Source organism: Triticum aestivum, chromosome 7A (genome assembly GCF_018294505.1).
Source record: "Triticum aestivum cultivar Chinese Spring chromosome 7A, IWGSC CS RefSeq v2.1, whole genome shotgun sequence".
Classification (NCBI taxonomy): Eukaryota; Viridiplantae; Streptophyta; class Magnoliopsida; order Poales; family Poaceae; genus Triticum; species Triticum aestivum.
Genome location: NC_057812.1, coordinates 20,165,317 through 20,235,895, shown reverse-complemented (window position 1 = coordinate 20,235,895; position 70,579 = coordinate 20,165,317). Strand labels below are relative to the sequence as shown.

Genomic DNA, 70,579 nt, shown 5'->3' with positions numbered 1-70,579 from the left:
GATGTGTTACGGAACGAGTAAAGAGACTTGCCGGTAACGAGATTGAACAAGGTATCGGGATACCGATGATCGAATCTCGGGCCAGTAATATACCGGTAGACAAAGGGAATTGAATACGGGATTGATTAAGTCCTTGACATCGTGGTTCATCCGATGAGATCATCGTGGAACATGTGGGAGCCAACATGGGTATCCAGATCCCACTGTTGGTTATTAACCGGAGAGTCATCTCGGTCATGTCTGCATGTCTCCCGAACCCGTAGGGTCTACACACTTAAGGTTTGATGACGCTAGGGTTATAAAGGAAGTTTGTATGTGGTTACCGAATGTTGTTTGGAGTCCCAGATGAGATCCCGGACGTCACAAGGAGTTCCGGAATGGTCCGGAGGTAAAGATTTATATATGGGAAGTCCTGTTTTGGTCACCGGAAAAGTTTTGGGTTTTATCGGTAACGTGCCGGGACCATCGGGAGGGTCCCGGGGGTCCACCAAGTGGGGCCACCAGCCCCGGAGGCTCGCATGGGCCAAGAGTGGGAAGAGACCAGCCCCTGAGTGGGCTGGTGCGCCTCCCACAAAGCCCAGGGCGCAGCTAGGAGGAGAAGGGGGAAACCCTAGGCGCAGATGGGCCTAAGGCCCACCCTAGGGCGCGCCCCCCTCTCCCCTCTTGGCCGCCCCCCTCCATCTAGGGCTGCCGCCCCTCTAGGGGTGGGAACCCTAGAGGGGGCGCACCCTCCTCCCCTCCTCCTATAAATAGTTGAGTTTTGGGGTTGCCCAAGTGAAGACGATTTGATCTCTCCCTGGCGCAGCCCAACCTCTCTCTCCTCCTCGTCTCTTGCGGTGCTTGGAGAAGCCCTGCTGGAGTACCACGCTCCTCCACCACCACCACGCCGTTGTGCTGCTGCTGGATGGAGTCTTCCTCAACCTCTCCCTCTCTCCTTGCTGGATCAAGGCATGGGAGATGTCACCGGGCTGTACGTGTGTTGAACACGGAGGTGCCGTCCGTTCGGCACTAGGATCATCGGTGATTTGGATCACGACGAGTACGACTCCATCAACCCCGTTCTCTTGAACGCTTCCGCTTAGCGATCTACAAGGGTATGTAGATGCACTCTCCTTCCCCTCGTTGTTGGTCTCTCCATAGATAGATCTTGGTGACACGTAGGAAAATTTTGAATTTCTGCTACGTTCCCCAATAGTGGTATCAGAGCTAGGTCTATTGCGTAGATTCTATGCACGAGTAGAACACAAAGTAGTTGTGGGTGTTGATTTTGTTCAATGTGCTTACTGTTACTAGTCCAATCTTGATTCGGCGGCATTGTGGGATGAAGCGGCCCGGACCAACCTTACACGTATGCTTACGTGAGACCGGTTCCACCGACTGACATGCACTAGTTGCATAAGGTGGCTGGTGGGTGTCTGTCTCTCCCACTTTAGTCGGATCAGATTCGACGAAAAGGGTCCTTATGAAGGGTAAATAGCAATTGGCATATCACGTTGTGGTTTTTGCGTAGGTAAGAAACGTTCTTGCTAGAAACCCATAGCAGCCACGTAAAACATGCAAACAACAATTAGAGGACGTCTAACTTGTTTTTGCAGGGTATGCTATGTGATGTGATATGGCCAAGAAGAATGTGATGAATGATATGTGATGTATGAGATTGATCATGTTCTTGTAATAGGAATCACGACTTGCATGTCGATGAGTATGACAACCGGCAGGAGCCATAGGAGTTGTCTTAATGTATTTATGACCTGCGTGTCAACATAAACGTCATGTAATTACTTTACTTTATTGCTAACCGTTAGCTGTAGTAGTAGAAGTAATAGTTGGCGAGACAACTTCATGAAGACACGATGATGGAGATCATGATGATGAAGATCATGGTGTCATGCCGGTCACGATGATGATCATGGAGCCCCGAAGATGGAGATCAAAAGGAGCAATATGATATTGGCCATATCATGTCACTTTTTGATTGCATGTGATGTTTATCATGTTTATACATCTTATTTGCTTAGAGCGACGGTAGTAAATAAGATGATCCCTCATTAAAATTTCAAGAAGGTGTTCCCCCTAACTGTGCACCGTTGCAAAAGTTCGTCGTTTCGAAGCACCACGTGATGATCGGGTGTGATAGATTCTTACGTTCGTATACAACGGGTGTTGACGAGCCTAGCATGTACAGACATGGCCTCGGAACACATGCGAAACACTTAGGTTAACTTGACGAGCCTAGCATGTACAGACATGGCCTCGGAACACAGGAGACCGAAAGGTCGAGCATGAGTCGTATAGAAGATATAATCAACATGAAGATGTTCACCGATGTTGACTAGTCCGTCTCACGTGATGATCGGACACGGCCTAGTTGACTCGGATCATGTAATCACTTAGATGACTAGAGGGATGTCTATCTGAGTGGGAGTTCATAAGATGAACTTAATTATCCTGAACATAGTCAAAAGGTCTTCGCAAATTATGTCGTAGCTCGCGCTTCAGTTCTACTGTTTAGATATGTTCCTAGAGTAAATTTAGTTGAAAGTTGATAGTAGCAATTATGCGGACTAGGTCCGTAAACTGAGGATTGTCCTCATTGCTTCATAAAAGGCTTATGTCCTTAATGCACCGCTCAGTGTGCTGAACCTCGAACGTCGTCTGTGGATGTTGCGAACATCTGACATACACATTTTGATAACTACGTGATAGTTCAGTTAAACGGTTTAGAGTTGAGGCACCAAAGACGTTTTAAAATGTCGCGAAACATATGAGATGTTTCGAGGGCTGAAATTGGGATTTCAGGCTCGTGCCCATGTCAAGAGGTATAAGACCTCCGACGATTTTCTTAGCCTGCAAACTAAGGGAGAAAAGCTCAATTGTTGAGCTTCTGCTCAGATTGTGTGAGTACAACAATCATTTGAATCGAGTGGGAGTTGATCTTCCAGATGATACAGTGATGGTTCTCCGAAGTCATTACCACCAAGCTGCTAGAGCTTCGTGATGAACTATAATATATCGGGGACATATATGATGATCCTTGAGATATTCGTGATGTTTGACACCACAAAAGTAGAAATCAAGAAGGAGCATCAATTGTTGATGGTTGGTGAAACCACTAGTTTCAAGAAGGGCAAGGGCAAGAAGGGATACTTCATGAAACGGCAAATCAGCTGCTGCTCTAGTGAAGAAACCCAAGGTTGAACCCAAACCCGAGACTAAGTGCTTCTGTAATAAGGAGAACAGTCACTGAAGCAGAACCACCCTAGATACTTGGTAGATGAGAAGGCTGGCTAGGCCGACAGAAGTATATTGGATATGCATTATAATGTGTACTTTACTAGTACTCCTAGTAGCACCAGGGTATTAGATACCGGTTCGGTTGCTAAGTGTTAGTAACTCGAAACAAAAGGCTACGGAATAAACGGAGACTAGCTAAAAGGTGAGATGACGATATGTGTTGGAAGTATTTCCAAGGTTGATCAAATATCGTACGCTCCCTCTACCATCGAGATTGGTATTAAAACCTAAATAATTGTTATTTGGTGTTTGCGTTGAGCATGGACATGATTGGATTATGTCTATCGCGATACGGTTATTCATTTAAGGAGAATAATGGTTACTCTGTTTATTTGAATAATACCTTCAATGGTCTTGCACCTAAAATGAATGGTTTACTGAATCTCGATCGTAGTGATACACATGTTCATGCCAAAAGATATAAGATAGTAATGATAGTACCACCTACTTGTGGCACTGCCACTTAAGTCATATCGGTATAAAACGCATGAAGAAGCTCCATGTTGATGGATCTTTAGGCTCACTCGTTTTTGAAAAGTTTGAGACATGCGAACCATGTCTATTGGTGTATATGCATGAAGGAACTCCATGCAAATGGACCATTTGGACTCACTTGATTTTGAATCACTTGAGACATGCAAATCATACCACATGGGCAAGATGACTGAAAGCCTCGGTTTCAGTAAAATGGAACTAGAAAGCAACTTGTTGGAGGTAATACATTTTGATGTGTGCAGTCCAATGAGTGCTGAGGCGTGTAATGGATATCGTTATGTTCTTACTTCACAGATGATTTGAGTAGATGTTGAGTATATCTACTTGATGAATCACGAGTCTGAATTATTGAAAGGTTCACGTAATTTCACGGTGAAGTTGAAAGATCGTCGTGACAAGAGGATAAAAGATCTATGATATGATCATAGAGATGAATATCTTAATTACGAGTTCGGCACAGAATTAAGACATTGTGGAAATTGTTTCACAACTAATACAGCCTGGAACACCATAGTGTGATGGTGTGTCCGAACATCATAACTGCACCCTATAGGATATGATGCATACCATGATGTCTCTTATCGAATTACCACGATAGTTTATGGGTTAGGCATTAGAGACAACCGCATTCACTTTAAATAGGGCACCACGTAATTCCGATGAGATGACACCGTATGAACTATGGTTTAGAGAAACCTAAGCTGTCATTTCTTAAAAGTTTGGGGCTGCGACGCTTATGTGGAAAAGTTTCAGGCTGATAAGCTCGAACCCAAAGTGGATAAACGCATCTTCATAGGACACCCAAAACAGTTGGGTATACCTCCTGTATCAGATCCGAAAGCAATAAGGGATTGTTTCTAGAATCGGGTCCTTTCTCGAGGAAAACTTTCTCTCAAAAGAATTGAGTGGGAGGATGGTGGAGACTTGATGAGTTTATTGAACCGTCTCTTCAACTAGTGTGTGACAGGGCACAGGGAGTTGTTCCTGTGGCACCTACACCAATTGAAGTGGAAGCTTATGATAGTGATCATAAAACTTTAGATCAAGTCACTACCAAACCTCGTGGGATGACAAGGATGCGTACTACATCAGAGTGGTACGTAATCCTGTCTTGGAAGTCATGTTGCTAGACAACAATGAACCTACGAGCTATGGAGAAGCGATGGTGGGCCCGGATGCCGATAAATGGCTCGAGGCCATAAAATCCGAGAGAGGATCCATGTATGAAAACAAAGTGTAGACTTTGGCAGAACAACTCGATGGTCGTAAGGCTGTTGAGTACAGATGGATTTTAAAAGGAAGACGGACAATGATGGTAAATGTCACCATTACGAAAGCTCGACTTGTCGTTAAGAAGTTTCCCGACAAGTTCAAGGAGTTGACTACGGTGAGACTTTCTCACTCGTAGCGATGCTAAGAGTTTGTTGGAATTATATTAGCGACTACTACATTATTTATGAAATCTTGCAGATAGGATGTCAAAACATTGTTTCCTCGACGATTTTCTTGAGGAAAGGTTGTATCTGATACAACCGGAAGGTTTTGTCAATCCTGAAAGATGTTAATAAGTATGCAAAGCTCCAGCAATCCTTCTGAGGACTAGAGTAAGCATTTCGGAGTTGGAATGTATGCTTTGATGAGATGATCAAAGATTTTGGGTGTATACAAAGTTTATGAGAAACTTGTATTTCCAAAGAAGTGAGTGGGAGCACTATAGAATTTCTGATGAATATATGTTGTTGACATATTGTTGATCAGAAATGATGTAGAATTTCTGGAAGGCATATAGGGTTATTTGGAAAGTGTTTTCCAATGGAAAGCCTGGATTAAGCTACTTGAACATTGAGCATCAAGATCTATAAGGATAGATCAAAACGCTTAATGGTACTTTCAAATGAGCACATACCTTGACATGATCTTGAAGGTGCTCAAGATGGATCAGTCAAAGAAGGAGTTCTTGCCTGAGTTGTAAGGTATGAAGTTAAGACTTAAAGCTCGACCACGGCAGAATAGAGAGAAAGGACGAAGGTCGTCCCTTATGCTTAAGACATAGGCTCTATAGTATGCTATGATGTGTACCGCACCTAAAATGTGCCTTGCCATGAGTCAGTCAAGGGGTACAAGAGTGATCCAAGAATGGATCACAGGACAGCGGTCAAAGTTATCCTTAGTAACTAGTGGACTAAGGAATTTTCTCGATTATGGACGTGGTAAAAGAGTTCGTCGTAAAGGGTTACGCCGATGCAAACTTTGACACTAATCCAGATTATTCTGAGAAGTAAACTGGATTCGTATAGTAGAACAGTTATTTGGAATAGCTCCAAATGGAACGCGGTAGCTGCATCTAGGAGATGACATAGAGATTTGTAAAGCACACTAACCTCTCTCACAAGCATAACATGATCAAACCCAGAACTCTTTGGGTGTTAGTCACATGGGGATGTGACCTTGAGTGTTAATCACATATCGATGTGAACTGGATTATTGACTCTAGTGCAAGTGGGAGACTGTTGGAAATATGCCCTAGAGGCAATAATAAATTGATTATTATTATATTTCCTTGTTCATGATAATCGTTTATTATCCATGCTAGAATTGTATTGATAGGAAACTCAGATACATGTGTGGATACATAGACAACACCATGTCCCTAGTAAGCCTCTAGTTAACTAGCTCGTTGATCAATAGATGGTTACGGTTTCCTGACCATGGACATTGGATGTCATTGATAACGGGATCACATCATTAGGAGAATGATGTGATGGACAAGACCCAATCCTAAGCCTAGCACAAAGATCGTGTAGTTCGTTCGCTAAAGCTTTTCTAATGTCAAGTATCATTTCCTTAGACCATGAGATTGTGCAACTCCCGGATACCGTAGGAATACTTTGGGTGTGCCAAACGTCACAACGTAACTGGGTGACTATAAAGGTGCACTACGGGTATCTCCGAAAGTGTCTGTTGGGTTGGCACGAATCGAGACTGGGATTTGTCACTCCGTGTGACGGAGAGGTATATCTGGGCCCACTCGGTAGGACATCATCATAATGTGCACAATGTGACCAAGGAGTTGATCACGGGATGATGTGTTACGGAACGAGTAAAGAGACTTGCCGGTAACGAGATTGAACAAGGTATCGGGATACCGACGATCGAATCTTGGGCAAGTAATATACCGGTAGACAAAGGGAATTGAATACGGGATTGATTAAGTCCTTGACATCGTGGTTCATCCCATGAGATCATCGTGGAACATGTGGGAGCCAACATGGGTATCCAGATCCCGCTGTTGGTTATTGACCGGAGAGTCATCTCGGTCATGTCTGCATGTCTCCCGAACCCGTAGGGTCTACACACTTAAGGTTCGATGACGCTAGGGTTATAAAGGAAGTTTGTATGTGGTTACCAAATGTTGTTCGGAGTCCCGGATGAGATCCTGGACGTCACGAGGAGTTCCGGAATGGTCCGGAGGTAAAGATTTATATATGGGAAGTCCTGTTTTGCTCACCGGAAAAGTTTCGGGTTTTATCGGTAATGTACCGGGACCACCGGGAGGGTCTCGGGGGTCCACCAAGTGGGTCCACCAGCCCCGGAGGCTTGCATGGGCCAAGAGTGGGAAGGGACCAGCCCCTGAGTGGGCTGGTGCGCCTCCCACAAAGCCCAGGGCGCAGCTAGGAGGAGAAGGGGGAAACCCTAGGCGCAGATGGGCCTAAGGCCCACCCTAGGGCGCGCCCCCCTCTCCCCTCTTGGCCGCCCCCCTCCATCTAGGGCTGCCGCCCCTCTAGGGGTGGGAACCCTAGAGGGGGCGCACCCTCCTCCCCTCCTCCTATAAATAGTTGAGTTTTGGGGCTGCCCAAGTGAAGACGATTTGATCTCTCCCTGGCGCAGCCCTACCTCTCTCTCCTCCTCGTCTCTTGCGGTGCTTGGCGAAGCCCTGCTGGAGTACCACGCTCCTCCACCACCACCACGCCGTTGTGTTGCTGCTGGATGGAGTCTTCCTCAACCTCTCCCTCTCTCCTTGCTAGATCAAGGCATGAGAGACGTCACCGGGCTGTACGTGTGTTGAACACGGAGGTGTCGTCCGTTCGGCACTAGGATCATCGGTGATTTGGATCACGACGAGTACGACTCCATCAACCCCATTCTCTTGAACGCTTCCGCTTAGCGATCTACAAGGGTATGTAGATGCACTCTCCTTCCCCTCGTTGCTAGTCTCTCCATAGATAGATCTTGGTGACACGTAGGAAAATTTTGAATTTCTCCTACGTTCCCCAACAGCACTAAACTATCAAGTAGTCATCATATTGAGTTAGCCAAACGTATATAACGTCTGCATCTGCTCCTGTAATAGGTCTGTCACCTAGCGGTGCATCAAGGACATAATTCTTCTGTGCAGCAATGAGGATAAAACCTCAGATCACGGATCCAATCCGCATCATTGCTACTAACATCTTTCAACACAATTTTTCTCTAGGAACATATCAAAATAAACATATGAAAGCAACAACGCGAGCTATTGATCTACAACATAGATATGCTAATACTACCAGGACTAAGTTGATGATAAATTTAAGTTCAATCAATCATATTACTTAAGAACTCCCACTTAGATAGACATCCCTCTAATCATCTAAGTGATCACGTGATCCAAATCAACTAAACCATGTCCGATCATCACGTGAGATGGAGTAGTTTTCAATGGTGAACATCACTATGTTGATCATATCTACTATATGATTCACACTCGACCTTTCGGTCTCCAGTGTTCTGAGGCCATATCTGCATATGCTAGGCTCGTCAAGTTTAACCTGAGTATTCCGCGTGTGTAAAACTGTCTTGCACCCGTTGTAGATGGACGTAGAGCTTATCACACCCGATCATCACGTGGTGTCTGGGAACGACGAACTTTGGCAACGGTGCATACTCAGGGAGAACACTTTTATCTTGAAATTTAGTGAGAGATCATCTTATAAAGCTACCGTTGAACTAAGCAAAATAAGATGTATAAAAGATAAACATTATATGCAATCAAAATATGTGACATGATATGGCCATCATCATCTTGCGCCTTTGATTTCCATCTCCAAAGTACTGTCATGATCTCTATCGTCACCGGCATGACACCATGATCTCCATCATCTTGATCTATATCAATGTGTCGTCACGTGGTCGTCTCGCCAACAATTGCTCTTGCAACTATTGCTATCGCATAGCGATAAAGTAAAGCAATTATTGGACGCTTGCATCTTATGCAATAGAGAGACAACCATAAGGCTTTTGCCAGTTGCCGATAACTTCAACAAAACATGATCATCTCATACAACAACTTATATCTCATCACGTCTTGACCATATCACATCACAACATGCCCTGCAAAAACAAGTTAGACGTCCTCTACTTTGTTGTTGCAAGTTTTACGTGGCTGCTACGGGCTTAAGCAAGAACCAATCTTACCTACGCATCAAAAACCACAACGATAGTTTGTCAAGTTGGTGTTGTTTTAACCTTCGCAAGGACCGGGCTTAGCCACACTCGGTTCAACTAAAGTTGGAGAAACTGACACCCGCCAGCCACCTGTGTGCAAAGCACGTCGGTAGAACCAGTCTCGCGTAAACGTACGCGTAATGTCGGTCCGGGCCGCTTCATCCAACAATACCGCTGAACCAAAGTATGACATGCTGGTAAGCAGTATGACTTATATCGCCCACAACTCACTTGTGTACTACTCGTGCATATAACATCAACACATAAAACCTGGCTCGGATGCCACTGTTGGGGAACGTAGTAATTTCAAAAAATTTCCTACGCACACGCAAGATCATGGTGATGCATAGCAACGAGATGGGAGAGTGTTGTCTACGTACCCTCGTAGACCGAAGCGGAAGCGTTGATGCAACGTAGATGAAGTAGTCGTACGTCTTCCCGGTCCAACCAATCCAAGCACCGTTACTCCGGTACCTCCGAGTTCTTGGCACACGTTCAGCTCGATGACGTTCCCCGGGCTCCGATCCAGCAAAGCTTCGGGGAGGAGTTCCTCAGCACGACGACATGGTGACGATCTTGATGTTCAACCGTCGCAGGGCTTCGCCTAAGCACTGCTACAATATGACCGAGGTGGAATATGGTGGAGGGGGGCACCGCACACGGCTAAGGAACGATCACGAAGATCAACTTGTGTGTTCTAGGGTGCCCCCTTGCCCCCGTATATAAAGGAGCCAAGGGGAGGGGGCGGCCGGCCAAGGAGGGGCGCGCCAGGGGGGAGTCCTACTCCCACCGGGAGTAGGACTCCCTTCTTTCCTAGTTGGAGAAGGAGGAGGGGGAAAGAGGAGGAAGAGGGGAAGGAAAGGGGGGGGGGGCGCCGCCCCCTTCCGTTGTCCTATTCGTACTAGGAAGTGGAGGGGCGCACGGACACCTCCTGCCTCCTTCTCTCTTCTCCCTCAAGGCCCATGTAGGCCCAATAACTCCCCGGGGGGGTTCCGGTAACCCCCGGTACTCCAGTAAAATGCCGATTTCACCCGGAACGATTCCGATGTCCAAATATAGGCTTCCAATATATCGATCTTTATGTCTCGACCATTTCGAGACTCCTCGTCATGTCCCCGATCTCATCCGGGACTCCGAACTCCTTCGGTACATCAAAACTCATAAACTCATAATATAACTGTCATCAAAACCTTAAGCGTGCGGACCCTACGGTTCGAGAACAATGTAGACATGACCGAGACACGTCTCCGGTCAATAACCAATAGCGGGATCTGGATGCCCATATTGGCTCCTACATATTCTACGAAGATCTTTATCGGTCAGACCGCATAACAACATACGTTGTTCCCTTTGTCATCGGTATGTTACTTGCCTGAGATTCGATCGTCGGTATCCAATACCTAGTTCAATCTCGTTACCGACAAGTCTCTTTACTCGTTCCGTAATACATCATCCCGCAACTAACTTATTAGTTGTAATGCTTGCAAGGCTTAAGTGATGTGCATTACCGAGAGGGCCCAGAGATACCTCTCCGACATTCGGAGTGACAAATCCTAATCTCGAAATATGCCAACCCAACATGTACCTTTGGAGACACCTGTAGAGCTCCTTTATAATCACCCAGTTACGTTGTGACGTTTGGTAGCACACAAAGTGTTCCTCCGGCAAACGGGAGTTGCATAATCTCATAGTCATAGGAACATGTATAAGTCATGAAGAAAGCAATAGCAACATACTAAACGATTGGGTGCTAAGCTAATGGAATGGGTCATGTCAATCAGATCATTCAACTAATGATGTGATCCCGTTAATCAAATAACAACTCTTTTTCCATGGTTAGGAAACATAACCATCTATGATTAACGAGCTAGTCAAGTAGAGGCATACTAGTGACACTCTGTTTGTCTATGTATTCACACATGTATTATGTTTCCGGTTAATACAATTCTAGCATGAATAATAAACATTTATCATGAAATAAGGAAATAAATAATAACTTTATTATTGCCTCTAGGGCAGATTTCCTTCACTGAACACACCGTAAGCACCAAAACGTATTTCAACCGGTAATGAAGAGAAATACACCCAAAGTTAGTCATTTAATTAGTGATCAATTTTATGACTATGTCTATCACATAAAGACTTGGATGTTAGATGAGCCTAAGGGCCCAATGAATTTCAGTCCTGCTATAGCTTTTGATTGTGTTGTCATATGGATTTTGCATTTTCCATATGCTAAGGGATTTTTCTCTAAATCATAGAGAACTGGAACATGTTCTGTAAAGTGGACGGAGTCAATCAAACAATAGCGACAACATCGGTTTTAAGGTCACATTGCTCGCCAAAGGGCTGCCTGTGCTTCTTCTTGTGGTTTTTCATGCGACCTCAAAAAAACTAGCTCAGCGAGGCCATGTGGTACAACGTAGAACTTTCCTGATGTCTCATATTTCTAAATATTACTAATTCAAGAACTTTACACGATACCGTAAGTTTGTCGAATGTTCTCCATGGGTGAAGGAAGAAGAATGGAGCTGATGATGCCTATTTAGGCGAATAGTACAACAACGAGAGGGGTTGACTTGCGATTCATTTCCATAGATTTCATGCAAGCATGGAAGAACTTACTGCTATTTATTGTACATCATGTGCGTAGAACTTTCCCGATGTCTCATATTTCTAAGTATTACTATTTTCAAGAATTTTACACGAGACTAGAAGTTTGTCGAATGTTCTCCATGGGTGAATGAAGGATGGAGCTTGTGCCCATTTAGGCGTGTAGTATAGCATGAGAGGGGTTGGCTTGCCATCATTTCCATATATTTCGCAAGCATGGAAGTACTTACTGCTATTTATTGTACATCATGTGTGTGAGTTATGTCTGTACCTTCGTGACCCTCTTCCATGTTTTATGAATATATTTTTATTTGTGCCAATAGGCACGGTGCATATAGTACCTTTGTATGGTTGAAAGTTGTTGTAGCATGTACTACAATATTTATCATATTGAGCCCATGTCATACACTAATTGGTTGTAAAGATGATTCCATATACTAGTGTTTTTTACTTCGTGAGAATCGTATAATGTGTTCAGCGAATATATGCAACTTCAATTAGTTCCAGCAGCTTGTTCATGTTGCTATAAGCAAAGCTTTGAAATGCTGATTTCAAGTTTAGCTAATCTACAATTCATCTCTTTTTAGACAACATAAGATTTTATCGATTATTCGCGTCCTACAATGCATCTTATCATTTTCACAAGTACTCAATGTGTTCAACAATACATCTTGGTTCATGCCTTCATATGAACTTCTACAGCTTTGACGTGTTAATAAGATTATATTGACTCAATAGTTGTCCTAGGAACACATGGTACTACCAAACTAGCTAGCAAGATTGTGCTTTGCCATGATGCTTCGGAACACAAACATCTTGTCATTGGAATGTTCAATTCATCTCTTTTTAGACAACATAAGATTTTGTCGATTGTTTACATTGTACAATAGATCTTGTCATTTTCACAACTACTCAACATGTTCAACAATACATCTTGGTTCATGCCTTCATACGAAGTTCTATAGCTTTGACGTGTAAGCACGATTGTGTTGACTCAACATGTGTCCTAGAAACACATGGTACTGGCCAAACTAGCTAGCAAGAATGTGGTTTGCCATGATGCTTTGGAACACAAACATACTTTTTAGTACTAATTATATCGATAAAAGATTTTCCATTTGCATATCGCAAGGATGAAATGTTGTAGTTGCCCATAAAAGCATTAATTCCTAGCTAAATGCCACGGTCCATGATGCTAATTAAATGATTATGTTAATTAACCAATATTTATTTGACTATTTGGACGTAAGCGCGCCTAGCTAAGCCAAGATTTGTAAGCTCCTTGGGAAACTATGCACTAGAATGTGAACCCAAAGAGAATCAAATCCACACCCCGTCGCGCTACCGCATCTTGCTCTTCTCCTCAATGTATGCTAAAGCATTCCACATCGAGCTACACTATACATTATCGATGAAGGCATGAATGCCAAAGTGCGTGTAGGTATGGTGGAACAAATGGTAGAAGTGTGGAACACGAGGTCATGTTCCAATGACCCACTACAAGTTACTAAAAGGAAACTTGAAAGGAGGCGCAAATGGCAGTTGCCTGGGCACAAGGCACGTGAAGCGGTGTTTATAACAATTGAGCCACCTCATGATATGAAACATTGGTAGCTCCACATTCTAGTATCACTTTTTTTTGAAGTCTCCCATTCCCGAACACATCACACGATTGTTATCTAATTTTCTTCTTCGGGCATGCATTCCCTAGTGCCACTTCTTATTTTTCTTTCCTTGCTTGTGAGCTATTTAATAGCAACAATAATAAGTTTGTGTCAACCGGTAGGTCATCAAACTTGCTGCCATAGGGGAGATTTAGCATTATATATGTGTGCAACATTATTCATATTAGCATGGTGCAACATGGTCGTTGGGGTGAGTACCGTTTTGCACTGATTTCATATTGGCAAGTGCTATATTTATGAGCTTGGGAGTGACTTTTAATGTGTATTAATTGACTGAAAAAAATTATGAATTTTAGTTGTGTATCTCTCATACATTTGGTTCAGGTACAATCTCGAAATTGCTTTCACTTGGCCACAACTTATAGCCACGCACATGTTAAAATCCTGCAGAATAACCCAACATGGCTAAGAAACAAGTAAATTTAATTCAAGAAAACAATACATACATACTTTCATCAGAAATATGAAGAGCAATTATCATACAATTCCTTGATGCGGTCAAGAAAAGCAAAACCGGTCTATACACCCACCCTTATTTCGCAAGTACTCTTCAAAAGTATGCTAACATTTGCCTAAATAATGTTACAACGATAAACAACAGCTGGTTTTTAGACCTATACCTAAACCTTTCTTAGTTTACAGGAAGGGAATTATTATTCATTCACAATGTGACGGTGATACTCTTTATGATGAAGATCCGTTCTAGTATTAAGAAGTTTGTAACATGTCATTTTAGGGCCAGCGCAAAAAAACATGTCATTTTAGGGGTAATTATGGTAGTTTGGGGGCTAAATAATATATCATTTTGTGGGCTAAGTGCACGAGTGAGATGGACTAATATGTGATTGTTCGATATTAGCACGTGTTACCATAACATTTCAACACTAGCCCTGCTTCACTCTTCACTTCTCCAGCCATGTCTAGTTGTCTTTTATAATATGTTTTTGTACTATCTTCTCCTTTGCGAAGTGTGCCAAATGATGCCTCCTTAGTTTTTGCTTTTTCTTAAAAAAAATGTTTTTTGTAATCTCTTTAGTTTTTTCTTCTATTCCATCCGTCCCATAATATAAGATCGTTTTGCAAGTTGTTTTAATAAAACTTTTGTACTTGTAACCTGTTCTGGTAACAGTTTTGGCTTTTGTGAGATCTTGGCCGTTGGATCAGCTTTGCAGGGCAGAGATGGGAGGCGAAGTTGACCTTCTGACTTGGCAGAGCTGATCCCGTGGAGGACTGCAGGAGCGAGACGGTCCGCCGCCGGCCGAATCAAACACGGCGGCTCTCTCTCGACGCCCCCTGAGCCAGTCTCCCTCTTACTCGCCAAGCTCCGCCACCGCGAGGCCGGCCACTGATGACCTGATCAGAGCAGGTCCGATCCGATCCACCCTTTCCCCTCATTCTCCTGTCCCCTGATCTAGTTTGTTCTGCGTGAATGAATCTCGGCGAGTAAGAGGGAGACAGCAGGAGCCCCAGATCTTCTTCACAGTATCAATGGCGCATTGGTTCAGTTGGCGAGGTGAGCAGCGGCTCGATTCCTCTGCTCGCTCATGCTTCTTTCAGTGATGGGACTAGACCAAGAGTCTCCTCCTTCTAGTTGTTTTATTAAGCGAGAGGAGGATTCATTATCGTGGACTGCTACTTGCAACTCCAGAATTACCCCAGCTTTCGCTTCTATCGGATTTGTATGTAGGATCGCAAGCATGTTTGGATTCCTTTCTTCTTTGATGCAACTATGTAGGAATAGTATGTAACCTGTTGTGTCTTTCTATCTACACGTCTGCACTAATTGGTCAGATGGCACATCGGTTCTCTGCGTGCTCTCCCATTCAGGTGCTCCTGTATTTGTGTGCTCTTCCAAACCGTAGGGTAGGGTGGTTGCAATTTTTCACAAGCTTTCCTGAACGCATTGCATGTAATTTTTTTGGCTGTTCATTATTTGTATTTTCTCCTCAATATCACTACATGGAAAAGATGCACGGAGACTCCCTGAAAGGACAAATGAAATGGCTGGTGTCTATGCAGTGCAGGTCAATGCATAGAACTAGCCAAACAAATGGATGTACGGTGTGTTGATATTTGGTTGAAAATGCAAGTGACTGACGGTTGGCAGAAACGTTACTTAAGGTAACGCTTTCTCAGGTTTATTTACCTTCTTAAAATATGATATTTTATTTACATTTCTCTGGATTTCTAAAATATTTGCACTTGAATCTTTGAACTTATACCTTCCTAGTAACTAACCAAGCATATGTATACGCCTATGCATATTTTAATTTTCTCTGTTACCAAGTTCATCGAGAATGAGCTTTTTTTTTGCGGGTGCATCGGGAATGAGCTTGTGGAAGCAAAGAAATGCGAGGGTATTCAGGAATGTGGCGCAGCAACGCAATATCCTCCAATTTTTAAACCTCATTCTCAATGAGGTACAAACTTGGAGACAGGCCATTATAAGAGAGTAACATGTATTTGAGGGTGGGTGTGTGTTGCTAGCTGGCAGTCCGACTTGTTTGGCTTACGGCATTTCTTGTAAATTAGTCTCTGCCTTCTATAAAAATATGGTACCCAATTTATGTACGCTAGAAAAAAGTATAATCAGTTGCATTTTTGTCCACCAAAGAAAGATAAGGATATTTTTGTACCAAAAATAGCTCAAAAAATTCAGGCTGCAACATCCTCCTTGATATATCTTTGTACAACAAAACTTGCTTCGTAGGTTGATGTATTACTATGCTTCACGATAGATAACATGCGTGTGTTAATCATCTTTCACATACTTGGGAACAGGGAAAACTCTAACTATGGTTCTTGAAAGAACAAATTGTCAAATCAGCTTAGGGCATGTACAATGGTGCTATCTTAAGAGTGCCACGTAAGATAAATGGTGAGGTGGAGGAGAGAGAACTCATAAGAAAAGGCTTGTCTTCTCTTATTTAAGATAAGACAAGAGATGATCTCTTAGCACAATTTGTCTCACCATATTTTAAGGAATAACTAGTTATTGAAGATAAGGCTAAGATATAATCCATTGTAGACATATTTTTTTGTCATCTCTATATTACATGCAAGACTTAAGATAAGACTGTCCTATCAACCATTGTACATGCCCTTACTCATTCGAGACCACTTCACAAGTGGTTGTTTGCACCCTGTACATATTGAAAACAGTTTCTTGAGAAATATCCGTTACCGCATGCATGCATTCGTTCTGATAGCTTAATAAAACAAGCCCTGTTTAAGAATTCATCTGATTAACCAGTTAACTTGCTGATTAATCCCTACTCATAGGGTCCCCGAGTAGCCGATTACCCGATAAATCGTCCGATTAATTGATTAAATGGCCGATTAACTTGCCGATTAGCCTATTAATCCCCTACTCACCAGCCGACCGAGCAGCTACCAGTTAACGATTTCCTCAACAATGAAAACAAGTGCTTTCATTTCATCTCCTAGTAGTGATGGACTGCATCTGACGCCGGATGGAAACGCTCTGGTCCACATTGCAGTCTTCCAGACCTACGTGCCGGTCTGAAAGCTGAAGAAATGCCGCATGACTTCCTCCATCATTCCAAAATTGATGGAATTCACCCGAAAAAAGCCTTCCAGTGTTTTTGGGCCCTGTGATATTTAAGTTTGAACTATTTGCTTTCCCTTGTTGCCCGGAGGTTTTTGCATTCCTCACGTACTTTCTTTTTTGTTGTGGAAGTTTGAATTGTGAATTTTTTCGGTATTGTTAGCAGGGTAGCCTGGTTGAACAAGAAAAGAAAACCTGAAGCGTATTCTTTTGCTCTGGACTTCTTTTGTCATCTTTACGACGCGTTCGCTTTCACCCTGTGCTTGTTGCAGCATATTGGAATATGTTCCTTGCAATTTTTTTAAGGGTCTAGTTTTAGACTCTACACTAGTTAGGATTCCAGATACATGGCTGGCCTCTGCAGTGTGGACAGCTCCTCGATACATGTGCTCTAGCTCACTCGATACTGATAGCTTAGCACCTCGTGGTTCATCCAGAGGCTTCATTTCTCTTTCAATCTCGGCTGATGTTCATTGCTTTCTTCGCCTTTGTTTTTTCCTTTTAGGGTGCGGGGGACACTACCTTTTCCAGGTGATCTGACGGCTGACTCCGCCCTGATTTGCTTTTGCATCAGTGTTGATCTGTGATTTGCGAGGTGATTCTTGCTGAGCTTGGTCATCCCGTCTGCTAGTGCCGATGGCGTGCTGCTCTTCTCCTCAATGCAGAAGAGCAGTAGAACGTGAACGTGAACACAAAACGAATCAAATCCACACCCTGTCGCGCTACCGCATCCTGCTCTTCTCCTCAATCTGTGCTAGAGCACCACATCGAGCTATACAAGATAATATTGACGAAGGCACGAATGCCAAAGTGTTAGGTATGGTTGAACACATGGCGGAAGTCTGGAACATGCAGTCAGATTCCAATGACCCACGACAAATCAAAAGAAACTTGAAAGGAGGCGCAAATGGCAGTTGCTTAGGCACAAGGTACACAAGGCGGTGTTTATATTGGCCTAGGATTGCAGGTGCATGTTTGACCGCACACCAAGTAAGTAAACAAATGGTCCATGTATTGTGGTCTAGAGGACATGATCTGTCCGCTGCAACTGAGTAGCGCGTCTCTCAGCATTAGAGGGCAAGGGATCCCCCAGTTAGCAACTGAGCCATCTTATGAAACGTTGGTAGCTTCACATGCTAGTACCACATTCTTTTCTGAAGTCTCTCATTCCCGAACACATCACACGATCGTTATCTAATTAATTTTCTTCTCCGGCCATGCATCCCCTAGAACTGCTTCTTATTTTGCTTTCCTCGCTTGTGAGCTACTTAATAACAACAATAGAAGTTTGTGTCGACTAGTAGGTCGTCAAGCTTGCTGCCATAGGAGACATTCAGCATTATATATGCACACAATATTATTGATATTAGCATGGTGCAACATAGTTGTTGGGGATGAGTACTATTCCATACCGATTCCATAGTACATTTATGAGCATGGGAGCGACTTTTAACATGTATTAATTGACTGGAAGGAAAATCATGAATTTTAGTAGAGAATTATTCTGTATCTCCCGTGCATTTGGTTCAAACATGTACAATATGTAGTTAGTGTTTCACTCTCGAGATTGCTTTCACTTGGACACAACTTATAGCCTATGTACATGCTGAAATCGTGAATGACCCAGTATGGCTAGACACAAGTAAATCAATTATAACAATACAGTACAAACATATATATACTTTCATCCGAAATGTGAAGAGCAATTAACAAGCAATTTCTTGAAGCGGTTTAGGAAAGCTTAGACGGCCAATATACACAACCTTACACAAGTAATATTTGGATCTTTGAACTTGTACCTTCCTATTAACCGACCAAGCACATGTAAACGCCTGTGCATATTTTAATTTTCTCTATTACCATTTTTACAGAATGAATGATTTGGTTTCAGAAATAAAATTATTTCTGAAACGCTGCCTTTTCCGGGGGATCTGACGGCTGACTGCGCTCTGATTAGCTTTTGCATCAGGATTGACATGTGATTTTGCGGGGTGACTCTTGCTGAGCTCTGTCATCTGGTCTACTAGCGCGATGGTGTCCTGCTCTTCTCCTCAATGTAGAAGAGCAATAGAACGTGAACGTCAACCCAAAACGAATCAAATCCACAAATTGTCGTGAAACTTGGAAGGGGGCGCAAATGGCAGTTGCTTGGGCACAAGGTACGGGAGGATGAGTTTATGTTGGCCTTCAGGGTTGTAGGTGCATGTCTGACTGCGCACCAAGCAATTAAACAAATGGTTCACGTATTGTGGTCTACAGGACATGATGTGTCCACCTACAGCTCAGTTGAGTGACTAGAAACGAGAGGGCAAGGGATCCCTCAATTAACAACTAAGCCACCTGACAGTATTAAACACAGTATTAAACATTGGTAGCTCCACAAACTGGTACCACTTCCTTTTCCGAAGTCTCCCATTCCCAAACACATCACACGATCATTATCTAATTTCCTTCTTCGGGCATGCATCCCCTAGGGTTCCTTCTTATTCTTCTTTCCTCGCTTGTGAGCTATTTAATATCAGCAGTACAAGTTTGTGTCTACTAGTAGGTCTTCAAGCTTGCTTCCATAGGGGAGATTTAGCTTTATATATGCGGACAACATATTGATATTAGCATGGTGCAACATGGTTGTTGGGGACGGGTACCATTTTACACTGATTTTGTTCGGTAGGCAGTACATTTTTTAGCATGGGGCTGGCTTTTAACGCGTATTGATTGACTGGAAGGCAAATCATGAATTTTAGTAGAGTATTATTGTCTATCTCTTGTACATTTGGTTCAGATAGGTACAATATGTAGTTAGTGATTCGATCTCGAGATTACTTGCACTCGGCCATAATTTATAGCCTATGTATATGCTGAAATCATGAACAACACAACATGGCTAAGACACACGCAAACTAAATACATACATACATTCATTAGAAATGTGATGAGCAATTAACATACAATTCTGGAAGTGGTTTAGAAAAGCAAACACGACGATATGTATACTTACCCTTATTTCGTGACTACTCTTTAAAAGTATGCAAATATTTGCCTCAATAATGTTACAACGATAAACATCAGTTGGTGTTTAGACATATACCTAATCCTTTCTTAGTTTACGAGAAGGGAATTATTGTTCATTCTCGGGGCTCAGGTACAACAAGAGATAACTGAAAGAGTATAAACAATGTCCCAATAAACACTACAAATGATGATGACACTTCCTAATCTCCATAGCAACATTTACAAGAAGACATGTGTGCTGATTGATGCCATGAGAACCCTCAATCACTAGCAGGGAACACACTTTTTCCTTAACATCAGAAGACATGTGTGTAGAAGTGGTCGTGGAAATAATCCCATGAGAATAAGCCATCCAGTTCTTTTTAGGTTATTTCATTTAGCTTATTTTCTCATATGTCTGATGAATAGTTTATAATACCTTTGGACCTCAATTCCATTCTGATTAAATGATATGAAGTTATTTTATAGTGTTTTGTCGCACATATGAACATAAAAGTGTTTGCTATGATATCTCAGTAATGAGCATCATTGTCTTGCATACGAATATCACACAAAGTGTTAGACACCAATATCACAAAATCACTAATAGAACATTGTTTCTTTATCTCACACTTCAATATCAGCAACAGAATTGTTCACATACAATACTTACATGTACATACATCATAAGAATTTACTGTCCGTAGATAAAAACACTTATTCACAAATACTCAGCAATAGGATACAGAAAATGGATCAATCAATTTGACATCTCAATTTGATGTGCAGAAAGTCAAATCTCAATGTAAATTTGATTGTAAGACGAATCATAGCTTGTAGGCAATAGCCCGAACACCTTGTGGGCGAGGCATTAAGCTTCCATAAGCCTCAAAAGAACTGGCCCTTAAATGTTGTCTGTGATCTCCTTAGTTTTTGCTTTTTGTTCAAAAAATGGTGTGTGCATTCTTTTAGTTTTTTCTTCTATATAATACTCCCTTGGTTCACTATTATAAGATGTTCTGACTCTTTTTTGGTTTAGAGGATATACAGACACATTTTAGCGCGTTTGTTCACTCATTTCATTCTATATGTAGTCCATATTGAACTACATATAGAAGGCAAATCATGAATTCAAGCTTGCTTCTTATTCTGCTTTCCTCGCTTGTGAGCTATTTAATATCAGCAGTAGAAGTTTGTGTCTACTAGTAGGTCTGCAAGCTTGCTTCCATAGGGGAGATTTAGCTTTATATATGCGGACAAAATATTGATATTAGCATGGTGCAACATGGTTGTTGGGGATGGCTACCATTCTGCACTGATTTTGTTCGGCAGGCAGTACATTTTTTAGCATGGGGGTGGCTTCTAATGCGTATTAATTGACTGGAAGGCAAATCATGAATTTTAGTAGAGCATTATTGTCTATCTCTCGTACATTTGGTTCAGATAGGTACAATATGTAGTTAGTGATTCGATCTTGAGATTACTTTCACTCGGCCATAATTTATAGCCTATGTATATGCTGAAATCATGAACAACACAACATGGCTAAGACACAGGTAAACTAAATACATACATACATCCATTAGAAATGTGATGAGCAATTAACATACAATTCTGGAAGTTGTTTAGAAAAGCAAACACAAAGATATGTATACTTACACTTACTTCGTGACTACTCTTCAAAACTATGCTAATATTTGCCTCAATAATGTTACAACGATAAACATCAGTTGATTTTTAGACATATACCTAAACCTTTCTTAGTTTACAAGAAGGTAATTATTGTTCATTCTTGGGGCTCAGGTACAACAAGAGATAATTGCAAGAGTATAAACAATGTCCCAATAAACACTACAAATGATGATGACACTTCCTAATCTCCATAGCAACATCTATAAGACATGTGTGTTGATTGATGACATGAGAACCCTCAATCGCTAACAGGGAACACGCTTTTTCCTCAACGTCAGAAGACATGTGTGCAGAAGTGGTCGTGGGTATAATCCCATGAGAATAAGCCATCCAGTCCTTTTTAGGTTATTTCATTTAGCTTATTTTCTCATATGTCTGGTGGATAGTCTATAATACCTTTGGACTTCAATTCATTCTGATTAAATAATATGAAGTTATTTTATAGTGTTCTGTCGCACATATGAACATAAAAGTGATTGCTATGATATCTCAATTATGAACATCATTGTCTTGCATACGAATATCGCAAAGTGTTAGACACCAATGTCACAAAATCATTAATAGAACAATGTTTCTTTATCTCACATTCCAGGGAGCGCCGGGGGCGGTCATCGGCGGAGGCCCCCTGAAAACCCTAGTAGGACTCTCTCTCTCTCTCTCTCTCTCTCTCTCTCTCTCTCTCTCTCGTGGGGTAGGTGAGGCACCATTTTCTTTCGGTCGCGAGGGGTGGGATCATGGGGCTGACATGATGGCATTTCATGAGTAATTAAGTGCACTTCCGAGGGGCAAGGGGTTATACCATTTCATTTTAAGTAATAAGCTACGGGAAGTTGCCCTTCCCCCGCCTTTTCCATTGTGAAGAAGATGTCTGTGGAAGTAAGTTAAGCTCTACCCCTAAAATGAGTTCTTTTGGGGTTTTGCTTATTTTGGCATTAAGCTTATGTAAGCCTCAAAAGAACTGGCCCTTAAATGATGTCTGTGATCTCCTTAGTTTTTTCTTTTTGTTCAAAAAATGGTGTGTGCATTCTTTTAGTTTTTTCTTCTATATAATACTCCCTTGGTTCACTATTATAAGATGTTCTGACTCTTTTTTGGTTCAGAGTATATACAGACACACGTGTGTATTCAGTCATTTCAGTCTATATGTAGTCTATATTGAAATATCCAAAACATTTAATATTTGCGAACAGAGGGAGTACTCTATAGTTTGTTCTTGTACTGTTTTGGCTTTGGTAAAACTATGGTCGTTGGATCTGCTTTGCAGGGCAGAGATGAAAGGCTAGGCTGGCCTTGTGTTAGCAGAGCTAGTGACTGAAAAGGATGAGACATTGTAATTGTCCCGAAAAGCATTAATTCACAGCTAAATGCCACAACTGAATGTCCTAATTAGCCAATTTTGATTTTTTTATGTGGAAGTATGCTCGCCTAGCCGATCCATGCTTGTAAGCTCCTAGGGCAACTGTGCACTTGAAGGTGAACCCAAAATAAATCAACTCCACACCTGCCACACTTCCGCACCCTTCTCTCTACTACAAGTTATGGTAGAGCATTCCACATCAAGCTACACCAGACATCATTGTCAAAGGCATGAATGTCGGAGTATTTGCTAGTAGAGTTGAAAGCATGATGGAAGTCTAGAGCGTGCGGTTAGGTTTCAATAACCCACTCTAAGTCATTGATGAACAACTTGAAAGAAGGTGCAAGTGGCAGTTGCTTGGGTAGATGGTACGTGAGACGGTGTTGATGTTGGCCTTTACGGTTGTAGACGCATGTCTAACCACACACCAAGTAAGTCAGCAAATGGTTCCTTCATTGTGGTCTTGAGGACATGATTTGTCCATCTGCAACTGAATTGTGTGTCTCGGCATGCAAGGGCAAGGGATCCCTCAGTTAACAACCGTGCCAAATTGGATTATCAAACGTAGGTAACCCCGCATGATAGTACCACTTCCTTTCCCGAAGTCTCCCATTCCCGAACGCATCACACAACTGCTGTCTAATTTTCTTCTTCGAGCATGCATCCCCTAGATAGGCTGCTTCTTGATAGCAGCATTATAAGTTTGTATCAACGGGTAGGTCGTCAAGCTTGCAGCGAAGGTTTAGCATTATATATGCGCGAAGCATGGTGCAACATGGTCGATGAGGGTATCTACCTTCCTGCACAATTTCATGTCGGTTAGTAGTACATTTATGAGTATGGGACTATGGGAGTGACTTTAGTAGACAATTATTGTGTATCACTCGTACATTTGGTTCATACTGATACAGGTACAATATGTAGTGAGTGACTACTTGAGATTGCTTGCACTTGGCCATAACCTATAGTATACGTACGTGCTGCCATCATGAACGACCCAGCATAGCCAATTCACAAGTAAATTACACTCAAAGAAATAGCACAAACCTAATTTTGTCAAAGAATGACGAACAAATTTAACTTCCTGTCTATTCATCTCTAATCATGACAATATAGCAAACATCAGAAATAATAAAAATTACATCAAGATTCATTGAGCATGTAGAGATGGCTACAAGAACTGAAGCGAGCCGAAGGCACCTACCGTCATCGCCCCTCCCTCGTTGAACCCGAACAAAACTTGTTGTAGTAGACAGTCGGAAAGTCGTCGTGCTAAGATCTCATAGGACCAGCGCACCAGAACAAGAACCGTCGTCGATGAAGAGTAGTAGATTGAAAGGATCCAACCCGAAAACACATGAACATTGGCGAACAACGAACAAATCCTTAGATCCACAAAAGATAGATCCACCGGAGACACATCTCCACACGCCCCCCGACAGTGCTAGACGCATCATTGAAACGAGGGCTAGGCGGGGAGAACCTTATTCCATCTTCATGCATAGTTAAAAAAACCTGACCGGGCCGATGTTCTGACCGGAAAAAACCAGAACCGATGATCCAAGCGGTTTTTTAAGCTTGGTGGACTATTGGAGCAATCAAACTGGAAAAGCCCGGTCAAATCAGCCGGTATTTGGAAAAACTAGTGAACTGGGCGGTTCACATAAAACTGGACAGTTCGATGTTGATGTCAGAAAATCCCCTCGGTCGACTTGTTTTGTGCATATAATTTGAGGGTAGAGTCGGTAAAGTTAAAACACACACCATCTTTTGGTATGATTTTGGTGAACTGGGAGCTTTCACTCTCGATTTTGTCCACAAAGACAAAGCCATCGGGCGCCGCCGCCCCCTGCCACCCTTGCTCTGCGCCGTGGCGTGGCGACCCCATCTCTCCCTCGTCGCTCCAGCTCTACCGGCAGTAACAACACATTTTCTTTATAATGTATATGAATTAGATATTAACATGTAGTTATTGGTTACTCTGTCATGCCATTACACATTTTTTTATTTATTGATTGGTGTATTTATTGCTTAAAAAACTGACAATGGAACTGATGAACCAACGGTCTGACCGGTAAAAAACTGAACCGACAGCCTTGCCGGTTTGATTGTTTGCACTATGTCTTCAGGGAGCCGTCCTCAGAATAATCAACAATTTGACATACAATTTCTTGAAGCGGGTTAAGAAAAACACGGTCATGCACCCACTCTTGTTTCGTGTGTGTTCTTCAAAAGTATGCTAATATTTGCTCCAATAATGTTTCAACGATAATTGGCAGTTGGCTTTTAAACATATACTCTATAGTTTATTCTAGTAGTACTGTTTTGGCTTTTGTAAAATCATGGGCGTTGGATCTGCTTTGCAGGCAGAGATGAAAGGCTAGGTTGGCCTTGTGTTAGCAGCAGAGCTTCAGCGCACATCCCGTGGAGGACAGGAGCGAGGCGGCCCGCCGCCGGCGGAATCAAACGCGGCGGCGCTCCCTCTACGCCCCCCTGAGGCCCACCGACCTCCGCCACCCCGCGCAGCGAGGCCGACCACTGAATCACTGATGACCTGATCAGAGCAGGTTCGATCCGATCCACTCTTTTCCCCTCACCCTCCAATCCCCTGATCTAGTTTGCTCTGCGTGTATGGATCTAGGCGTCAACGTCAGATGCTTCTAGATCGACAGTAGGAGCCCCAGATCTTCTTCATTGAGCTGGTGAGGGGAGCGGCGTCTCGATTCCTTTGCTCTCCCATGCCGTCCTTCCTTCCTTCAGCAATGGACTAGACCAAGATTCTCCTTCTAGACGCTAGCTATGAATCAGGATTCAATATTGTCGACTGCTACCTGCAACTCCAAAACGATTTCAGCTTTTGCTTGCATCAAACGTCCGTCTAGTATGTAGGTTGGTAGGATCGCAAGCATGTTTGTGATTCCTTTCTTCTTTGATGCAACTTGTGTTGTGTGGTTATATCTACATACACATCTCCTTTAATTGGTCAGCCGGCACATCGGTTCTTTGTATGCCCCCATTTAGGCGCTCTTGCGTCGAATGAACTTGTGTCTGTGTGCTCACTCCTTTGAAACTGTATGGTGATTACGACACCTGCTGTGCTCTAACTATAGCTGCCATTTTTCCTCTTGCAGGTTAGGAGGGGAAAGATAAAATTATAGGGGCCTCTCGATACTCCTGCCTGCAAGTAGGTGCTCAGCCTCGATGGCGATGCCCGGATCCTGCCCGTCAACAACGGCGGCTCCATCTGCCGGCCACCCTCCCATCTGCCTCACCGACGCTTCAGCTGGTTTGCTGCATTCCTCTCCCACCCTCACCCCGCACACTCCCGCCAACTCCAGTCCCTCTCACATAGCTCTCCCACTTTTGGCTTTGGCAGGGGGAGCTGGATCCCAAGACATGCTACGGCCACGCCTGGTGCTCTTCGGCGACTCCATCACCGAGCAGTCCTTCCGCCCCGGCGGGTGGGGGGCAGCCCTCGCCGACACCTACTCCCGCAAGGTCGAACCAGACCCCATCGATTCTCAAATCCCTTGTGTTTCCTGGTGTATCCGTGCCGGTATCCAGTGATTTTTTCTGTTTCAGGCCGATGTTGTTGTCAGAGGCTATGGTGGGTACAACTCAAGATGGGCCCTGTTCCTGATCCAGCGCATCTTTCCCCTGGTACCAACGGCTTGCATCCAGCTGCTCAGGTGTTAAATCATGGGATCATCACACTGATCTGTGGGAATGAATACTCCCTATGCAGGTTGGCTTGCCACCCGTTGCGACGACTATATTCTTTGGCGCTAATGATGCGGCGCTTCCAGGACGAACAAGTCAGCGGCAACATGTTCCGGTTGAGGAGTATAAACAGAATCTCAAAACGATTGTTAATCATCTGAAGGTAGGTTTTGAAACGAAAAATGATAATGTTCCCATTTAGTTTGAAGTGTATAAAAGGGGAAACCTTATACTTGCTTTGGGAACTCTGACTTGAAGCAGTTTCAGACTAGCTGTAACTCTGCCTGTTTAGAGGTATATATCTGTGGATATGTGGATTGGCTTGCTTAGGATCATTGGTAGCTGGAGTGTTTATGCTCGTTTCTGTGTCAGGAACATTAATAAGCAGTATTCATATCGTGCTTGCCGTCTGTCATACAGAAGTTATGGAAACTCCATTTCAGTGTTGATGCCAGTCATTTTAACTCGTTGGTTTCTCGAAGTTTCTTTACCTAATATTTAGTACGGTTGCAATAGGAAACATCAATGTTGATATATTAAAGCCGCATTGACTTCACTGTCTCCTAGTCTGTCATATAGTTAAATGTGTTGCTTTGTTAAAAAAAATGATGTACGTTATGTGTTAGTTAAAGTAGATATAGTGACGTAAATTTACAATGGCAGTGCTATATTTCAACAGTATTTTTAGGGGCAATATGAAGTATCAGTCATTCAAAGTATTTGTAATCTGACATTTCATCACAATACAGGATTGTTCCAAGTCCATGGTAATTTTGCTTATCACTCCACCTCCTATTGATGAAGATGGAAGAGAAAGATATGCACGGTTGGCATCACTTCTCCTCTTGAAATGTTTATGTTTTCTCTAGAAACTTTAGTGACTGACTGGCATAGAAAGACAGAAATGAGAGTGAGGCAAAAGCAGGCCACAAACAAGCACTAAAATTGGCAAAAGCGGGCGGGACAAACGGGATTATGATAAATCCACTGCCATGCCAAATGCAGCCTTAATCTCTTTATTGTTACTGGAGAACATTTGACACTGAAGTTACGGAAAATTATAATCCATTTGTTATATTTCTGTTATGGCCGGCCGGCTTAGGCCCACAAGTTATCTTAGTTTTTATTTTCAGATTAGGCAAGTTATCTTAGGCAAGTTATCTTAGGTTGATTCTTCTACAAGTTATCTAGGATATAAATATAGGTTGTAAGACTCTTTTTGAAGGCAAGCAATAAGAAGAATATTATCTTCTATTGCCCGGCTCCCTGAGGAGCCGGAACCCTAGCCGCCAACAGCCCTAGCCGCCGCCCTTCTCCTAGCCGCGACGGCGCCCTGCCGCCGGCTCGCCCGATCCTCGCCACGTCTCCCTCCATCCTTCCCTTATCACCTACGCCCTAGACCTGGTAGAGTACTTGATCCTACCAATTTGGTATCAGGTAATCGGGTTTCGACCATGTCTCCGCCAATTCCACCGCCACCACCACCGCTGCCCGCCAACTCCTCCACCACCGCCGCCTCTGCGCCGGGCGTCATGGCCTCGCTCTCGGCGGGCACCACTGCGTCGCTCTCAGCGCCGGTCCTAACGGCACCCGGCACCACGCCGGGCCAAGGGCAGCCACAGGCCCCCGTCCAACACTCGCCGCCGCCATCACCTCCCCCGCAGCCGCAACAGTTCACGCCGGAGGCCATGGCAGGCGTCCTCAACGACCTCGTCACCGCGGTTCAAGGGATCCGCCTCTACCTGGCAGGTCCGTACGGGCCGCCCCCACCACTCCATCCAGCCATGACCGCGGGTCAGCAGGCGCTTCCGTGGTACTCGGCACCGGGGGCCATCACCGGACTCCATCCAGCCATGGCCACGGGTCAGCAGGCGCTTCCGTGGTACTCGGCACCGGGGGCCGTCACCGGAGGCTACCCGGCGCTCCCCGCCCCAGCGGCCGCACCGTCGCCTTGGGCGCAGTGGCCGCCGCAGATCGCGCCGGCAGCCCCGCCACTTCTCGCCACCACGGGGCCGCAGTGGCCCACCTGGACCGCGCCGGCCGCGCCGTCCTCCGTCGCGCCCTACCTTCCAGCGGCCTCGGAGCAGGGTCCTCCACCGGCCCCGCCCAACCCTAACCTGGGCACCGGCGCCTCGGAGCAGGGCCAGACCCAGCAGCTTCTTCCGGCGTCACCGCCGGCCCCCACGCCGCAGGCGCCGGTGCAGCTCCACCAGGCGCCGCCGCCATCGACAGTACCACCACCCGCGCCTAGGGCTACGGGTTGGCCCCTGCACCAGGTGCAGTTTCCACCGTCACCATTGCCGATCCCCGCTTGGGCGACTGGCTCGTCTTCGGGGCCGGTCTACTCCACGGCGCCGGAACACCCGACGCCCTCCCTGCGGTTTGATCACCCCTCCAGCTCGGCGAACTACGCCCCGGCGCTTCCCGACCCAGCATACGCGCCGGCGGCAACTACGGCCGCCCCCGGGCACGGCGGGCCGACACCCCCTCACTTCGCCAAACTGGACTTCGCCACCTACGAGGGCACGGAGGACCCCCTCAACTGGCTCAACCAGTGCGAGCAGTTTTTTCGAGGGCAGCGGACGCTCGCTTCGGATCGCACCTGGCTCGCGTCCTATCATCTTCGAGGCGCAGCGCAGACCTGGTACTACGCCCTCGAGCAGGACGAGGGCGGCATGCCACCATGGGAGCGCTTTCGGGAGCTCTGTCTCCTCCGGTTCGAGCCTCCTATCCGCGGGAGCTGACTGGCGGCCCTCGGCCGCTTACCTTTCACATCCACGGTGCAGGACTACGCCGACCGCTTCCAGGCCCTGGCGTGCCACGCGCCGGGCGTCTCCGCCACTCAGCGCGCCGAGTTATTTGTGGGCGGTCTACCGGACCATATCCGCATGGACGTGGAGCTTCGGGGACCCCAGGATCTCCAGTCAGCCATGTATTACGCCCGCGTGTTCGAGTGCCGCGCGGTGGCCATCCAGCAGGAATCACCGTCCCAGACTAGTGGGTCGCTACCCGGACCGGATTCCGCGCAGGGTCGGCCTGTGCAGGCTTCTGCGGCACCCCTCGCCGCGACCGCGGGGCGCCCGTTCCGCCGGCTCACCCCAGCTGAGATACTCGAGCGTCGTCGCCAAGGGTTGTGCTTCAACTGCGACGAACCCTACAAGCCCGGCCACGCCTGCCCGCGACTCTTCTACCTGGAGGTGGCAGACTACATTCCGGAGGACGTCGTCGCCGCTGACCTGGCCGCCCCAGATGTCGAGAAGGTGTTTGACGCTGGTTGATTACCTCGAAGAGTTCAAGCAAGCGCTTCCCCACCTTGCAGCTCGAGGACGAGCTGTTTGTGCAGGCGGGGAGAAGTGTTATGGCCGGCCGGCTTAGGCCCGCAAGTTATCTTAGTTTTTATTTTCAGATTAGGCAAGTTATCTTAGGCAAGTTATCTTAGGTTGATTCTTCTACAAGTTATCTAGGATATAAATATAGGTTGTAAGACTCTTTTTGAAGGCAAGCAATAAGAAGAATATTATCTCCTATTGCCCGGCTCCCTGAGGAGCCGGAACCCTAGCCGCCAACAGCCCTAGCCGCCGCCCTTCTCCTAGCCGCGACGGCGCCTTGCCGCCGGCGCGCCCGATCCTCGCCACGTCTCCCTCCATCCTTCTCTTACCACCTACGCCCTAAACCTGGTAGAGTACTTGATCCTACCAGTTTCATTCATGTTATGTGCAGTGACTGACATGTTCCATTTTCCACTAGCTTACTGAACACATTACATGTGCTTTGTTAGTGGTTGATTGTTTATATTTTCTCCTCAAGATCACAGTATGGAGAAGATGCGAGGAGGCTCCCTGAAAGGACAAATGAAATGGCTGGCGTCTATGCAGGTCAATGCATGGAACTTGCCAAAGAAATGGATGTACAGTGTGTTGATCTTTGGTCAAAGATGCAAGCCACTGAAGGTTGGCAGAAACTTTACTTAAGGTAATTAATGCCTGTCCAAATTTTAATTCCCCATGTTGCCATTTTTAATAGAACGAATGAGATGGTTTAAAAATAAAATTATTTTTATTCAGGTTCTCTATTTTGGAATAATATTGAGTTTAATCAGTAGCATTTTCTTTCTCACGAATGCAAGATAAGGCTATTTTACAATACTAATAGCTTGAAACTTATAAACAACACCATCCACTTTGGTATATCGTGCATTTACAATGGAATTAAAGATAGCATGGGTGCATTAATCATCTTTTGATACTTGCGAACCAGGAAAACTTCAGCAATAACTTTTTCCTAGAAAAGGCTGTCAAATCAGCCTAGTCGTCCGAGACCACCTCAGAAGTGGCTGTTTGCACCTGTGCATATGAACAGAAGCTTGTTAAGAAGCATCCGTTACTGCATGCTTTCGTTCTGATCGATCAATTAAATAACTGTTTTCATCATCTCATAGTGATGGACTGCATCTGACGCCGGAAGGAAACGCTCTGGTCCACAAGGAGGTCGTCCAGACCTTGAGAGGCGCTGGTCTGAAAGCTGAAGATATGCCGCATGACTTCCCCCATCATTCCAAAATCGATGGGGCTCACCCGGAAAGGGCCTTCCAGTGAAGTGGTTTCAGGCAGCATGGTGTTTAAGTTCTGAACCGCTTGCTGGATGTTTTACTTGCCCTTTTGTTTTAATTTTTTTTTCTTTTGGCGTGAAACTTCCGAACTGTGAAATTTCACGTCCATTTTTCACCCCGTTGAAATCGTTGGGTGTGCTCCATTTTCCATAAAAAAAATTGTAAGTAGATGGCATGATTTTTAGCTGGATTGCTGCTCAGATCATCACTACTACAGTACAATTTACAATACAAGGAACGCAGTGGCTAATGCTTCATAGTGCGGCAACATAGAGTACCTGCACTGGAAATTGCATTTGTTTGGTGCATCTCTTTTGAAATAGTTTTGGTGCATTTCTTTTCTTGTGAAGAACAGAAGAGAACCTGAAGCGTATTTGCTTTAGACCTTTTTGTCATCTTTGATTGCGGGAACATGATTGTTTGTTTACTTTTTCTTTGTGGCTTGCTAGTCACACTGGAATATGTGCCTTGTTGAAGGATTTTTTGTTTTGTTTTGAGAATTTGCTAAAGGAATCTGTTTTAGACCCTTGTTCTAACTCTACACCAGGACCCAGATGGCATCTCTCTCTCAGGGTACAGCTGCTGTGCCTTTTAGCTGCACTTGGTAGCTATCATCTCATGGTTCTTCGAGACGCATGGCCTTCTCCAGCGATGCTCGCCGCTGAGGCTCGGTCCATTTTGTCAAAGGTTTGCTACTCCTTCTGATCCATAGTAATTGTTGCTAATTTAACCTTGTACTGAATCAGTGGCAATTAATATGGATAGGAGAGAGTATATATTTTTTCTGACGTTTTTGCTAGTACTTTTTTCGCCAAAGAGTTGGTGAAGACGTATTTGCCAGATAAAAAGCGCACAAGACATGCAACCTTGTTCATGTGCGACCTGCTTGCTGTCGTCGACGAATGAGGCTGAGGTCGCTGAAATCTGGTGGAAACTTGGGTCACAAAGCACGTGTCGGCCTGTAGTTTATACCTGAAGATTGCACTTGCACGGAGTTTGCTAGTGCAGGGTCTGCTTCCTGGGGAACAAACAAGGTGTCCATTTCCGACGGAAAGGGCGGTCGCATGCAGCAGCGCGCGTGTCTCCGCTCGTCTCCTTCCACCGCATCCATCACCCACCATCGTCTCTGCCCTCCCCTGTCTCGTCAATGGCGCCACTCCGCGTGTCCACACGCCATTCCCCGCACCACTACTCGTCCTGCACCGGGCTTGCCTCATCCATCGAGGTACAGGACGAAGAAGAGAACCCGATCTCAAGTCTCAGCTCCGCCCGCGTGGATAAGCTCGCACCGCTCGTGCTCTGCTCTCCCTCCCACACACACACACACACCCTACACACGCTCTCTGCTTGGCGATCTTCTGTACTGAGCTCGCCAGGAGGAAAGCCGGTGCCGCATCGAACTCTCTCGACCATGGCTGCGCGAGCACTGACCGCCGCCGCCCGCCGGGTGGCCGGCCGGACCAGGACAACGCCTCTTCTCGCCTCCTTCAGGTAACTAACCAGCTTTGTTTACCCAGGCTTACTTGTTGTCGAACTCTCGGTCATTCATGGCGGCATCGTCATGTCTGTGTGCTCGCAGGAACGGAGCCAGCATGAACCACTCCTCGGCCACGGCCAGCGCGCGGCGGGAGGAGGAGCAGTACAAGGACGTGCGCGCGACGATGACGGGGGCGCAGGTGGAGGCGGCGCTCAACCGCAAGAACGTCGAGGTGCTCCAGGGCGAGGAGGAGCACGTCGCCGCGGTGCTGCCGGACGAGACCATCGGCGGCGCGCTGGACGGCGGCGAGGACGCGTCCTGGGTGCCCGACCAGGACACGGGCGTCTTCGGCCCCGCCGGCGCCGATACCCACGGCGGCAGCTTGGCTGCCGCTCCACCGCACCTGTTCGGAGGCGCCACGGCGGCCACCACGGAGGGGTCAGCGGCGTCTTCAGCCGGCCAGGACACGGGCGCCTTCGTCCCCGCCGATGCCGATGCCGACGCTGACGCTGACACCCACGGCGGCGGCGCGCATCCCGCCCCACCGCAGCACCTGTACGGAGGCGTGGGCGGGACGGCGTCGGTGCTGGACCAGGCGCTGTTCGTCCGGGAGGAGGAGATGGAGGACGTGGAGAGGCCCGCCGCCGTCGACATGGCCAACGCCAACGCAGACGTCAACGCCAGCATCAAGAACTACTAGTGCAACTTACTTAGCTCCAGCGATCAGTCGGTGCTCTAGTTTCAGTAAGCTAGTTACTACTGCCCCTGCCTCTCCCTAGTGGAGTAGAAAGAATAAATCACAGGTGAAGCTATTCTGTAACGTTCACTTGCTTGCTTACCTGTTTAGAGCATCTCCAGAGCCGCGTCCCCAGCCGTTTTTCTCGCGCCGGCGCAGAAAAATCGGCCCAGTCACGCATCCAGGAGCCCGATTTTCATCGACCCGGGCCGAATTTAACGCCGGCGGACCTAAGCCAAACCCGGCACGCTGGAAGCTATCTACCTAGGGTAGAGGCACGGACCCGTCCAAAGAGCCCCACCCAAGAACATTCCTAGAAGAAGTTACCTTTCAATCGACTTGTTTGTTTCCCACTCGACGGGTTCAAGACACTCGACCAAGAAGCTATCACTCGACCATGAAGCCAACCACTCGACCGCCAGGAGACCTAAAGCCACTCCGCAGGCAAACGGTCGGCTGTTAAGTAGTCTTTATGGTCATTATAGCACTTTATTAGGGGCGTTACCAGTAACGCCCAGCCTTAAATGTACCTTAAACCCTGCATTACTGAGGGCATGAGGGGGCCGGCGAACTCTATATAAGCCACCCCCTCCTCAGTATGAAGGGTTCGCACCCCTGTTATCCACACACGCACAATTCAATCGACCGCCTCCGGGCACCGAGACGTAGGGCTGTTACTTCCTCCGAGAAGGGCCTGAACTCGTAATCCTCGTGTGCTTACAACTCCTCCATAGCTAAGATCTAGCCTCTCCATACACACCCCCTACATCACTGTCAGAGTTAGAACCACGACAGTTGGCGCCCACCGTGGGGCCGGAATCTTAGCGCTTAGTTGGAGAAGTTGCGATCTTTTCCGATCTCTTTGATCATGGTTTCTTGCGGAGTTTTGGTGGAGGGCCGCGAGATCCGTCTCGGCGCGCTCACGTTCATCGCCGACGACTCCGCCTGGCTTCAGGAGGCACCACTCGACATCGACGCGCTCCCCGTCCGCGGTGCGACGCACTTCCGCGCATGCATCGTGGTGTCCTCCTGCGGCAGCCGTCTACCCAGTATCAGTCGGCCCCCGTGTCGTCTCCCCGCCCTGTCTCTCACCAGCGCAAGCGCTCTGGTTGGTCGAGACTTCAGCGGTGGGTGAGGCATGCCGTGGCCCGCCAGTCGGCAGCCCCACAAGTCGCGGCGATCGAGCCCGATGAATCCCTCTGCGGCATGTTCGACCTGTTGACTGGCTCCGCGGAGACAACATCCGAGTGCGACAGCAGTGACCCAACGGCTGAGGTTCTGGCGGTCGATGGGACACACAGTCCTCCCGGTTTCCCTCGCATCGATGGAGGCGCAGGTGGGGGCGACCCGTCGCATCCCCACGATGAGTATCGTCCCGAACCTCTCACGTCACAGCAGCGGGAGGAGCTTCGCCGCCGGAACATGGACGCACTCCACACACCTCGTTGGAGAAACCCCCGAGGCCCGGGCCTTGGAGGACGCGCGCTTGGCTAACCTGGCCGAGCGCACTCGACTGGAGAATCTTCAGCGAATACTCGATGAGCAAGCGCGTCAGCGAGCTCCCGAGTCCAGTCGACGTCAGCAAGCTCCCGAGTCCAGTCGGCGTCAACTCTTCCCACCGCCGCAGGTATATCGAACCCCAGTTCAGAATTTGGCCGCCGCAGCCCGTATAGCAGAATCAATTCAGCCCTCCCAGTCGGAGGCTGGCAGGGGCTTGTTGCAGATCAGAGCGTTGCTCCGGGCGGCAGGAAACCAGAATTCCGCCGTTTCTCAGTCGCGGGATAGGATCCACAGTCGATCCGTTGCAACAGACACAGTCCAGTCGGCTCACAGCCCGAGATCGCCCCCGAGGCGTGAGGGACGTGGTGACCGGCACGATCAGTACAGGAGGAATGAGCAGCATGATCACCGATTTGATCGTGATGACCGACGTCGAGTGCCAACCCCTCCCCCGAGGAGTGGGTCGTATGCGCCTCGACGGCGAGATGACAGACGCCCTCATAGTGTTGAGCAGAGGGTTCCAGTCGATCCCAGGGACCCAGGCTTTGATGTGAGATCCATCCTTGTTCAAGGTTTGGTTGACAGGAACAGAGCTCATCGAGAAGGCCACAACAGAGATGCGCCTGCTAGCAGCAGAGTACATGCTTCAGGGCCAGAGTGTTTCACTCGAGCCATCAGAGCCGCAGTGATTCCTCCCAACTTCAGGCTGGCGACTGGAGTCAGCAAGTTCACCGGTGAGTCTAAGCCTGACACTTGGCTCGAAGATTACCGAGTAGCTGTACAGATTGACGGTGGCAATGATGAGGTGGCCATGAAGCATTTGCCTCTCATGTCAGAGGGCTCAGCCAGAGCGTGGTTAAATCAGTTGGCACCCAGCATCATCTACACTTGGGAGGACCTCTCTCGAGTGTTTGTCACAACCTTCGAGGGAACATGCAAGCGACCTGCAGGCCTTATGGAATTGCGGTCTTGTGTGCAGAAGCCGAATAAAACTCTGAGGGATTACATCCAGAGGTGGATCACTCTGCATCACACGGTTGAGAATGTGCCAGACCATCAAGCAGTTTGTGCCTTCAAGGAAGGCGTTAAATACAGAGAATTGAATTTGAAATTCGGTCGAACTGGAGAGATGTCTCTGAATCGGATGATGAAGATTGCCACCAAATACGCTAATGGTGAAGATGAAGATTGACTCCGGAGTGGCAAGTACAAGGCAGTCGCCCAAGAAACCGGAGGGAACTCCAGTCGGAAGCAAAAGCGGAAGGCCAAACCAGCCGCCCCTGGAGAGGCCCTGGCCGTGGCCCAGGGAAACTTCAAAGGAAAACCCAAGGGCCCCTGGAAGCCCAAGAAAGTCAAGGATCAGGATGGGAACGATGTTTTGGATTTGCCATGTCACATCCACACCAAGAAAGATGAAGAGGGTAATTTTATTTACCCAAAACATACCACTCGACAGTGCCGGCTCCTAATCCAGCAGTTTCAAGGCAAGCAGTCCAAGGACAAGGAAAAAGAGTCGGACAGAGTTGAGGACAAGGAAGACAGTGATGATGGATACCCCCAAGTCAATTCCACCCTGATGATTTTTGCCGATGTCGAAAGCAAAAGTCGACTGAAAGTCATTAACCGCGAGGTGAACATGGTTGCTCCGGCAACACCCATTTAGCTGAAGTGGTCTCAGACTGCCATCACATTCGACCAGTCTAATCACCCGACGCACATTGCCACACCTGGGAGGCAAGCTTTGGTGGTCGACCCAATTGTCGAAGGCACTCGACTGACCAAAGTCCTGATGGATGGTGGCAGTGGCCTGAACATACTGTATGCTGAAACATTGAAAGGGATGGGCATTTCGATGTCCAGGCTCAGTGCCAGTAACATGAGCTTCTACGGAGTCATTCCTGGGAAGAAAGCCCAATCACCCGGCCAGATTGCTCTTGATGTGGTTTTCGGTGATTCAAAGAATTACCGCAAGGAAAAATTGACATTCGAGGTCGTGGACTTTCAAAGTGCTTATCATGCCATTTTGGGCAGGCCAGCTTACGCACGCTTCATGGCCCGACCATGTTACGTGTATCTCAAACTGAAGATGCCTGGCCCCAAAGGTGTGATCACTGTTATGGGCAATCGGAAGAAGGCGGAAGAGTGTTTTCAGAAAGGCTCAAAGATTGCAGATGCTCAGATGGCAGTGGTCGAGCTGCAAGAGTACCAAAAGACTGCCGATCCGAGTGAATTGCTACGAGCCAAGAAGCCTGCTTCAGAATCTGCTTTCCAGTCGTCCGGTGAAACAAAGACAGTCCACATTCACCCGACCGACCCCGATGCTGCCTCGACTCACATCTCAACGACGCTCGACTCCAAATAGGAAGAAGCGCTCGTCCAGCTCCTCCATGAGAACTGAGACATCTTCGCATGGAAACCCTCTGACATGCCTGGAATTCCCAGACGGCTGACCGACCACCATCTACGAGTCGACCCAAAATTCAAGCCTGTGAAGGAACATCTTCGGCGGTCCGCCGTCCAGAAGAAGCAAGCCATTGGCGAGGAGGTGGCTCGGCTCTTAGCAGCAGAGTTCATCCGAGAGATTTACCACTCCGAGTGGCTCGCCAATGTCGTCATGGTCCCCAAGAAGGACAAGTCACTTCGCATGTGCATTGATTTCAAACATATCAATCGGGCCTGCCCAAAAGATCATTTTCCTCTCCCTCGCATCGACCAAATAGTCGACTCGACTGCGGGGTGCGAGAGACTGTCTTTTCTAGATGCCTATTCCGGGTACCATCAGATCCGTCTGTATGGACCCGACGAGATCAAAACAGCTTTCATCACTCCATTCGGATGCTTCTGTTATGTCACCATGCCGTTCGGCCTCAAGAACGCCGGAGCCACGTTCATGAGAATGATTCAGAAGTGTTTACTCACTCAAATCGGTCGGAATGTGGAGGCATACATGGATGACATTGTGGTCAAGTCACGCAAAGGTTCCGACCTGCGGACTGACCTTGCTGAAACCTTTGCCAACCTCAGGAGGTATGATATCAAACTCAATCCATCAAAGTGCACATTCAGAGTTCCAGGTGGAAAGTTACTCGGTTTTCTCGTTTCCGAACGGGGGATCGACGCCAATCCTGAAAAAGTTGGTACCATACTCCGGATGAAGCGTCCTGTGCGTGTGCATGATTTCCAAAAGCTTACAGGCCGCTTGGCCGCTGTAAGACGATTCATTTCTCGTCTCGGTGAAAAGGCGTTGCCTCTTTACCGACTGATGAAGAAGTCTAACAAGTTCGAGTGGACTCCAGAAGCTGATGCAGCATTTGCAGAGCTCAAAGCTCTGCTCTCCACCCAGCCGGTGCTTGCTGCCCCAATCAGCAAAGAGCCTCTGCTGCTTTACATTGCAGCCACAGGACAAGTTGTCAGCACAATACTTACGGTCGAGCGGGAAGAAGAAGGAAAGGCCTTCAGAGTTCAGCGCCCAGTCTATTATGTGTCTGAAGTTTTGACCCCTTCAAAACAAAGATATCCTCATTACCAGAAGCTTGTATATGGGATTTATATGACCACGAAGAAGGTTGCGCATTACTTCTCTGACCACTCCATTACAGTCGTCAGCGACGCCCCGCTGTCAGAGATTCCTGCATAACAGAGATGCAACTGGTCGAGTGGCCAAGTGGGCGATTGAACTCCTTCCCTTAGATATCAAGTTTGAAGCAAAGAAGGCTATCAAGTCCCAAGCAATCGCAGATTTCATCGCCGAGTGGATTGAACAGCAACTTCCGACTCAAGTTCACTCGGAGCACTGGACCATGTTCTTCGATGGATCTAAGATGCTGAATGGTTCCGGTGCTGGGGTAGTATTAGTCTCCCCCCGAGGAGATAAGCTCAGATACGTTCTCCAGATTCACTTCGATTCCTCCAATAATGAAGCAGAATATGAAGCACTTTTATATGGGTTGCGCATGGCCATTTCACTCGGCGTCCGTCGCCTCATGGTCTATGGCGACTTAGATTTGGTGGTTAATCAGGTGATGAAGGAGTGGGACGTCAGAAGTCCGGCTATGACTGGTTATTGCAATGCAGTGAGAAAGCTAGAAAAGAAATTCGAGGGGTTAGAACTTCATCACATCCCCCGACTGAAAAATCAGGCAGCTGACGATTTGGCAAAGATAGGCTCCAAGAGAGAAGCCATTCCCAGCAACGTGTTCCTGGAACACATTCACTCGCCGTCAGTCCAAGAAGATCCTTTTACAGAAGAAGCCCCGCAGCCGAAAAGTGCCACAGATCCGACTGAAGTCGAAGTTCCTGCTGTGGTCGACCTAATCATGGAAGTCTTGGCAATCACTCCCGACTGGACGATACCGTACATCGCGTATATCCTAAGGAAAGAACTCCCAGAGGACGAGGAAGAGGCTCGACAGATCGTCCGCCGATCCAAGGCCTTCACAGTCATAAAGGGATAGTTGTATAGAGAAAGCGCGATTGGAATCGGTCAGAAGTGCATAACACCAGAAGAGGGTCAAATAATCCTTGATGATATCCACTCGGGGACCTGTGGTCACCATGCGTCCTCTCGGACCATTGTGGCTAAAGCATACCGAGCGGGATTTTACTGGCCAAGAGCAAATGAGATGGCAAACGAGATAGTCGACAAGTGTGGAGGGTGCCAGTTCTACTCCAACATGTCACACAAGCCTGCGTCAGCCCTGAAGACCATTCCACTCGTCTGACCCTTTGCTGTCTGGGGACTAGACATGGTTGGTCCACTGAGAACAGGCAGGAGCGGTTTCACTCATGTGCTTGTGGCGGTCGACAAGTTTACCAAATGGATTGAAGCTAAGCCCATCAAGAATCTTGATGCTTGCACTGCTATCAGTTTCGTCAGAGGACTAACATTCAGATATGGAGTCCCGCATAGCATCATCACAGACAATGGGTCAAACTTTGATTCAGACGAGTTCAGAGCTTTTTACGCCTCTCAAGGCACATGAGTCGACTCCGCATCGGTCGCCCATCCCCAGTCGAATGGACAAGCCGAGAGAGCAAATGGTCTGATTCTCAAAGGACTAAAGCCTCGACTGATGCGCGATCTCAAGCACGCAGCAGGTGCCTGGGTCGACGAGCTTTCGTAAGTTCTGTGGGGATTGAGGACCACCCCCAACCGGTCGACTGGAAGAACTCCATTCTTTCTGGTTTATGGAGCCGAAGCAATTTTGTCGAGTGATCTTCTTCATAATGCACCCCGAGTCGAACTCTACACTGAAGATGTAGCAGAACAAGCCCGGCAAGACGCAGTCGACCTCCTAGAAGAAGAGAGGGAGATGGCCATGATCAGATCGACCATTTATCAGCAAGACTTGCGTCGATTCCATGCTCGGAATGTGAAGAGTCGAGCCTTCCAAGAAGGAGATTTGGTCCTCCGAGTGGATCAACAGAAACCACACAAGCTTGCTCCTACTTGGGAAGGCCCCTTCATCGTCACCAGAGTCCTCCACAATGGAGTGTATCACCTCTACAATGTTGATCGCCAGATCGACGAGCCACGAACTTGGAATGCGGAACTACTCCGCCCCTTTTACACTTGAGCTCTCCCTTGGACGAGATGTAATAAGAAAAAGTTTCTGTAGTTCATTTTTTATCAAAGACAAGAGTGTTCCAATAATTGCTGTCACTTTTGTTTGCATACGAAATCCCCCAGTGGGTGACTTAGCTGCGAATCTGTTTCGCCTAAGTTTGAAAAATCCTACCGAGTGGAGAGCCAGACTCCCACTCGGGGGCTTAGCTGCAGTCCAGTACTCGCCTAAGTTCTCCCACTAAGAGACTTAGCTGCACTCAGCACTCGCCTAAGTTTAAAAAAAATCCTACCGAGTGGAGAGCAATCCTCCCACTCGGGGGCTTAGCTGCGGTCCAGTACTCGCCTAAGTTCTCCCACTAAGAGACTTAGCTGCAGTCAGCACTCGCTTAAGTTTGAAAAAATCCTACCGAGTGGAGAGCAATCCTCCCACTCGGGGGCTTAGCTGCAGTCCAGTACTCGCCTAAGTTCTCCCACTAAGAGACTTAGCTGCAGTCAGCACTCGCCTAAGTTTGAAAAAATCCTACCGAGTGGAGAGCAATCCTCCCACTCGGGGGCTTAGCTGCAGTCCAGTACTCGCCTAAGTTCTCCCACTAAGAGACTTAGCTGCAGTCAGCACTCGCCTAAGTTTGAAAAAATCCTACCGAGTGGAGAGCAATCCTCCCACTCGGGGGCTTAGCTGCAGTCCAGTACTCGCCTAAGTTCTCCCACTAAGAGACTTAGCTGCAGTCAGCACTCGCCTAAGTTTGGAAAAATCCTACCGAGTGGAGAGCAATCCTCCCACTCGGGTGCTTAGCTGCAGTCCAGTACTCGCCTAAGTTCTCCCACTAAGAGACTTAGCTGCAGTCAGCACTCGCCTAAGTTTGAAAAAATCCTACCGAGTGGAGAGCAATCCTCCCACTCGGGGGCTTAGCTGCAGTCCAGTACTCGCCTAAGTTCTCCCACTAAGAGACTTAGCTACAGTCAGCACTCGCCTAAGTTTGAAAAAATCCTACCGAGCGGAGAGCAATTCTCCCACTCGGGGGCTTAGCTACAGTCCAGTACTTGCCTAAGTTCTCCCACTAAGAGACTTAGCTGCAGTCAGCACTCGCCTAAGTTTGGAAAAATCCTACCGAGTGGAGAGCAAATCTCCCACTCGGGGGCTTAGCTGCAGTCCAGTACTCGCCTAAGTTCTCCCACTAAGAGACTTAGCTGCAGTCAGCACTCGCCTAAGTGTTTAAAAACCCTACCGAGTGGAGAGCAAACCTCCCACTCGGGAGCTTAGCTGCAGCCCAATGCTCGCCTAAGTACGGGGAGCAACCCAATACGCAAAGACGATGAGGTGCAAGTCGTCTGCTACCTTCTTCTTCGGAGCTACACCACAAATACAAAAGTTATTTCGAGTGAAGATCGAGTTTCACTCGACGGATCATCCATGAATATATTCAATGATAAATCAAGTTCAGATAAGACCTAAAGGTCCCAGACCTCAGGCCAAAGTACTCGAGCCCTCAGCTCGATGGAGTTTAATGGTTACAAAATCCACTCGGCATTCCGAGGCGAATTTAAAGTGAAGCGTAAGAGTTTTTCATTCCTCAGGTGGAGGACTGGAAGGGGTGACGAACTCGTCCAAGTCGATCCCGTCTGCAATACGGGTGGCAGCAGCAATAAAAGTCTCCATGAAGTCCTGAAAGTTGTGCTTCCTGGTATTGGCAACTTGGATGGCGGCCAGCTTCTCTTCTCGCGCCTCCTTACAATGGACGCGGACCAGAGACAGAGCCACATCAGCGCCACACCGAGCAGAAGACTTCTTCCACTCCTGCACTCGGTCAGGGATTCCGTTAAGTCGAGTCATCAGAGACTCGAGATCGTTTTGGAGTGTAGACTCTGGCCAAAGTGCCGGGTCGATCCGCGACATGGCAACCTTCAGTCGAGCCAAGTAGTCCACGATGGCGTCAATGCGAGATTCCAGTCTGAGCAGATTCATGGCAGCTTCATCTTTCACGGGAGAGTTGATTGGATCCAAACCTGTTTCAATCCGCCCAGTTTCCTCTTCAAAGTTCTGGCAAAGCTCTGCATACACGATCCAAGGATAAGTCAATTTTCATAGACTGAGTCGACACAAGAAAAAAACTAGTCGGAACTGAATGTGCACCTTCAAGCTTGATGTACAACTTCTTGGCGAGGCTCCTCAAGTAGCTCTCCAGGTCGTCCCTCCTGCGAGCGATGCCTTCCATCTTCTCGTTCAGGGTGAGGTTCTCCTTCTTCCAACGTGAACACTCCCTGTTGGATTCATTCAGAGCGGTCTTCAGCTTGGTATTCTCTCCTTCCAATTGGTCGACCGAAGCCAGCTTCTGTACGGCCAGAGCGGTCTTGTCATCAGCCTTCTTACGGGCAGCAGCCAAGTCCTGATCCTTCTTCGCCAAAGCTTCGTTCAGTTTTTCTGCGGAGAAATGATGATTGATTCGGAGATAGCAGAAGGGTACTCAAGCCTAAAAACCAACCAATCGACAAAATCGTCTTACCTGCGGCGCCGTCTCTGACCTTTTGCAGCTCTGTCCTGGCCAGATCCAGATCAAGGTTCAGTTGAATCTGCTGCTTCTCCAAGTCAGCCAAGCGGGCTCCAAGATCGCAAGATTTCTGAAATCAAAGGAGAGAAGTTATCATTACAGTAAAAAACAACAAAGGCAGTAAATACTAAGACTACGGTCGACTGCCAACAGTCCACCATAGTCTCGGGGACTACACCCAGTGGGTGCACTTAGCGTGCCCCCACCGGTTCCTATCCCACCCGACCGGCCCTCGAAGTCGAGTCCAAGATTAATTGCTTCCGAGCAACTAAGAGACAATGATGGCGTTTCTAAGACTACAGCCGAAGCAAAAACATTTGACAGTAGTCTCGGGGACTACACCCAGTGGGTGCACTCAGCGTGCCCCCACTGTAAAAAAAAGTCGACTGCCCGCAGTCGACCAGATACCGTTCCATTCGATATGGCCTGACCAGACCGAGTGAAGAAATACAGCTACAACAACTCAACAGAAAGACTACAGTCGACTGCCAGCAGTCCACCGTAGTCTCGGGGACTACACCCAGTGGGTGCACTTAGTGTGCCCCCACTCGTCCAAGAATTGGCAGACACACCCAGTGGGTGTACAAACATAAAGATCTTCGGAAAAGAGATTCTTCAAAGAACATATCGTAACAGACCAAGTGTTGAAGTCGACTGACCTGGACGTTGCTCTGAAGAGCCGAGCTCGCGTCATAAGCCGCCTAGCAGGCCTCCCGAGCCACTTTCACTTGTTCCATCATGATCCCCGCCTGGCGTACAGCCTCTTTTGCAGCAGCCGCTTGGTCCTCAGGGATGGGGTACGCAGCAAAAAGCAAAGACGGATCCGCAGTCGACGCCAAGGGCCGCACACTCGTCAGAGGAATGGCGAAAGTCACAGAAGTCCGAGTGGGTTCGCCATCGTCCCGAGCTACGGCCTCAGGCGCCGGAGTGGACTGTGGGGTTTTTCCAGCCGACGCCCTCTTGTTCCTCCTCACTCTCAGCGGTTCGTTGTCGTCGTCATCCGGGAGGTCGATAACGTAAGGAGGAGCTACAAGGAAAACATTCAATCGACCAGAGTTGCAACAAGTGTTCAGTCAACTCAAAGCAGAACGTCAGTAATCGTACCAGGGTTGGAGGTAACAGCATCCTCCATCTCTTGGTCGTCATCCCTGGCGGAGACCTCAGAAGTAGCACCGCTGCAAATCTCGAGAGTCAGTCGGTTGACTCAACGAATCGACCAAGGATCTGTCCACGGTCGACTAAGGAAAACGAGTTTTGCTATTACCCGGAAATGGTAGGAACATCTATCTTCATCTTAGGCAGAGCCTTGGGCGGCTTGGACGGCATCGCGCGTGGGTGCTTGGGAGCCTTCCCAGTCGGCGGAGGAGAAGAGGTCCGAGGGCGTTTCGACGACTGCCCAACAGGAGCAGTCGCCTTGCCATGTTCCCGCGCTGGATCGTGGGTGAGCTTGGATCGCCCCTCCGGGCGGGGGGGTTCAACCTCCTCCCCCTCCTCTTCACTGGAGAAGACGTCGTCGCCTCCCTCTCCCTCACCGTCGGACTCCCACTCGCCTTGGTCGTCCCCGCTCTCGCCTCCGCTCGCCTCCCCTTCCTCGGTTGGCTCCTGTGCCCCGTTGGGCGTCGAGTACATCTCGGTGGTCGCCTGGAAAACAACAGACAAGAGAAAAGTCAATCAACCAACTTGAAGAAGAACGATGAAGGAAGCAAGACCTCAGTCGGGAGCATAAAGACATACCTGGTCCAGTTCATACGAATTGTCGAGTGGAACCACCCTCCTGGCTCCTCGGGGGTTGTCTTTGTTCCCCGTGATGCTCGACAGCCACCCCTCCAGCATCTCGTCGGTGACCTCCTCCGGGTGGACCCGAGTGGTGTCGTCAAGACACGCGTACAGCCACATCGGGTGGTCACGGGCCTGGAGCGGTTGGATACGCCTCCGGAGGAAGACCTCCAACAGGTCCATGCCAGTCACACCCTCACGGACAAGCTCAACCACTCGACCGGCCAACACTTTGACTTGGGCCTTCTCCTCCAGCGACACTTTCAGAGAAGCAGGCTTTTCAGCTCGGTCAAGAGAGAACGGAGGAAGTCCAGGCGACTGCCCTGGGGTCGCCTGGTCTTGACAGTAGAACCAGGTTGCCTGCCAACCGCGGACCGACTCCGGGAAAGTGATGGAAGGAAAACAACTCTTCCCCCTCGTCTGGATCGCCAGGCCCCCGCACAGCTGGATCACCTGCGTCCTCTCGTCACTCGACTTGGCCTTCTTGACCGATTGAGAGCGACAGGTAAAGATGTGCTTGAAGAGTCCCCAGTGGGGGCGGCAACCCAAGAAGGCCTCACACATGGAGATGAAAGCAGCAAGGTATACAATGGAGTTGGGAGTGAAGTGGTGGAGCTGCGCTCCGAAGAAGTTCAGGAAACTCCGAAAAAAAGGATGGGGCGGCAGAGAAAACCCTCGGTCGATGTGGGTGGCTAAGAGCACGCACTCACCATCACGGGGTTGAGGTTCGATCTCCTTCCCCGGGAGACGCGCAACTTCGTGGGGAATGACTCCCCCCTCAACCATGTCATCGAGATCCTCTTGCCGGAGCACCGACGGCATCCAGTCGCCCTGGATCCAACCTTTGGGCAGAGCGGTCCTGGAGGAAGATCCGCCCCGAGCAGACCTCTTCCCTTTCCCCGCCGCCGCCGCCTTCTTCGCGCGCTCCAGAGCCGTCGTCTTGCCCTTCACCATCGTCGCCGGCGGAGTCTCGAACGGGCTTGCGGCGCTAGGGTGAGAGCGGAGGTGGCGGAAGGACTTGCGAAGGGAGAGGGGGAGAAGAAAACAGAAGGGAGCGCACTGCTTGGAAACCCCGAGCCGGCAACTTATAAGGGGCCGCTCCCGAGTGGCTGACTGGTAGGCCCAGGCTATCCAGTCAAATCCCGCAGCAGACGCGCGCGCAGTACATGGCGAAAAAGGCGACGCGGAGATCGAGGAGCTTCCGCTTTATCGCTTCCGACTACTGCGGCCGCTCCCGTCCCGCGCGGTTCCCAAAATCCGAATCCCCCGGCATCCACGGGCCGCAGAACAACTTGTCAAAACAGAAGACCCCGCTCGCGCCGACACTCGGCATGTCACAAGTAAAGAAATTCACTCGACGAAAGGCCTGGAATGGATCAAGGCGACTGAAAGAGGTTGGTAACGTCATTCGTGACGATCGGCCCAAAACGAGGCACTCGTGTAGCCCAAAGAACCAATCGGAGAGATCCCCAACTCTTTCCTCACTCTAACCTCGATCCATTCGGGGGCTAATGATGAAGCTATGTACCTAGGGTAGGGGCACGGACCCGTCCAAAGAGCCCCACCCAAGGACATCCCTAGAAGAAGTCACTTTTCAATCGACTTGTTTGTTTCCCACTCGACGGGTTCAAGACACTCGACCAAGAAGCTATCACTCGACCATGAAGCCAACCACTCGACCGCCAGGAGACCTAAAGCCACTCCGCAGGCAAACGGTCGGCTGTTAAGTAGTCTTTATGATCATTATAGCACTTTATTAGGGGCGTTACCAGTAACGCCCAACCTTAAATGTACCTTAAACCCTGCATTACTGAGGGCATGAGGGGGCCGGCGAACTCTATATAAGCCACCCCCCTCCTCAGTATGAAGGGTTCGCACCCCTGTTATCCACACACGCATAATTCAATCGACCGCCTCCGGGCACCGAGACGTAGGGCTGTTACTTCCTCTGAGAAGGGCCTGAACTCGTAATCCTCGTGTGCTTACAACTACTCCATAGCTAAGATCTAGCCTCTCCATACACCCCCCCTACATCACTGTCAGAGTTAGAACCACGACAGGCCCGTCGCGTCAGCGACACCGCGCGTCTTCGTCCCCGAACGCCTCGGTTTTCCGCGGGAATCAATGGCAATGCTGCCGCCGGTCAGCCTTATCATTGATTTCTCAGGGACGTCGCGTCACGGTGCGGCGCGTCGACGCCTCTCCTCCCTCGCACGCGTACACACGGGGCGGCGCCGCTATATAAGACGATGGGCTCCCTCACCTCTGGCCACACCAGCCCTAGGCCGCTGTCTACCTCTCCCGAACGCCGCCGTCGGGCCCTCCCTCCCCCTCCCTCCCTCTCCCGATGGCCGAGCGATTACTCGAGAGGAGGCTGTGGCGAACGGCTTCCGTCGCCGCTCGCTCCGCGAACAGGAGTCTTGGCTCCTATTCCAGGCGAACATCTCGGCGCCGCCGGATATGCGCGCCGGGCCAACAGGGTGGAGACTCAGCAATGGGGGAGTGCCCGTTTGCCCGTTGCCTGATGCCGTGGCGAAACCGGCTACTTCTCCGATGAGGTCGACGTCGTGCGTGCCTCCCTCACCGACGCCCAGCTCGCCCTCCCCGAGTATGACGCCGACAACATAGCGGCATGGACGGCGTACTTCCAAGTCGGCATCAGCAGAGGATGGCGTCCACCAACGGCGCGCCGGTGATGGGCGGACCGAAGAACAGCGAGGGACGCCACCTATGGTGGGGTATCCCCGGCCGCACCCTCGAGCGCGTTCTGACGTACCTCAAAGGCGGTAACGACCCGCCGTTGGCATACACCCCGGCGAGGGCGGCCGCCAAGGCCACGGCTCACCGCCGACGCGACAGGCAATGGTTGCCTAGGAGGTTCCATGCCTCCTCTTCTTCCTCCTCCTCCCGCTCTTTCTCACACTCGTCCGGCGCTCCGGCGCTGCTCGGCGTCAAGGCCGAGCCCGCGGCGGAGACGCCGCTCGGCCGATGCACTCGCAGCGCCGGCATCGTCATCAATGAGAGTGGCCGGTGCGCCCCCTCGTCGGCTCCTCCGCGCTTCGTCAAGCCCAAGACGGAGCCGGGCCTGGCGCCGGTGAAGACGGAGCCGGGCCTCCCCGCAGTGAAGACGGAGCACGGCGGCGACGTCGAGCTCGACGACAACGCGGCCCTAGAATGGGCGCGCGCGGACTCTCTGAAGATGGCGAGGGAGCGCCAGTGCGCCGCCCTGCAGCGATTCGCGCAGTGCCGCCGGGGCCGTGACGAAGGAGGAATCGTCGTCATCGACGACGCCGCCGCGCCGCCGCCACCAGCCCGCATAGGCGACGTCGGTCAGGGGTCCACCAGGGACGGCCGCGTCAAGGAGGAGAAGCTGGACGACGACGGCGGCGGCGACGACGGCGACTACTCCGGTTTTAGCCAGTTCTTTTTTAATTATATATATTATGTAATAAAAATCCGTTTTTTAAATGTAATATATGCCAAACTTCACCGAATTTTGAAGTTTGCTATATTTTTTTAATTTTTCTAAACGCGCCTGGGACAGCCCTGGGCCGGCGGCTGAGGACCAACTCGGCCCCAGACCGATGTTTTGCGCCGGCTCACCCCCGGGGGCGATTTTAGGCGCCCCCTGGGGGGCTGGAGATGCTCTTACTCCCATTGTTTCAGAATAATTGAAGTTCTGGATTTGTATCAACTAAATCTTGTTTACGTTTGACAAGACTATAGAAATATATACTATAAACATCTCCGAACACCAAATTAGTCTCGATAGATTCTTTACTAAATACTTGCAGAATGGCCCGTGCATTGCAACGGAAGAAAAAAATCATAATTTTTAATGGCTATTATCACATTTTGCCGTATCACCGAGATACACTTCACTCACATTTTGTGAAATCATGAACAATTTTTGAAATCATGAACATTCTTTTGAACTCAAGAACATATCTGAAATCATGAATATTTTTAAAATTCATAAACATTTTTATAGATTTTCAAACATTTTCTAAACTCATAACATTTTTTGAATGCATGAATATTTTATACTATTGGCAAAAAAAATTAGAAACTTGTGAACATATTTAGAAATATTTTTCTTGATAGGGCAAACATTTGAAAAATCAATGATTTTTTTTGGAAATTGGTGAAACAATTTTTGAAATTACCGAATATTTTTTAAAGTGCATAATCATCTTTTGAATCTGTGAACATTTTGTGAACCTATAAAATATTTTGTAAGTCACGAATAGTTTTTGAAATTGTAGGATATTTTCAATTGGCGAAACTTTATTCAATTTCATTAACCTTTTTCAATGCATGAACCTTTTTTAAAAATTCATGAACATTTTTTGAAATTTTGAACATTTGTTTTAAAAATTGCGAACACTTTGTGAGTCCACAAACGTTTATGAACTATTAAAAATTTTATTTTAAATTTACCATTTTTTAATTTAGGATATTTAAAATCCCAAATTACTTAAAGTAGAAAAAAATCAACGACGGAAAAAATGAAAAATAAAAAACGAAATTGAATAACAGGCTGCCGGACATGGGTCGGCCCAAAAAGACGCGTTGTGTCCCCGCCGATGCCGACGTTGACACCCACCTGTACGGAGGCGTGGGTGGATCGGCGTCAGTGCTGGACCAGGCGGTGTTCGTCCGGGAGGAGGAGATGGAGGACGTGGAGAGGCCCGCCATGGACCTCACCGATGCCAACGGCGGCAGCAACAACAACTAGCTGGTGAAAGTAGCCTCCTCTGCACGATCAGACAGAGGCCTGTAGTTTCAGTAAGCTAGCTAGTGTCACTGCCAGAGTGCATGGACAATTGTGAAAGTTCTAACTAGTTTCACTATTCCTTGTTGGACTCGGTTGATTGATGTGTCCCTAAATTGAATTTCCAATACATCCAATTCCCTCACTAGATCGCACTATGTCATTGTGACTGTTATTAACCCTGTATTTGAGTGGTGCTCTCCTCCCACGCTGTTTCATCCTCATCCCACCCCCTACCCCTACCAAGTAAATATGATCTGCTACCTGTCCAATAAACTAGTTATTTATAGGAGGTCGACCAGTTACCAACATCGTGCTTTTCTTACAAAGACACCACCATTGCTGCACGAAACATCACATGTCAACTATTGTGATCATTTAATTCTACCTTGAATGGTGTAGTTATAGACATTTGTAGCACACATGGCAGATGTAAATATAAGAAAAGCCTAAGCGGAATGTTTGGCGCTAGCCATGAAAAATGGAGTCATTCCAAACTCAGTCTATCACACACACACACATATATATATATATATATATATATATATATATATATATATATATATATATGTATGTATGTATGTATATATATAGGAAAATGAGTTGGTATTCCTAGGAGTACATACTCCCACGTCCGATTCAACCTCCCGTGCGACCCACACCACGCCTCGCCTCCTGTTCGACCCACGGCGTGCCTCCTCATAAAACTACATAATTATTGTTGGAACAGATTCCTTTTTTATAGGGATACCGAACGTCACCCTTGAAGCTAATCTCATCGATCTATTATTCTCGCTCATGCCTCGCTCAGACGGCGGCTGACCTAATTCTTGTAGCTTCGTCGCCGCCGACGGTGGCTCGCTGCATGCATCGGCATGGAACAAGACGACGCCCCCGGTTTTGCCCAGCAGGTCTCCGACGTCGTGCGCTCTCCACCGGCCACTCCCCCCGTCAGAATCAGCCACAACTCACACGAGGTACGCTGCTTATCATCGATCTATGCATGTGCATATTCTATCGGTCCAAGTCTGAACTTTCCACGAGCAAAGCAAATATCTCTCTTCCTCGTTTTGTTGTTCAGTATGTAGACTAGTTGTAGTTGAATCTGTACAATTTTGCTCGCAGGGTCTACACTCCCAGCCATACACGTCCAGGAAAGGCACCTTGTCACGCAGCGCGTCTCGTGTCATTGATAAATACCGCCGCAAGAGAGCCACAAATAAGTCGACGAAAGGCAATGCAACTAGCACCAGAATAAATTCAAGATGCCAACCAAAGTGTGTCGTTACTTTGATTAACAGTTTTGATGACATGAAAAAGGATCTTGTCCGTCAAACAGGGCTTCACGGCATCCTTCAGCTGAAGTTAACTAAAGTTAACAGACAGTATGGCGCATGGCTTCTGAGCAAGATTGATGTTGATTCATGTGCCATCGTAGCTGATCTTCATAAAGTGATCCCCTTCTCTGCGAGGGACGTTAATTCAGTCTTGGGTGTACCATGCAGCGGGAGAACCATTGAGACCTGTAACCAAGATGAGGTAGAACGGAATAAGAGGATTCTTTGTGATATTTTTGAGGTTCCACACTTTTCACAGGTTACTGTTAAGTTTTTGGAGGCAATTCTTAATAAACAATATTCATATCCGATGAGCTTAAAGGACCAACGATCGTTCAAGGCGGCATTTGTCCTTTATGTCATGACAAAGTTCTTGGCTCCGCAATCACTAGCAAACTACATTTCCACAAGGTATATCAGCGCAGTAGCTGATATTGACAATATCTCGTCATACAACTGGGCACAGTTCATCGTCGACGACCTCATGAATTCTGCCAGCTTGATGCCCAAACGATTTCATAATTCTTCTCAAGTATCAATTAACGGGTGTATACTATTCCTCCAGATGTGTGTTCACATTATAATCACATTTTCCTTCGTACGACCCTGCACTATTACACACCATGTACCTAATTGCAGATAGTATATACCTTCCACTAAGCACATACCTACTTTCTTACTAACTTTATCAAACCACTGTTTCCTACAGACAATCTACCTGGACCATATTGCGCCATCAAATAACGATGTCAACTGTGAAACCAGTCCTAGGATTGCGGCATTCGATGATGACCTCGTCACCCGCATTATCATGAATGACATGAAGTGCAAACACAACATTGGGTTCCCTTTCCCTCAGTTTGGGAAGCTGCAGGTCGGCTATGTTTTAATCAATTTAATTGCCAAATTATCATCAATTTTTGTACTAATTATTTTATTTTTTGTTAGCTCACGAAACCACAAAGTATTTACTCCCGTGCACCAGAAGAGGGCTCTCAAGAAAATCATCATTCGACTCCGAGCGCAACCATTAACCAACCATGTGTGTCCAACATTTCAGAATACTTGCAGACGCGTTTCAGGTCAACTAAATTACGGTCGATATATGGAGAAGAGGTAACAATTTATTTTTGATGCTCTGACTAAAATAAAGTCACACCAAGCACTCATCGCACATTAATGTTCACATAATTTGTTTTTCAGGCTTCTTCTTCCATTAAGGATGCAATCTCCAGTGCTGAAGGACAATTTTCATCTATTTTGCAAGATACTTCAGATTTTGAAAACTTTTTAGATAATCCAGTAGCCATTGAACAACTCAAAAACTTAACAAAATTCTGGTTACTACTGTTTTCAATTCGATAAAAATTGCAGTAAGGGCCACCCTTCGTAATGTTCTTTCGGACAACCACAATAGGTCCGGCGGTCTGGGCAGTCACGGTGCACTTCATTTGAACCCCACATCAGGTACATCTCAACATATCCTCATCCATACATATCGTATATACCTCTGGCAACTACATTCATATGTATCAATTCTACATAGCTAATCTGGTTACTCAACCTTAACTCACCCAGTAGTACTTCAACCACCATTCTAAATCTGTTATATTTCTCTGTTTTCAGACCTTACCCCAACATCCTTCAGCAAGGATACTGCTTCACCATGCCAACATACAAGTACGCCTGACAGGGATCATCCACAACTGGCATCTCAAGGCAACATTGGTTCATGTAGCACAACAAGTAATAGGTACAACAATCTAGCATCCCGCACTCCACCAACAACTCATAATGCTTCTGGTAATTTTTCTTTCCCATTGTACTTTTTTCCACAACTTCATATGTTACAATTCCTAACTAATCCTTCTGTTCGTACCAGCCTCACCAAGCAAGCAGAAATCGTCAATCTCCCCAGCATCCGCTGCTCGCCTGGCACAAGAGTGGACCGTCGCACTAAGTGCGGAGGATACCAATGGAGATGAACAACAACGTAGATACATAGTAGAAAACCCACCATCCCACCTTCTAAGAGATAAAAACACCCGAAAAATAAATCAAAACAAGAAACTTTTGTCCCCCTTTCAGACCAAGCAATGCTCAATAACACGTACTGATACGCGGGTAGCCCGCTCAACTTATTCGTACATTCAAGAAATATCAAATGAAGCCTTGTTGGAGTGAGTATTAGTACAAAAGTTTCAATTTCTCAATGCACTTCTTTTCTGACATTTAACTAATATTATTCTGCTCTCATCACCAGTGAAGTATGGCTTCAAAATTCTTGTCCGTTCAACATCTCCATAAAGTTACGCACTCTCCAGCAATCAATTGCACGCGGTGGCTGGATGGATACTGACTGCTTAAATTTTGCGATCCGCAAAATGTTCTTGGATGACGTGGATCGGTTCGAGGGAACAAACTATTTGGGATGGAGACACTTCATAAACCTCGACTTTGCAGTAAGCCTTTCTCTACAACACGATCACTCATTCCATTATTTCATCCATGCTTAGTTTGTAATGTGGCTGTAGAGCTATGCCTTGGCGGGGGGTGAATTCTGGGTTCCAGAGCACCAGCTAGGACACTTCATTGGAACACACATACGTTATGACGTTTCGCAAAGCCATCAGGTATCAACATATACTGTACTGTGCGCCACTTTTATATGCTATGAGCTATCTAATTTCATGGTCTCATTTTCCTTTCCAGATACTCATACCACTTCATCTAGTTAATCACTATGCGTTGTATGCATTCGACATGGAGAACAAGAAAATATCGATACTTGACTCGCTCAGTGCACTAGGCCCCTTCAACGAATCAAGAATATCTAGACATAACAAGACATGTCACACCATAGCATATCATCTCGCCGAGTGCATGAGATTAGCTTTTCCTGGATGGGATGAGGACATACCTAGCTGGGGTATTGAGGTCGTAGAGAACATACCAGAACAACAAAACTCGTAAGTTCCCTTTGATTCAGTTGGTTTTTTGAGTCGCCATCGCCAATTAATATAACATTCACGAACTACCAGGGATGATTGCGATTTTCTTGTATTGAACTTCATGCGCAACTGGAATGGCCTCCGTCTAATTAATTTCATAAGCAAGGTAACTATTTTCCTCAGTACTTACACAAACATGGCAACTATTACTGGCACAACAAGCTCAACCTCTTCATCATCAACTTATAATGCAGGATTCTAACGACCTAAGGTGCACTTTTCTACTGGACTTGCTGACGTTCAAGACAAATGAAGCTTCTCTTCCAGATTGGGTTAAACTCCAGCTCAGCCAGCTTAGGGATTAGACTAGTAGACAACATTATCCGCAAACATTTCCCTATAGATTTTCTTCATTCGTAGCCAGCCACACTGTACTTTGCTTAACTATGTCATTGTATTTGCATATTCTCCTTACTTTCAGAAATGAATATCAATCTCTATCATCTTACTTTATTCTCTGTGTTTTTCACTATATATATCATTTTATTCAACAGTAACATACTTCCCGATCCTTGATAACAAACGACATACTACAAGTTTCTAAAAACATTACATACTCCAGTCCAGACAGTATATACCATTTCACTTCATCATACCCATTTCTATCAATGGAAACATACTTCAAAATTTACGGCTCACTACTATGTACACGTACCACAAAACCATTTACGACCAAAGAAAAATTGCACGATTAGACTAGTAGACAACATTATCCGCAAACATTTCCCTATAGATTTTCTTCATTCGTAGCCAGCCACACTGTACTTTGCTTAACTATGTCATTGTATTTGCATATTCTCCTTACTTTCAGAAATGAATATCAATCTCTATCATCTTACTTTATTCTCTGTGTTTTTCACTATATATACCATTTTATTCAACAGTAACATACTTCCCGATCCTTGATAACAAACGACATACTACAAGTTTCCAAAAAAGAGTACATAGTCCAGTCCAGACAGTATATACCATTTCACTTCATTATACCCATTTCTATCAATGGAAACATACTTCAAAATTTACGGCTCACTACTGTCTACACGTACCACAAAACCATTTACGACCAAAGAAAAATTGCACGAACATCCATTTGCACAAATTGTGCCGACTACATATAGAAATACTCATAACCAGTACCATTAATGTATGAAAAACTGTTCTCGCAAACTCCTGCAGTAACAGTGCAAACCAATGAAGGCTAGAATAAAGACATGTTCCAGAATCCGCAACACATGGTCCTTACAACCTATTTAGTCACAACTATAACAAAAAAAATAAAACCCACTAAACGCAACTATTCCTTGTAAACATACTTCCTCTTGTACGTGGATGGCTTCCCACATGTCGTCTTATTATGTCCCGGGTCACCACATTCTCCACAATACCTAATGATGTCAGACTCTTTCTTCCCAGAAGCATCTCCACCTTGCTTTGTGCTATCACTGTTGCCACCCACTTTCTTACCACTCTTCTTTGTACTAGCTACTTCCCCACCAGTTTTCCATCTTGTAGTTTTTGGCCTGCCTCTTGGACGATTCTTAACAGGTGGCAAAATATCTTCCATACTCACCCCTTCCTCGAATGGGCCTTCACTGACTTCATGGACATGGGGAGTACTATCTCCTTCTCCTGGCGTTCTATCACCATCAGCTGTTGTACGATCATGCGTCTGATTATGTACCTCACCCTCAACTTCTGCCCCTTCCAGAATAGCCTGCTCTTCCTCCAGACAGACCTTTCTCAGTTTTTCCACCAATTGAGATAGGTCTTCCATGGCCACCTTGTAAGCCTTCATGTATTTGTTACCAAGACGATTTACCTCCTCTGATGTCGTATGGAGCACCAGATGCCTGTACGTCTGAGAAGCAGCGGCATCAACATCATCTTTGTAACCCTCCAGGAATGAAGGCACACGGTCTCTAGCATCCTTCGTCCATCGCTTCAAGACATACTGCTCTGGGATCTCAGCGCAACCATCATGTATCAGGACCTACAAAAACAACGACGAATCATTATATGATTACATACTCAGTGTGTCCTCAATTTACCTCACAATATCATTACAGTGACATTTATCGACGACACTATGGTAAGCATATGGTTATGGTGATAAGGTACTTACACTAAGCACATGACAACACAGTATACCCTTGTGATCAAACATCTTACATACACACGAAAATGTCATGCTTTCAAGGTCTGTATACACTTCATAATGGTGCCGTCGCCAGATGTTCCTAGAAAAACCCCCACTACGTACTATTTTAAAGACACTCTCCTCATCAGTCGCGACGACCTTGAAGGACAAACTTTCCGATAGCTGCTCCACAAATAAGTTGAATACACCATGAGTATATACCTTTGAAGCATGTCTTTCCAATGGTGATCTAGTCTTCATAACAACTTTGTCCTGCAAGCTCAGTTGTATCACAATGTATTACTATGATAAATTGGTAAACTAAAAATGGAACTAACAAAATTTTTACTTACGTGTTTAGTATGAAATCCCTCATAATCTTCCATCTGTAATCTGTCTATGAAGAATCTCTCGTACTTCTTTACGAAACCATTCATCGAAGAGGCCGGCATAACAAACCTTTTCAAGACATAATTAACTGACTCGCTCCTCTGTGTAGTTGTCATTCCAGCATAGAACAACTGCCCAAAATAAGGAAATGCCCACTTTTCCCTGATATCCCACATCTGCTTCAGATACACACAATCTTCCAGCTTATACTCGAAAATTAATTCCTTCCATGCCCCCTCAAACTCATCTACGGTCAACATCTGAGTTAACACCCTATGAAAGTCTTCTTTGAATGTTTCTCTAGTGCTGTAGATATTTCCACAATTTTCCCTCACCTTCTTAAGTATATGCCACTTGCAAACACGATGAGACGCTTTTGGAAAAACTTTTTTAATAGAGGCGGCCATCTGTTGGCAATTATCTGTCACAAAAGCCAAGGTACTCAGTACAACAAAGTAACATATATAGACTCTACAATAACATAAAAAACTTACCGGTAAGTATGCACTGCGGCTCCTTTCCATTCATGCACTTCCTGAACGTAGAGAACAACCAATTGAAAGACTCAACTGTCTCATCTCTAAGCAATGCACACCCAAACAATATGCTCTGAAAATGATTATTCACTCCTACGAACGGAGCAAATGGCATGTTGTAACTATTAGTCTTATATGTAGTATCAAACGTCACAACATCGCCAAAGGCCTGAAAATTCCTCCTTGATACAGCATGAGACCAGAATATATTCTTCACACGGCATGCCTTGTCAACCTGCACACTATAGAAAAAATTGCTGGAATTGCTCTGCAACTCTTTGAAAAGATCAAGGGCCAGCTCTACATCTTCACTGCACTCATCCCTCTTGATAGCATAAGCTAGCCTCTCCATCATCCTACGTGAGAACGGGACCATTGAAGCTCCTCCACAAAACCCTGACAATAAATCGTACATGTTGGTCGACCTCATACCGCTATCCACCATGTCTGCAATGACATGTCTAGTCCCCTCATCAATTTGATTATGTGACTTGTAATTCTTAGTCACACCAATTGCCTCCTTAAGCTCATGGTTATGGTCCTCTACAAACTTAGTCACTGTCCACGACCCCTCACTAGTTGGTCTATTAATCCTCAACATAGCGCCACACCCAACACGCACTGAAGGTTTTTTTGTCTTAGGATTTTTTCCCTACAAAATAAAAATTAAAAAATGGATAGTTATACCACATTGTCAAACCAATATGGTCAGTCCCAAAGTATTATTATGTTACTACTTACCTGATGCGAACAACAAAATTCCCGCATAGTCAATTTCTTCGATGCACTAAAACGCAGCTTCGATAGTCGAATTCCAAAACCCATCCGCACAGCATAGATGTTGTACAGATTGAAAGCATCTCTTTCAGTCATGAAACTTTGTCCCACCTTAGGAACAAGCGTCGCTGGATCCGCGTATTCAGGTGGGAGATCAAGTAATCCTTCTTCATCTTCTACCACAACCCTGACGTGGTATACAAAAAATACAAAAAATTTAATAATCAACCAACTATATATTACAGACAATTAAATCTGTCAAGGAGTATGTACTACAAAAAGAAGGTATGTACTCATCACACAGAAAAGAAGTACATACTAATCATGGAACGAAGTGCCCAAAAAATGAGGTATATAATAATCATAAATAACAGGAGTATGTACTAATAAAAACAAATGAGTATATTCCTAAATAAAAATGAAGTATATACTCCTAAATAAAAATGAAGTATATACTCCTAAATAAAAATTATCAGTCGCACTGAAAAAAGTGAACGGAGTATGCAGACAGAAATAACGTATGAACTGCTACTTACAATCACCACTCATACCTCTCGAGTGGGACGTCCGTATGATCCATTGCCGCTGGAAATCCTTCAGTGGAATCAAATGATAATAAGAGATCCCTACACCCAGTATAATAAATTAGTATTTATCATATTCCACTGAAGGATTTCCAGCGGCAATGGATCATACGGACGTCCCACTCGAGAGGTATGAGTGGTGATTGTAAGTAGCAGTTCATACGTTATTTCTGTCTGCATACTCCGTTCACTTTTTTCAGTGCGACTGATCATTTTTATTTAGGAGTATATACTTCATTTTTATTTAGGAGTATATACTTCATTTTTATTTAGGAATATACTCATTTGTTTTTATTAGTACATACTCCTGTTATTTATGATTATTATATACCTCATTTTTTGGGCACTTCGTTCCATGATTAGTATGTACTTCTTTTCTGTGTGATGAGTACATACCTTCTTTTTGTAGTACATACTCCTTGACAGATTTAATTGTCTGTAGTATATAGTTGGTTGATTATTAAATTTTTTGTATTTTTTGTATACCACGTCAGGGTTGTGGTAGAAGATGAAGAAGGATTACTTGATCTCCCACCTGAATACGCGGATCCAGCGATGCTTGTTCCTAAGGTGGGACAAAGTTTCATGACTGAAAGAGATGCTTTCAATCTGTACAACATCTATGCTGTGCGGATGGGTTTTGGAATTCGACTGTCGAAGCTGCGTTTTAGTGCCTCGAAGAAATTGACTATGCGGGAATTTTGTTGTTCGCATTAGGTAAGTAGTAACATAATAATACTTTGGGACTGACCATATTGGTTTGACAATGTGGTATAACTATCCATTTTTTAATTTTTATTTTGTAGGGAAAAAATCCTAAGACAAAAAACCTTCAGTGCGTGTTGGGTGTGGCGCTATGTTGAGGATTAATAGACCAACTGGTGAGGGGTCGTGGACAGTGACTAAGTTTGTAGAGGACCATAACCATGAGCTTAAGGAGGCAATTGGTGTGACTAAGAATTACAAGTCACATAATCAAATTGATGAGGGGACTAGACATGTCATTGCAGACATGGTGGATAGCGGTATGAGGTCGACCAACATGTACGATTTATTGTCAGGGTTTTGTGGAGGAGCTTCAATGGTCCCGTTCTCACGTAGGATGATGGACAGGCTAGCTTATGCTATCAAGAGGGATGAGTGCAGTGAAGATGTAGAGCTGACCCTTGATCTTTTCAAAGAGTTGCAGAGCAATTCCAGCAATTTTTTCTATAGTGTGCAGGTTGACAAGGCATGCCGTGTGAAGAATATATTCTGGTCTCATGCTGTATCAAGGAGGAATTTTCAGGCCTTTGGCGATGTTGTGACGTTTGATACTACATATAAGACTAATAGTTACAACATGCCATTTGCTCCGTTCGTAGGAGTGAATAATCATTTTCAGAGCATATTGTTTGGGTGTGCATTGCTTAGAGATGAGACAGTTGAGTCTTTCAATTGGTTGTTCTCTACGTTCAGGAAGTGCATGAATGGAAAGGAGCCGCAGTGCATACTTACCGGTAAGTTTGTTATGTTATTGTAGAGTCTATATATGTTACTTTGTTGTACTGAGTACCTTGGCTTTTGTGACAGATAATTGCCAACAGATGGCCGCCTCTATTAAAAAAGTTTTTCCAAAAGCGTCTCATCGTGTTTGCAAGTGGCATATACTTAAGAAGGTGAGGGAAAATTGTGGAAATATCTACAGCACTAGAGAAACATTCAAAGAAGACTTTCATAGGGTGTTAACTCAGATGTTGACAGTAGATGAGTTTGAGGGGGCATGGAAAGAATTAATTTCCAAGTATAAGCTGGAAGATTTTGTGTATCTGAAGCAGATGTGGGATATCAGGGAAAAGTGGGCATTTCCTTATTTTGGGCAGTTGTTCTATGCTGGAATGACAACTACACAGAGGAGCGAGTCAGTTAATTATGTCTTGAAAAGGTTTGTTATGCCGGCCTCTTCGATGAATGGTTTCGTAAAGAAGTACGAGAGATTCTTCATAGACAGATTACAGATGGAAGATTATGAGGGATTTCATACTAAACACGTAAGTAAAAATTTTGTTAGTTCCATTTTTAGTTTACCAATTTATCATAGTAATACATTGTGATACAACTGAGCTTGCAGGACAAAGTTGTTATGAAGACTAGATCACCATTGGAAAGACATGCTTCAAAGGTATATACTCGTGGTGTATTCAACTTATTTGTGGAGCAGCTATCGGAAAGTTTGTCCTTCAAGGTCGTCGCGACTGATGAGGAGAGTGTCTTTAAAATAGTACGTAGTGGGGTTTTTTCTAGGAACATCTGGCGACGGCACCATTATGAAGTGTATGCAGACCTTGAAAGCATGACATTTTCGTGTGTATGTAAGATGTTCGAGCACAAGGGTATACTGTGTTGTCATGTGCTTAGTGTAAGTACCTTATCACCATAACCATATGCTTACCATAGTGTCGTCGATAAATGTCACTGTAATGATATTGTGAGGTAAATTGAGGACACACTGAGTATGTAATCATATAATGATTCGTCGTTGTTTTTGTAGGTCCTGATACATGATGGTTGCGCTGAGATCCCAGAGCAGTATGTCTTGAAGCGATGGACGAAGGATGCTAGAGACCGTGTGCCTTCATTCCTGGAGAGTTACAAAGATGATGTTGATGCCGCTGCTTCTCAGACGTACAGGCATCTGGTGCTCCATACGACATCAGAGGAGGTAAATCGTCTTGGTAACAAATACATGAAGGCTTACAAGGTGGCCATGGAAGACCTATCTCAATTGGTGGAAAAACTAAGAAAGGTCTGTCTGGAGGAAGAGCAGGCTATTCTGGAAGGGGCAGAAGTTGAGGGTGAGGTACATAATCAGACGCATGATCGTACAACAGCTGATGGTGATAGAACGCCAGGAGAAGGAGATAGTACTCCCCATGTCCATGAAGTCAGTGAAGGCCCATTCGAGGAAGGGGTGAGTATGGAAGATATTTTGCCACCTGTTAAGAATCGTCCAAGAGGCAGGCCAAAAACTACAAGATGGAAAACTGGTGGGGAAGTAGCTAGTACAAAGAAGAGTGGTAAGAAAGTGGGTGGCAACAGTGATAGCACAAAGCAAGGTGGAGATGCTTCTGGGAAGAAAGAGTCTGACATCATTAGGTATTGTGGAGAATGTGGTGACCCGGGACATAATAAGACGACATGTGGGAAGCCATCCACGTACAAGAGGAAGTATGTTTACAAGGAATAGTTGCGTTTAGTGGGTTTTATTTTTTTTGTTATAGTTGTGACTAAATAGGTTGTAAGGACCATGTGTTGCGGATTCTGGAACATGTCTTTATTCTAGCCTTCATTGGTTTGCACTGTTACTGCAGGAGTTTGCGAGAACAGTTTTTCATACATTAATGGTACTGGTTATGAGTATTTCTATATGTAGTCGGCACAATTTGTGCAAATGGATGTTCGTGCAATTTTTCTTTGGTCGTAAATGGTTTTGTGGTACGTGTAGACAGTAGTGAGCCGTAAATTTTGAAGTATGTTTCCATTGATAGAAATGGGTATGATGAAGTGAAATGGTATATACTGTCTGGACTGGACTATGTACTCTTTTTTGGAAACTTGTAGTATGTCGTTTGTTATCAAGGATCGGGAAGTATGTTACTGTTGAATAAAATGGTATATATAGTGAAAAACACAGAGAATAAAGTAAGATGATAGAGATTGATATTCATTTCTGAAAGTAAGGAGAATATGCAAATACAATGACATAGTTAAGCAAAGTACAGTGTGGCTGGCTACGAATGAAGAAAATCTATAGGGAAATGTTTGCGGATAATGTTGTCTACTAGTCTAATCGTGCAATTTTTCTTTGGTCGTAAATGGTTTTGTGGTACGTGTACATAGTAGTGAGCCGTAAATTTTGAAGTATGTTTCCATTGATAGAAATGGGTATGATGAAGTGAAATGGTATATACTGTCTGGACTGGAGTATGTAATGTTTTTAGAAACTTGTAGTATGTCATTTGTTATCAAGGATCGGGAAGTATGTTACTGTTGAATAAAATGATATATATAGTGAAAAACACAGAGAATAAAGTAAGATGATAGAGATTGATATTCATTTCTGAAAGTAAGGAGAATATGCAAATACAATGACATAGTTAAGCAAAGTACAGTGTGGCTGGCTACGAATGAAGAAAATCTATAGGGAAATGTTTGCGGATAATGTTGTCTACTAGTCTAATCCCTAAGCTGGCTGAGCTGGAGTTTAACCCAATCTGGAAGAGAAGCTTCATTTGTCTTGAACGTCAGCAAGTCCAGTAGAAAAGTGCACCTTAAGTCGTTAGAATCCTGCATTATAAGTTGATGATGAAGAGGTTGAGCTTGTTGTGCCAGTAATAGTTGCCATGTTTGTGTAAGTACTGAGGAAAATAGTTACCTTGCTTATGAAATTAATTAGACGGAGGCCATTCCAGTTGCGCACGAAGTTCAATACAAGAAAATCGCAATCATCCCTGGTAGTTCGTGAATGTTATATTAATTGGCGATGGCGACTCAAAAAACCAACTGAATCAAAGGGAACTTACAAGTTTTGTTGTTCTGGTATGTTCTCTACGACCTCAATACCCCAGCTAGGTATGTCCTCATCCCATCCAGGAAAAGCTAATCTCATGCACTCGGCGAGATGATATGCTATGGTGTGACATGTCTTGTTATGTCTAGATATTCTTGATTCGTTGAAGGGGCCTAGTGCACTGAGCGAGTCAAGTATCGATATTTTCTTGTTCTCCATGTCGAATGCATACAACGCATAGTGATTAACTAGATGAAGTGGTATGAGTATCTGGAAAGGAAAATGAGACCATGAAATTAGATAGCTCATAGCATATAAAAGTGGCGCACAGTACAGTATATGTTGATACATGATGGCTTTGCGAAACGTCATAACGTATGTGTGTTCCAATGAAGTGTCCTAGCTGGTGCTCTGGAACCCAGAATTCACCCCCCGCCAAGGCATAGCTCTACAGCCACATTACAAACTAAGCATGGATGAAATAATGGAATGAGTGATCGTGTTGTAGAGAAAGGCTTACTGCAAAGTCGAGGTTTATGAAGTGTCTCCATCCCAAATAGTTTGTTCCCTCGAACCGATCCACGTCATCCAAGAACATTTTGCGGATCGCAAAATTTAAGCAGTCAGTATCCATCCAGCCACCGCGTGCAATTGATTGCTGGAGAGTGCGTAACTTTATGGAGATGTTGAACGGACAAGAATTTTGAAGCCATACTTCACTGGTGATGAGAGCAGAATAATATTAGTTAAATGTCAGAAAAGAAGTGCATTGAGAAATTGAAACTTTTGTACTAATACTCACTCCAACAAGGCTTCATTTGATATTTCTTGAATGTACGAATAAGTTGAGCGGGCTACCCGCGTATCAGTACGTGTTATTGAGCATTGCTTGGTCTGAAAGGGGGACAAAAGTTTCTTGTTTTGATTTATTTTTCGGGTGTTTTTATCTCTTAGAAGGTGGGATGGTGGGTTTTCTACTATGTATCTACGTTGTTGTTCATCTCCATTGGTATCCTCCGCACTTAGTGCGACGGTCCACTCTTGTGCCAGGCGAGCAGCGGATGCTGGGGAGATTGACGATTTCTGCTTGCTTGGTGAGGCTGGTACGAACAGAAGGATTAGTTAGGAATTGTAACATATGAAGTTGTGGAAAAAAGTACAATGGGAAAGAAAAATTACCAGAAGCATTATGAGTTGTTGGTGGAGTGCGGGATGCTAGATTGTTGTACCTATTACTTGTTGTGCTACATGAACCAATGTTGCCTTGAGAAGCCAGTTGTGGATGATCCCTGTCAGGCGTACTTGTATGTTGGCATGGTGAAGCAGTATCCTTGCTGAAGGATGTTGGGGTAAGGCCTGAAAACAGAGAAATATAACAGATTTAGAATGGTGGTTGAAGTACTACTGGGTGAGTTAAGGTTGAGTAACTAGATTAGCTATGTAGAATTGATACATATGAATGTAGTTGCCAGAGGTATATACGATATGTATGGATGAGGATATGTTGAGATGTACCTGATGTGGGGTTCGAAGGAAGTGCACCGTGACTGCCCAGACCGCCGGACCTATTGTGGTTGTCCGAAAGAACATTACAAAGGGTGGCCCTTACTGCAATTTTTATCGAATTGAAAACAGTAGTAACCAGAATTTTGTTAAGTTTTTGAGTTGCTTCAATGGCTACTGGATTATCTAAAAAGTTTTCAAAATCTGAAGTATCTTGCAAAATAGATGAAAATTGTCCTTCAGCACTGGAGATTGCATCCTTAATGGAAGAAGAAGCCTGAAAAACAAATTATGTGAACATTAATGTGCGATGAGTGCTTGGTGTGACTTTATTTTAGTCAGAGCATCAAAAATAAATTGTTACCTCTTCTCCATATATCGACCGTAATTTAGTTGACTTGAAACGCGTCTGCAAGTATTCTGAAATGTTGGACACACATGGTTGGTTAATGGTTGCGCTCGGAGTCGAATGATGATTTTCTTGAGAGCCCTCTTTTGGTGCACGGGAGTAAATACTTTGTGGTTTCGTGAGCTAACAAAAAATAAAATAATTAGTACAAAAATTGATGATAATTTGGCAATTAAATTGATTAAAACATAGCCGACCTGGAGCTTCCCAAACTGAGGGAAAGGGAACCCAATGTTGTGTTTGCACTTCATGTCATTCATGATAATGCGGGTGACGAGGTCATCATCGAATGCCGCAATCCTAGGACTGGTTTCATAGTTGACATCGTTATTTGATGGCGCAATATGGTCCAGGTAGATTGTCTGTAGGAAACAGTGGTTTGATAAAGCTAGTAAGAAAGTAGGTATGTGCTTAGTGGAAGGTATATACTATCTGGAATTAGGTACATGGTGTGTAATAGTGCAGGGTCGTACGAAGGAAAATGTGATTATAATGTGAACACACACCTGGAGGAATAGTATACACCCGTTAATTGATACTTGAGAAGAATTATGAAATCGTTTGGGCATCAAGCTGGCAGAATTCATGAGGTCGTCGACGATGAATTGTGCCCAGTTGTATGACGAGATATTGTCAATATCAGCTACTACGCTGATATACCTTGTGGAAATGTAGTTTGCTAGTGATTGCGGAGCCAAGAACTTTGTCATGACATAAAGGACAAATGCCGCCTTGAACGATCGTTGGTCCTTTAAGCTCATCGGATATGAATATTGTTTATTAAGAATGGCCTCCAAAAACTTAACAGTAACCTGTGAAAAGTGTGGAACCTCAAAAATATCACAAAGAATCCTCTTATTCCGTTCTACCTCATCTTGGTTACACGTCTCAATGGTTCTCCCGCTGCATGGTACACCCAAGACTGAGTTAACGTCCCTCGCAGAGAAGGGGATCACTTTATGAAGATCAGCTACGATGGCACATGAATCAACATCAATCTTGCTCAGAAGCCATGCGCCATACTGTCTGTTAACTTTAGTTAACTTCAGCTGAAGGATGTCGTGAAGCCCTGTTTGACGGACAAGATCCTTTTTCATGTCATCAAAACTGTTAATCAAAGTAACGACACACTTTGGTTGGCATCTTGAATTTATTCTGGTGCTAGTTGCATTGCCTTTTGTCGACTTATTTGTGGCTCTCTTGCGGCGGTATTTATCAATGACACGAGACGCGCTGCGTGACAAGGTGCCTTTCCTGGGCGTGTATGGCTGGGAGTGTAGACCCTGCGAGCAAAATTGTACAGATTCAACTACAACTAGTCTACATACTGAACAACAAAACAAGGAAGAGAGATATTTGCTTTGCTCGTGGAAAGTTCAGACTTGGACCGATAGAATATGCACATGCATAGATCGATGATAAGCAGCGTACCTCGTGTGAGTTGTGGCTGATTCTGACGGGGGGAGTGGCCGGTGGAGAGCGCACGACGTCGGAGACCTGCTGGGCAAAACCGGGGGCGTCATCTTGTTCCATGCCGATGCATGCAGCGAGCCACCGTCGGCGGCGACGAAGCTACAAGAATTAGGTCAGCCGCCGTCTGAGCGAGGCATGAGCGAGAATAATAGATCGATGAGATTAGCTTCAAGGGTGACGTTCGGTATCCCTATAAAAAAGGAATTTGTTCCGACAATAATTATCTAGTTTTATGAGGAGGCACGCCGTGGGTCGAACAGGAGGCGAGGCGTGGTGTGGGTCGCACGGGAGGTTGAATCGGACGTGGGAGTATGTACTCCTAGGAGTACCAACTCATTTTCCTATATATATATATATAGTTGAAAAATATAGTGATGGGTTAGGGTCCATTAGAGCCACATGTATATATATTTCTCATTCTCGATTTGTATTTACCCTGTTTAGTTGTCTTCTTTTAAATATTAAGTTTTAGTTACCCTGATCTCCAAGAGTTATCTACATCGAGAGAGATTTGTTAAACTTAAACATGTGGAGTGGGCTCCACACTTGTGTTTAATATATTTGTCTCACATGCACTTCACTCAAATCTAGGGGTACTCGCGGATTCCTAGGCTTACTTTATCAACTTAAATGTGGTGCTCCTCGCTAATTTGTGGAGGTACAAATGATGATTTCAAATACCTTTGATGTGTATTATGTATATTTGCTCCTCGCTTATGTTCTTCGATAGAATGTGTCATGGTGAAGTAACCAATGAAATCGGATAGTATGCCCTAAAGCTTATAGATGCAAATATGTTGAATATACGACTGAAGTTTAGTCGGTTAGATTTAAAAAAAAATTGGTATATGTGTTCTCATTTCTCAAAATTCATTTTTTGGGTTTTTAATCGGCAGGGTCCAGTGTGTTTATTATATTTTCTCCATTCAGAATATTAGGTGCATCAGTTTGTGTGAAAGCCAAATATATACCCCCTCACATCCTACATATAAGCTTTTTTTATAAATTCCAATATGGACTACATACGGAGTAAAATGAGCGAATCTACACTCTAAAATAAGTCTATATATATCCTATGTAGTTCGAAACCTCTAAAAGGGCTTATATTTAGAAACATGGGAGTATATGTCTGACCAAGATTATAGATTACAATATCAACATCCGCAATACAAATAAAATAAATATGAATATACTATTCATGAAGGATCTAATCCTATAAATTTGATATTATAGATATTATTATTTTTTGAGAAAACTTGATCAAGCATGCTCCTTCCGTCCATGAATACGTGTAAATATAGAAATTTTAGCACAGATTATAGTATAAAGTAAAAAAAAATACTCCCTCCGTTCCAAATTACTCGTCGCAGAAATGGATGTATCTAGAACTAAAATACATCTAGATACATCCATATCTGCGACAAGTAATTTGGAACGGAGGGAGTACATTAGAAAGATGCAAGCCATCATCTCTTTTCTCTTTAATTACCCCACCTCAATAAGATAAGTGCATGTAGAAAATGAGAAGACCATGTATTAAATGTTATTGATCTTGATAACCGTGCAACGAGACAGAATCATTTTTTTACGTTAAAGTGCATTAGAAAGATAGAATTATACTGTTTGTGAACAAATTTTAAATGCTAAGCATACATTCATACACACATTTGACTTTGAAAAATGTAATACTCCCTCCGTTTCTAAATATAAGTCGTTTTAGAGATTATATGATGTACTAAATACGAATAAAATGCTGAATCTACACTCTAAACTACGTCTATGCACATGCATACAGAGGCGGAGCCAGGATTTCTGAAAGCCTAGGGCTTAAACTAAGTGGCTATAATTTTTTTTACAAATAACACACATACTAATGCATGTTTGAAGTACACCATAAATCCGCGTTAACAATGAAATATGAATTCATTATTACCATGAGAACAAATTTGATAAAACATGTAAACAATTTAATAAAGTGCATCATTGGAAATGTTGGTACCAAATTAATGAAGACTTTGTTCCTCTGAGGTCATTGTTTTTTCACCAGCAAGAGTAGAAGGACCTGGAGCTTTCGAACATAAATCAAATATTTGAAATCAAGACACTGGACATGGACTATATCAATTTTCATGTGAAATTTTGCAAAACAAGAACTTGTGGGTTTTTAACTAAAGTAATACGATTTTAAGATCTTAAGTCCTTAATTTTGTCTGATACAAAGGAACTAGGGAAAAAAAGTAGATGATACAATATCCAGCCGGTCGAGGAGATGGAGCATAATAGAACGGCTCGATGGGCTCCTCGCCTCCTCCAACCTCCAATGACGCGAGATGATCCAAGGTTCCGAACGCCGGCCGCCGGCTGCAGACGCGCAGGTTCAGACGTCCTGCCCGTCGAGTCGATCGGTTGAGGGGAATTGGCGGCGCAACATGAGCGAGGTCTTTTTGTATCGATCTGGCCAGACGATGGAAAGCGAGAGAGCGAGCCTGCGTCATGTATCCTGGAGATAGGGATCAAGCGAGAATGCGAGATGATCGGGATTCCTTTTCGGAGCGATCGTGCATGGTGGGCTGGTGCCGATGGAGAGCTCTCTTAGTCGTATATGGGCTGGGGCCTGGGACCGTATGTGCATGTCTGAGGCTGGGCTTTGTAAGTGCATACATACACTAAAAATTCCTGCTGGATCCATAGTTGCGACCTGGGCCACGCCTGGGGCTATAGCCCCAGTTGCTCCACGCCCAATTCCGCCCCTGCATGCATATGTAGTCCATACTAAAATCTTTTAAAAGACTTGCATCTTATATTATTTTAATGGAGGGAACAGGACAGAAAAAGATGTTGAAAACATCATGCGAAAAGCATCGCTAGTGGAATAAAGCGGAGATTTTTGCGCGTCTTTATCCGACGAAAAGGGCGATTGCATGCAGCTGCGCCGCAGCGGGGGCGATGACGGGGGCGCAGGTGGAGGCGGCGCTCAACCGCAAGAACGTCGAGGTGCTCCAGGGCGAGGAGGAGCACGTCGCCACGGTGCTGCCGGACGAGACCATCGGCGGAGCGCTTGACGGCGGCGAGGACGCGTCGTGGGTGCCCGACCAGGACACTGGTGTCTTCGTCCCCGCCGGCGCCGATTCTCACGGCGGCGGCTCGGCTGCCGCTCCACCGCACCTATTCGGAGGTGCCACGGAGGGGTCAGTGGCGTCTTCGGCCGACCAGGACACGGTCGCCTTCGTCCCCGCCGATGCCGATGCCGACGCTGACGCTGACACCCACGGCGGCGGCGCGCATCCCGCCCCACCACAACACCTGTACGGAGGCGTGGGCGGGACGGCGTCGGTGCTGGACCAGGCGGTGTTCGTCCGGGAGGAGGAGATGGAGGACGTGGAGAGTCCCGCCGCCGTCGACGTGGCCAACGTCAACGTAGACGTCAACGGCAGCATCAAGAACTACTAGGGCAACTTACGTAGCTCCATCGATCAGTCGGTGCTCTGTAGTTTCAGTAAGCTAGTTATTGTACTTGTACTGCCTTTGCCTCCGTAGTCGAGTAGAACAGAATAAATCACAAGTGGCCTACCTAGTTACTCCCTTTGTTTCAACTAGCTTATTGGCACACGTCGTCCCGTAACTTCATTCTGTAACCCCAGCCCCGTAAGCGTAGCATTTTAGGTTTCAGAATAGTTGAAGTTCTGGATTTGTCTCAACTCAATCTTGTTTAAATTTGACAAGACTATAGAAACATATACTATTAAATATCTCGAACACCAAATTAGTCTCAATATATTAAATTCCAGAACGAAGTGTGCATTGCAATGGAAGAAACAAAAAAAGACGTGGCTGGGTGGCGCACAGGCGCCCGATCGCAGCACCAAGCGCTCTCTCAGAAAAAGAAGAAGCGGCTCGCACGAGCGACCAGACAGCCGAGCAGACCTACCTAAATAGAAAATTATAGCTTTCTCCGTAAGGTCTCACCTAGCTGTCCTGGTCAGGAAAAAG

The 70,579-nt window shown here is 45.8% G+C and overlaps 5 protein-coding genes and 2 long non-coding RNA genes across 10 annotated transcripts; 6 read left to right on the top strand and 1 right to left on the bottom strand.

Moving 5' to 3' along the window:
• Positions 1-25,510: 25,510 nt before the first annotated feature.
• On the top strand, positions 25,511-31,816 carry LOC123151879 (GDSL esterase/lipase At5g62930). 4 transcript variants are annotated; one of them, XM_044571519.1, is made up of 9 exons: positions 25,519-25,746; positions 25,821-25,881; positions 26,311-26,465; positions 26,556-26,677; positions 26,762-26,839; positions 26,925-27,062; positions 27,649-27,725; positions 30,707-30,871; positions 31,338-31,816. In XM_044571519.1, exons 3-9 carry the CDS (start codon positions 26,381-26,383, stop codon positions 31,492-31,494), a joined length of 822 nt encoding a protein of 273 aa, XP_044427454.1. In that variant the 5' UTR covers positions 25,519-25,746; positions 25,821-25,881; positions 26,311-26,380; the 3' UTR covers positions 31,495-31,816. The 4 variants fall into 4 exon arrangements, with proteins under 4 accessions (XP_044427452.1, XP_044427451.1, XP_044427453.1 ...); XM_044571517.1 differs by having other exon boundaries at positions 25,511-25,746; positions 26,311-26,677; XM_044571518.1 differs by lacking the exon at positions 25,821-25,881 and having other exon boundaries at positions 25,516-25,746.
• Positions 31,817-32,852: 1,036 nt separating this feature from the next.
• On the top strand, positions 32,853-33,836 carry LOC123151555 (uncharacterized). Its single transcript, XM_044571240.1, has 2 exons — positions 32,853-32,999; positions 33,088-33,836. The coding sequence occupies exons 1-2, from the start codon at positions 32,920-32,922 to the stop codon at positions 33,683-33,685; spliced, it is 678 nt and encodes a 225-aa protein (XP_044427175.1). The 5' UTR covers positions 32,853-32,919; the 3' UTR covers positions 33,686-33,836.
• Positions 33,837-50,758: 16,922 nt separating this feature from the next.
• Positions 50,759-52,910, top strand: LOC123152849 (uncharacterized). Its single transcript, XM_044572260.1, has 6 exons — positions 50,759-50,860; positions 51,009-51,785; positions 51,930-52,094; positions 52,424-52,522; positions 52,638-52,687; positions 52,847-52,910. Exons 1-6 carry the CDS (start codon positions 50,759-50,761, stop codon positions 52,908-52,910), a joined length of 1,257 nt encoding a protein of 418 aa, XP_044428195.1.
• Positions 52,911-53,114: 204 nt separating this feature from the next.
• LOC123147067 (uncharacterized) lies at positions 53,115-54,100 on the top strand. The gene is made up of 4 exons (XR_006473040.1): positions 53,115-53,400; positions 53,484-53,682; positions 53,755-53,853; positions 53,933-54,100. It is a non-coding gene; the product is annotated as an uncharacterized lncRNA (long non-coding RNA).
• A 174-nt stretch (positions 54,101-54,274) lies between these two features.
• On the top strand, positions 54,275-54,671 carry LOC123149457 (uncharacterized). Its single transcript, XR_006474677.1, has 2 exons — positions 54,275-54,337; positions 54,426-54,671. It is a non-coding gene; the product is annotated as an uncharacterized lncRNA (long non-coding RNA).
• A 1,716-nt stretch (positions 54,672-56,387) lies between these two features.
• Positions 56,388-57,646, bottom strand: LOC123152848 (protein FAR1-RELATED SEQUENCE 5-like). The gene is made up of 4 exons (XM_044572259.1): positions 57,253-57,646; positions 56,722-57,179; positions 56,542-56,641; positions 56,388-56,395 (listed from the first exon to the last, which is right to left on the bottom strand). Exons 1-4 carry the CDS (start codon positions 57,644-57,646, stop codon positions 56,388-56,390), a joined length of 960 nt encoding a protein of 319 aa, XP_044428194.1.
• A 9,011-nt stretch (positions 57,647-66,657) lies between these two features.
• Positions 66,658-70,039, top strand: LOC123152847 (uncharacterized). The gene is made up of 3 exons (XM_044572258.1): positions 66,658-66,701; positions 69,517-69,728; positions 69,858-70,039. Exons 1-3 carry the CDS (start codon positions 66,658-66,660, stop codon positions 70,037-70,039), a joined length of 438 nt encoding a protein of 145 aa, XP_044428193.1.
• The last annotated feature ends 540 nt before the right edge of the window (positions 70,040-70,579 follow it).

Coding starts and splice junctions, on each gene's coding strand:
- LOC123152848 (XM_044572259.1), bottom strand. CDS start 57,646: ATGGAGAGGCTAGCTTATGCTATCAAGAGGGATGAGTGCAGTGAAGAT. Junction 57,180..57,252: donor GCCGCAGTGCATACTTACCG/GTAAGTTTTTTA, acceptor CTTTTGTGACAG/ATAATTGCCAACAGATGGCC. Junction 56,642..56,721: donor AGGGATTTCATACTAAACAC/GTAAGTAAAAAT, acceptor CTGAGCTTGCAG/GACAAAGTTGTTATGAAGAC.
- LOC123151555 (XM_044571240.1), top strand. CDS start 32,920: ATGGCTGCGCGAGCACTGACCGCCGCCGCCCGCCGGGTGGCCGGCCGG. Junction 33,000..33,087: donor CCTCTTCTCGCCTCCTTCAG/GTAACTAACCAG, acceptor GTGTGCTCGCAG/GAACGGAGCCAGCATGAACC.
- LOC123152849 (XM_044572260.1), top strand. CDS start 50,759: ATGGAACAAGACGACGCCCCCGGTTTTGCCCAGCAGGTCTCCGACGTC. Junction 50,861..51,008: donor TCAGCCACAACTCACACGAG/GTACGCTGCTTA, acceptor TTTTGCTCGCAG/GGTCTACACTCCCAGCCATA. Junction 52,523..52,637: donor AAAACTTTTTAGATAATCCA/GTAGCCATTGAA, acceptor CAACCACAATAG/GTCCGGCGGTCTGGGCAGTC.
- LOC123152847 (XM_044572258.1), top strand. CDS start 66,658: ATGCAGCGAGCCACCGTCGGCGGCGACGAAGCTACAAGAATTAG. Junction 66,702..69,516: donor GACGAAGCTACAAGAATTAG/GTCAGCCGCCGT, acceptor GATTGCATGCAG/CTGCGCCGCAGCGGGGGCGA. Junction 69,729..69,857: donor CGGCGCCGATTCTCACGGCG/GCGGCTCGGCTG, acceptor ACGCTGACACCC/ACGGCGGCGGCGCGCATCCC.
- LOC123151879 (XM_044571517.1), top strand. CDS start 26,381: ATGGCGATGCCCGGATCCTGCCCGTCAACAACGGCGGCTCCATCTGCC. Junction 27,063..27,648: donor CGATTGTTAATCATCTGAAG/GTAGGTTTTGAA, acceptor ATCACAATACAG/GATTGTTCCAAGTCCATGGT. Junction 27,726..30,706: donor GGAAGAGAAAGATATGCACG/GTTGGCATCACT, acceptor TTTCTCCTCAAG/ATCACAGTATGGAGAAGATG.